At 35.5% G+C, this 72,089-nt stretch overlaps 1 protein-coding gene and 1 long non-coding RNA gene across 2 annotated transcripts; both read left to right on the top strand.

Moving 5' to 3' along the window:
- Window positions 1-37,353: 37,353 nt before the first annotated feature.
- On the top strand, window positions 37,354-41,268 carry LOC110908671 (beta-amyrin 28-monooxygenase). Its single transcript, XM_022153628.2, has 4 exons — window positions 37,354-37,917; window positions 40,032-40,487; window positions 40,573-40,760; window positions 40,877-41,268. The coding sequence occupies exons 1-4, from the start codon at window positions 37,377-37,379 to the stop codon at window positions 41,177-41,179; spliced, it is 1,488 nt and encodes a 495-aa protein (XP_022009320.1). The 5' UTR covers window positions 37,354-37,376; the 3' UTR covers window positions 41,180-41,268.
- A 5,132-nt stretch (window positions 41,269-46,400) lies between these two features.
- Window positions 46,401-48,632, top strand: LOC110905596. Its single transcript, XR_002573255.2, has 2 exons — window positions 46,401-46,524; window positions 48,199-48,632. It is a non-coding gene; the product is annotated as an uncharacterized LOC110905596 (long non-coding RNA).
- The last annotated feature ends 23,457 nt before the right edge of the window (window positions 48,633-72,089 follow it).

The following is a 72,089-nucleotide window of genomic DNA, read 5'->3' as shown; positions in this document are numbered from 1 at the left end:
GGGACGCAAGTCTAGATCTTCCATGATACTATAACATACGTGTACATATTGCATTCGACCTCAATAAGTGATAAACAATCACATGTCCAAACAAATAAGTGATAAAATATCACATTTATCCGGGAGTCAAGTTCGTCTCTCTGCTGTACGAAAGTACTGACCTGTTCACGGACTTGCTCCTGTGCCCTCATGCATATGAAAATCAAGTTCCTAATCAATAAGTGATTCTATCACATAGGGCTTGTTTTCAAATCAAAATAAGTGAGAATCTCACATCATATACGGTTAAACAGATGATAATCGGTATACTCACCGGTAAGATGAACCCTCGTGCATACCTTGATACGGGAATGTGTCGTGATGTGGATGAACACCGGTCGGTAAGTATAAATCATACCTTAACGTATCCCCTCGCCATGATTACATCTGATAAGTTGAGCTTACGTGGACAACAATACCGATAATTGTTATAGGATGCTTATCTAAATTTTAACTAAATGAACAACAAGAGCGTTTTGACATGACCGTACACTGATATGATTCTCTTACCCTCGAAACTCGCAAAAAGAATGTTTGTATATATTTATTTATTGTTTTCCGTCTTTAAATTTGAAAAATGAAAAATACCAAAAAGATTTTAGGTGTGTTTTAATATAAACTTTATAAAACTCAAAAAGATTTTATTTCTAGTTTATTTTTGATTGACCGATGTTGGAACTCGAGTCTATCCTACCCAAAATCTTGATCGAAAGCCGGAAAACAATTGCATCCTCATAAATGTTCGAAGTAAACAAGTTTTGAAAGTTAAAGGATTAAAATTGATCATTTTCTAAACTTTCAAACTGTTGTCGGTCGGTAGTTGATTGTAAAATGGTCACACATGTGTCGTTTGTTTATGGAAACTATATTCCAAGCGGTTGTTCTCATTATGCGTTTAGATTTCTTGCATGTGCAGATGCTAAAGGCGAGGAGAACATGTTCGATAACAAGCTTCGGAATGAAGACACAGCGTGAAGGCACTCAAAGATAATGATGATAGAGTTGCCGCTGACCACTCATCAACACCACAAGGATCTGAAGAATTAAAGATCAAAAGATTCACGAGCATAACTCAATGGAGAGTTCATTCTAAGGGGGAGTTTGTTAACACACTTCCTAAATGAAAAGGGAGTTTGTTGATACACTTTCTTCTTACGACGCGTGAAGACTTTGAAGATCCTCCGACATGAAAGACACAGAAGACGAACAATCACAGAAGACGAACCATCACGAGTAGCGTCCAAGGGGGAGTTTGTTGATACATTTTGTGTGGACGCGACTCGGCTCGGTTCGACTCGACTCGGTACGACTTGGTTTTGACACGGTTAGGTCCGGCTCAAGCCCGATGTCACGATATTCCTCCATCGTGCGCCCCAGAGTTCGACACGCGAAGCACGGAGCGCCACAAGCCATGTCCCGTTTACACATCACCATGACATCATCATTGTGATGTCATGGTGATGTCATAACCTTTGACTTATTGAAAGTTGGCAACCGAAAGCACATGTGGTGGGCCAATCAGTTTGTTATATAAATGTTGTGTGGGCTTGCATTTGGGCCGTAACTGTAACACCTCGAAAAATTTCGTCCAATAATGTCTTGACACGTGTCATAAGGTTCCGTTATGTGAAAACATACTTTAGAGGGACTAAAAGTGACAAACAGTGAAAACTATGGAACGTAAGGGTCCAAAGTGTCAACAATGGATAAATAGACTCTATGATAACCCTACATAATGTTTATAACCTTAAACGGATGGTTCATGGATCATACGACGCGGAAATTGCACAAAAGTGAAGTATTGCAAACTATAGGGGCCAAAAGTGTCAACATGTTTAATTTATACCTCTGAGTGAACTTTTTGGCAGACCCGAAGCTTTGTAAAGCTAAAATATACTCACTAGAATATGTGGTAAAAATTTCATGAAGTTTCGTCAACGTATGAGAAAGTTATGGCCAAAACCGTACTTGAAGGACTAAAAGCGTCAACGTCGAATTTCAGGGCTTTTCGGTTGAGCGCTAAATGTTCCGAGGACATTTCCATGTTGGTAAAGTCCTAAGGTTCTTAGAAACCAAGTTTGGGGGTTTACGGGTCGAGAAAAGCAGCCGAAACATCGCGTACAAGACCAGGGACCAAATCTGCCAAAAATGAAACTTGTTTGGCTGAACCAGGGGTCAGGCGACCCGCCTGGTAAAGCCCAAGCGGGCCGCGTGGGTCTGCCAGCGACAGAAATCGTATTTGGGGCTGATTTGGGTCCGAAATTGAGTTGTAAACAGCTGGTCTTGCCTCCCAAATGCTCCAATACGTGCCCTTGCATGCCTACATCAACAGTAGCCTACTCCAACCATCTAATTACACCATAAATCAGATCAAACATCATTGTTCTTGGCACTTGAAGTTGTGAACAAGGAGCTCTCTACATTCAAGAACTCTCTCAAGCTTTCTGGAGTTAATCTGATCATCAAGGACGAATTCTAGTGTTCACTAAACACCTATAGGACCTTTGTAAGCTTCCAATTCGTTCTTTAATCCGTTCTTGTTGTGATTATTGCTAAAAGTCAAACTATTTGTTCATAAGCTTTGACTTTCTGATTATACGGATTTCTTTCAGTCATTTCTCGAATTGAAACCTGTTATAGATTGGTATTTATGTGGGAAACAAACCCTCTAAAGGGCACTATCTGAATCCCACTATATGCATGCTAATTGTCGAGTCAAACATGTTTCTAAAAAGTCAACAGAATTGATTTTCGCAAAAATAAGCTTGAATGTTGATATATTAGACATGCAATCTGATTGATCATTATAAATAACTTATAACACATATAAGAATGTGTTTTAATCATCATCAACTCGACAATCTATAGTATAGCCACGAAACGGAACCGAAAGTCTTGTAAAACGATTATTTCGTAGGCTATCGATTCGGATTCGTACATGCATGTTCGAGATCTGTATTGGAAAGTATTTTTGACTATTTTTATTTTAGTTAAACTTTCTGGAAATTTTATGTCATAAGTCTATGCTTAGCCGATTCGAATGCATGTTTCCGATTTATGCATAAAGTTGACTATTTTGCCCTTTTTGATATAAAACGTGATTTTTGGAAAAGTGAAAGGATAGAAATCTTTATTTCTAATATATAAACTTGCACCGAAAATTTCGGATCAGTTGGTGGTCCAGATTGTGAGTTATGGCCATTAGCGTAAAACTATATTATAAATTTACATAAACGGCCCTTTTCGCATATGACCTATTTCTGGCCACGTTTTGGTATAAAACTTTTTACCAACTGATGTAATATAATATTCTGGGAATTTTGATGATTTTTAATTAATTTTTGGCTGAACGGATCCTAGATCACCTAGTCATTTCGGCTTATGTCGGTTTTGACCGTTTTAGCCATAAAATGAGTTTTACACATCCTTTTGACCCGAAACCTTTTTCTACTGATTTTATATGATGAATAAATTATTTTAAGTATTCTGGAAATATAAAAATCTCAAATTTAATTTGAAAACCCGAAAACGCCCTTAAATCGCATATTTAGCGTTTTAAGCGCATAGTGAGCGTTATACTTGTTTTAAACATGTAAGACTATTAACTACTAATGTGTTTAACATATTTTCATAATAAAACAGTAAGTATAAGTATATGATCTCAGATTTCCAGTTTTTGGCATTTTTAGCCCTTGTGAAATTACTAAAATACCCCTACGGTGCATAGTTTGATTTTAAATGATAAATTTGATATATGGGTCATACCCTACTGATATAATATGTTATATTAAGTATATTTACTGTATGAACCAGATCCGAAACTCAGATTTCTAATTTTACTCTTTTATTATCTTTTAAAAAGACCAAAATGCCCTTCTAAGGCATAAATTGAGTTTAAAATTATTCCGGGCAATATAGAACATAACTTACTGATATTATATCATATTTAAAGCATATTATATCAGGGAACTTGCATTTGAATCATTTGTCTACCCGTATCGCCCTTTTCGCGTTCGGTTCGGTTTACGTAACTAGTTTGTGTAAATTGACCGAAACGGGTCAAACGTTATCATTTTTGTCTCAAAATCCAGAATGTATTTTGTATACCCATATTATACAAGTATTCAAACTTGTCGGGTCTAAATAACGTTCTATCCGGTCTTCGCTTAATCGTGCGCTTGAACCGTATATTTCCTTAAAACTAACCGGTCTAAGCTTATGCTTAATTAAAGACCCGTTAGTATTCTAATTGGTTATTTATACCATCGTTCCAGACTAGAGCCTTCCGGTAAATTGTACCTACGCTTACTTAAGTGAATACGGCTGAGTTATTATAATTCTTGCTATTTAAGACAGGAGCTAGCTCAGGTAAATACTCTTAACTTATTTTCCCTATTACGGGCTTGGGATACGGTAATATAAATACCGCATGGTCAGGTATGGGATTCGAAGACCAATGTGTCGGGAAATTCAAATAACCTGTTTTAATTCGTATTGCTTGACTGAAACATTGGGGGTTAATGCGACCGTGTCCTGGATATCCTTGACTCATTAATTGCAAATGGCCACGACCTAAGCACGGGGTGTAGGCATACACCTGACAGATGCTTTATGCTTATTATTTGATTATACCCAATATGGGATTCCCAATAAGGGAATAGTGGTGTGTCGGTTAATCTTGAACCGGCATAGGACCGGGCCCCGTATGTAGAGCAAGTTATGTAAAACTGATAACATGAGATATAGTTTGTCCCAAGTATAAAAGATTAATATTGCCTTGTGCATTTTAATCAAGTGTCAAAATAGTTTTGTGCCTTGTGCTCCTAAACCAATTTTCATAAACTCTTTTCAAATGAGTCAGTTGAGTGTATTTACCAGTGAAAACTGACGTATTTTCCAAAGTCTAAGTGACAGGTACAAGTACGTAATAGGCTGGGAGCTGCTCAGGGCGTTAGTAAGGAATCTTGCAAGTTCTAGGCGTCTAAAGTCTGTTGAACATTTATCTTATATTATTTGATCCGCCTGTGGATCCGTTTCAACTACTTGTGATGTTAAATATTACGTTTATGTAAAGTTGAAATGAATCTATTTCTGCTTCCGCTGTGCATTTATATAGTGTGTTGTTTGACTATGATGCTATCAACTACGTCACGTTACCCCCACCGGGCCCACCGGTGACACGTGGAAATTCGGGGTGTGACAGGTTGGTATCAGAGCCAACATTGAGTGAATTAAACACTAGCCCTTAGTGTTTAATCTCAATGACACAATAGCACATTCCTTAACCTTCTGAGTCTAGACTTAACATAGGAATACTCCCGATTCTAATCTGGAATTTACCGCTTCCAATGATTTTATATATTGGATACGTCGCCAAGCGAAGGAGCCGTAATAGGAGTTCTCCACACCCGGAGTCCCGAGATGCTGAGCTTCGTACCACGGCTAAAGTGAAATGAACATCCAAGGAGAAAGCATTCAGAAATAAAATGAAGAAGAAGCTCCTTTTACTGAAGATCGTTTCCTTATTAGTCCTTATAAGGACATATTTATCTTTCAGTCCCTGCGAGGACAACATTATTCCTTTCAAGTCCCCGCTTAGGGCAACTTTATACTTTTACTTTTATATAATGGAATGATTACGTTTGGACTTTCATTCTAAATAAGAAATATTAAATAAATGGAAAATATCAATTTTTATTTGATTTGCCATTTAACAAGAATCCTAGTAAGGTAAAACCTAGCTCGAATGTCTTAATAAAAGGCCTGGCCAATATGGTAAAACCTGGTTGAAAAGATTCAAATCTCTGTTAACATATGTAAACATGTTAACACTCCTGGCTAAGCGTGACCGTAAAATCACACAAGCCACTCTTTTATAAATTATCTACAGATTATATCTGTATACAAGTCTGATAATGACTTGATGCCTACGGGTAATAAATTTGAAAGTTTGGAATTTATTTAAAATTCCCTGTAAGTAAAATAATCATCCCTTAAGGATGAAGTGCCACGAACTATAATACATTGTCCGATTGCGACATCGACAGTTGTGAATCTTTTGAGATTCCCTGTCCTAAGGGGGTGAGCTATGCTCAAAAGCCCTCTAGACGATAATCTGGTCGTCATGTCATTATTATGACCGCTGAATGACATTTGATTTAAATTAAGTACTAATCCTGTCGTTATGTCATTATTATGACCGCTGAATGACAGTTGATATAAATTAAGTGCTAATCCTGCCGTCATGTCATCATTATGACCACTGAACGACAGTTGATTAAATTAATGACACTGATCATGGCGTTATGTCATTACTTTGACCGCTGAACGTATCATCAGTACAATGACTATATGTCTTAACATCTTACGAGATGTTAATTGATAGGCCCACGGGCCAGAAATTTTAATAAATACAGTGGTAGCTATGACTCCCTGTCAGAAAAAGGTAATGAACTAGGTTCAAACCTCAAGGCTTTGATTCTCTGAAATCCTAGCTTATAATTTATAAATGTCCTTGTGACTAGGCCTTTGTGCCACCTCAATATCCGTAATGTTTTATAACTAGGATAAATTGTAATGCCTCGATTCTCAGAAATCATGGGTTATAAATTAAACTTGTCTACGTAACTAGGCTTTTATGCCAAAGTTATATTTTCAATAAATTTGGGATAATTATAATCCTGAATAAAATAAATATCATTCCTTTCCTGCCTGCAATTATATTAAAAAGAGTCTCAGAAGGTATAACCTAGCTTGAATGTCGTTAGGGACCTGGCTACGATGGTAAGACCTGCTTAAAGAGACTCAGGTCCTTGTTAAAACACCTGAAAACTTGTTAACACTCCCGACAACAGTGATGCGATAAAATCACGATGGTCACCTCTATATTAGGAACTTCCAAATTCCTTAATTAGCCTATATGATCGATAGGAATCATGGCTAATAAACGTCGAACCTGATATACACATCTAAACATCCACCTGGGATGTATGCCTACGGGCAAGGATGCATACATGAAAACGATAGTTTTATTTCATAACTTCTTGTCAAGACAATGAATTATGAAATTTTCCGATCCAAAGGAATCATTGGTTACGTTTTAAAATTTCCCTAGTGACAAGGCATCTATGCCATCGAAAAGTCCTATGGGACAAGCCGTTGTGCTATATAAGATGTCGCTATGACATTGACAGTCGTGACTTATGTCCCCTGTCTAGTAAGTATAAAGGATTTATTCCATTTAAAAACGCCAAATATGGTTTATTTAAAAATCTAGGCAAGACATGATCAAATAAACTAAATACTATCTATTGGCCTATATGGTTTGTTTGCACCATGGCTATTTAAATTATCAAGTTCGACAATTCCCTATAATTAAGTAAGCTATTACTTCATGGTTAGTTGGCCTTCAAGGCTTCACCATGGCTGACTCCTCTGGGGCTCACGATCATCTAGTTAGTCAGAATGATGTACATTGACTAGCCTTTGTGGCAAATAAATTATCTTCCACAAGATGACGGTTGTAGTCTTTGACTCTCTGTCCAAAGGTGAAGAACTATGTTCGAACCTTAAGATCTCTGATCCAATAGGATTGCAGCTTATATATTGATGCCTTAAGTGCCATATTTTGTATGTCCTTTGTGACAAGGCCTTCGGGCCTATGATTATTAATGCCCTTCATGGCAAGCCTTCCAACTATCTAAAGATTGTCGTTATGACGAGGACAGTTGTGACATTGTGATCCCCAGTCAAAAGGTGATGGACTCGGTCCAAACCATAAACTCAATTGATGGTCCTTTTGACCTAGGCTAAATATAATTGACATACTTTCTAGTAGCATACTATAAGGAAGTTGTAAACCAAACAGCCATTAAGGTTTAGTAATACCATGACTTTATAAATCATCCGTTACGATGATTCCATAATAACTTGCATCTAAGCATATGTTATTTTGGTGTTAGTACCAAAGCTCCAGAATGGAGGTTTCCGACGAAGCACACAGCAATGCAGCGGCTAAAAACAAGGATGCAAGTATAAATATAAATGTTAATGGCACTACTCTTCAGGCCTTGCTTAGCGCAGCAATTAGTGAAGTTGTGGATAAGGTCCTTGAGAACAAAAAGGAACCAAGTGTCACTCACTCAAAGATCCATACGGAAACGCATACATCGGCTCGTAAGGAGAGCTCCGTTCACTCTTCAGATGAAAAGAGCGAACCTCAGGAGTTAGTACTCTATGATAAGCCTCGTTCAACTGAGGGCGGGTGCACCTACAAATATTTCGTCTCATGCAAACCCAGAGATTTCAATGGCGAAAAAGGAGCAATTGATGCTATGGAATGGCTTGAGGAAATGGAAACGGTTGTGGACATCAGCGATTGTGCTGATAAGGACGTGGTAAAATTTGTTTCACAATCTTTTAAAGGAGAGGCTCTTGTATGGTGGAAGGCCATGATGCAGTCCACGGGGAAAATTCCCCTATACCTTATGGGATGGTCCAAGTTTGCGGACCTTATCAAAGAGAACTACTGTCCACAACACGAAGTGGAAAAGGTGGAGACAGATTTTCTGAATCTCACAATGAAAAACCTAAATTGCCAGCAATATGTTACCGACTTCAACTCCCTATCTAGACTAGTACCCTATTTAATCACCCCGGAACCAAAACGCATTGCGCGTTTCATCGGTGGTTTGGCACCAGAAATAAAAGGGGATGTTAAGGCTTCAAGGCCAATCAACTACAGATCAGCTGTAGATCTATCCTTGTCTCTCACTCAAGATGTAGTGAGACAAAAGTCGTCCATGAATGAAACTAACGACAAAAGACCAAGGGAGGAGAATAACTCTCAGAATTCTAAGAAGAGCAAATCCAAGCTCAACAACAACCAACAGGATTCCAACAAAAAGCCTACATGCAAAACCTGTAAAAGAAGACATTGGGGGCAGTGTCGATTAAGCCAAAAGATAAAGCAATGTGGCATCTGTAAAAGAACTGGCCACCAGTCCCACGAATGTAGGGACATGAAGGATGCAAACTGTTTCAGCTGTGGTGAAAAGGGGCACATCAGTACTAATTGCCCTAAGGCTGCCAAGAAAGGAGCAGCTAGGTCTGGAAAGGATAGGAAAGGAACCGCCTAGACTACCGGTTGAATACCTGAGACAGTGCACATCGATAATAGCAATAGGTACGTCCTATACCATTTAGCATTGATAATGACTGCCGAGTATTTTTGCATTGATGCAAGGGATAATAAATCTTTAGCAAACCATAAGCTTAGCAAACTCTGGATTACATTCATAAGGACTCCATATATTAAATATGAGGTATAACTTACCAATGGAATCTTTAATGACCTCTCTCCCACCCTCGGAGATAATCCTTTCATAAAAATCTGGAGTACTCTTCCCAGAAAGAGTACGACAATATATATTATTTATTTTATTTTATTATTTTTTTTTCATTGTTTTCTATCGTCTGCGAATGCCAAACTATGTTTGATATGAGTACCATATGAGGATTTGCGTATCCTAGTGTGTCCCATAGATTGCTTCCATGCCTGATCAGTATGGAGGTTTAATGCATGGGATCCCCGAAGATATTCCAATGGTCATATTGTACTAAAGTCGACTAGTAGTATTCAAAGGAGATATCCAATATAAAAATGTCCTTATAAGTATCTCTACTTAGGGCATCCTTGTAATGGTAAAGGGAATATGTCATTTATCTGACACCGAAAACGATAGATAAGCTAAAGTCTGAGAATACGGAAATCTCTGACATCTCTATGTGTCATAATTAGCTTCTTTATAAGAATTACCATGTTTACCTTCTGAGAGGCAAGAGGATGTTAGGACAAACATCCCGCTTAGGGCTGCAGTTATTGTAAGAATCTTATATCTGTTATTACCAGCGAAACAGGAAGAACTAAGAGCTAAATCCATAAGTTTTGGATAAGGTTTCGTAAAGCCAAAATTCAAAGTTCTAAGAACTCCGATTTTAGTAAATAAGAAAGACGGTTCATCTTGCTTATGCATTGATTACCGCAACCCTATTTAGGCAATATCTAGGAATCCCCAATTGCCGCCCAGGATCGTCGATTTATTCGACTGACTTAAAAGATTAGCTACCCCTTAAGGTTAGTTTTAAGCAGTGATTGGAATAACCATCACACCTTAAGATTAGCTTGTCTATAACAGTTGTTATATAAGTATCAAGGCTGCTCCTTTGGGAGACCTTGTATAGATAAGATGTTAAACATCTATTGCTAGACAGAAAATTGGTAAGTCCAATTATCGGGATCTATAAGTTGCCAGTATTCGGCAGAGAATCAAGGATTCATGGAAATAGCAAACCTCCTAAGTTCTTGTTAAAGAGATAAGGTTCAACAAAAGATATCACCCTGGAAAGGTGTGCCAATCTGTTAATTGTCAGGCTAGTAAGCTCTGAATATATGAAATCATTCGAGGTAATCGAATATATCAAGGTCAAATAACTTATGAGCTAAAACCTATTTAAGGAGCTTGGTGGAGCTCGCGATGTATGGCACCCTAAGGATTTAAGGATATGTTCCGCCAATAAGTCAAGGAGCACTATCACATAACGGTTGGCAGACGGACGGACAGAGTGAGCGTACCGTCCAAACACTGGAAGACATGCTTCGAGCATGTGTGATTAATTTAGGTGGCAGTGGGATAACCGCCTACCCTTGATAGAATTCTCCTATAAAAATAGCTACCATACTAGTACTAGGGCCGCGCCTTTTGAGGCTTGTACGGTAGAAAGTGAAGATCGCCCATCTGTTGGGCGGAAGTTGGAGATGTCCAGTTGTCTGGACCGGATATCGTCTTTGAGACGACAGACAAGATCGTTCAGGTTCGCGATCGTTTGAAAGCTGCCAGGGATAGGCAGAAAAGTTATGCGGATCTTAAGCGCAAAGACTATTCACTTCGATGTAAGTGATAAAGTGTTACTTAAGGTATCGCCCTGGGAGGGGGTGATGCGATTTGGTAAGAAAGGCAAGCTAAGCCCAAGGTACATAGGACCCTTCAGGATTGTCAAACGTATCGGGTCAGTTGCTTATAAGTTAAACTTGCCTGAAGAACTTAGCGCTATACCTAATGTGTTCCGCATCTATAATCTGAAGAAGTGTTTCGCTGACGAATCACTGACTATACCGCATACAGATATGCACATAGACGAAAGTCTGAAATTCGTGGAAAAACCCTTGTCGATTGAGGATCGACAGGTAAAGAAGCTTCGAAGGAAGCATGTACCTATTTTCTAGGTCAAATGGGATGCCCGTAGAGGTCCCGAATATACGTGGAAAGTGGAATCCACGATGAAGAGAAATATCCTCATTTGTTTCAGTAAAATCTCGGGGACGAGATTTCTTTTAAGGGGGTGAGGATGTAACACCTCGAAAAATTTCGTCCAATAATGTCTTGACACGTGTCATAAGGTTCCGTTATGTGAAAACATACTTTAGAGGGACTAAAAGTGACAAACAGTGAAAACTATGGAACGTAAGGGTCCAAAGTGTCAACAATGGATAAATAGACTCTATGATAACCCTACATAATGTTTATAACCTTAAACGGATGGTTCATGGATCATACGACGCGGAAATTGCACAAAAGTGAAGTATTGCAAACTATAGGGGCCAAAAGTGTCAACATGTTTAATTTATACCTCTGAGTGAACTTTTTGGCAGACCCGAAGCTTTGTAAAGCTAAAATATACTCACTAGAATATGTGGTAAAAATTTCATGAAGTTTCGTCAACGTATGAGAAAGTTATGGCCAAAACCGTACTTGAAGGACTAAAAGCGTCAACGTCGAATTTCAGGGCTTTTCGGTTGAGCGCTAAATGTTCCGAGGACATTTCCATGTTGGTAAAGTCCTAAGGTTCTTAGAAACCAAGTTTGGGGGTTTACGGGTCGAGAAAAGCAGCCGAAACATCGCGTACAAGACCAGGGACCAAATCTGCCAAAAATGAAACTTGTTTGGCTGAACCAGGGGTCAGGCGACCCGCCTGGTAAAGCCCAAGCGGGCCGCGTGGGTCTGCCAGCGACAGAAATCGTATTTGGGGCTGATTTGGGTCCGAAATTGAGTTGTAAACAGCTGGTCTTGCCTCCCAAATGCTCCAATACGTGCCCTTGCATGCCTACATCAACAGTAGCCTACTCCAACCATCTAATTACACCATAAATCAGATCAAACATCATTGTTCTTGGCACTTGAAGTTGTGAACAAGGAGCTCTCTACATTCAAGAACTCTCTCAAGCTTTCTGGAGTTAATCTGATCATCAAGGACGAATTCTAGTGTTCACTAAACACCTATAGGACCTTTGTAAGCTTCCAATTCGTTCTTTAATCCGTTCTTGTTGTGATTATTGCTAAAAGTCAAACTATTTGTTCATAAGCTTTGACTTTCTGATTATACGGATTTCTTTCAGTCATTTCTCGAATTGAAACCTGTTATAGATTGGTATTTATGTGGGAAACAAACCCTCTAAAGGGCACTATCTGAATCCCACTATATGCATGCTAATTGTCGAGTCAAACATGTTTCTAAAAAGTCAACAGAATTGATTTTCGCAAAAATAAGCTTGAATGTTGATATATTAGACATGCAATCTGATTGATCATTATAAATAACTTATAACACATATAAGAATGTGTTTTAATCATCATCAACTCGACAATCTATAGTATAGCCACGAAACGGAACCGAAAGTCTTGTAAAACGATTATTTCGTAGGCTATCGATTCGGATTCGTACATGCATGTTCGAGATCTGTATTGGAAAGTATTTTTGACTATTTTTATTTTAGTTAAACTTTCTGGAAATTTTATGTCATAAGTCTATGCTTAGCCGATTCGAATGCATGTTTCCGATTTATGCATAAAGTTGACTATTTTGCCCTTTTTGATATAAAACGTGATTTTTGGAAAAGTGAAAGGATAGAAATCTTTATTTCTAATATATAAACTTGCACCGAAAATTTCGGATCAGTTGGTGGTCCAGATTGTGAGTTATGGCCATTAGCGTAAAACTATATTATAAATTTACATAAACGGCCCTTTTCGCATATGACCTATTTCTGGCCACGTTTTGGTATAAAACTTTTTACCAACTGATGTAATATAATATTCTGGGAATTTTGATGATTTTTAATTAATTTTTGGCTGAACGGATCCTAGATCACCTAGTCATTTCGGCTTATGTCGGTTTTGACCGTTTTAGCCATAAAATGAGTTTTACACATCCTTTTGACCCGAAACCTTTTTCTACTGATTTTATATGATGAATAAATTATTTTAAGTATTCTGGAAATATAAAAATCTCAAATTTAATTTGAAAACCCGGAAAACGCCCTTAAATCGCATATTTAGCGTTTTAAGCGCATAGTGAGCGTTATACTTGTTTTAAACATGTAAGACTATTAACTACTAATGTGTTTAACATATTTTCATAATAAAACAGTAAGTATAAGTATATGATCTCAGATTTCCAGTTTTTGGCATTTTTAGCCCTTGTGAAATTACTAAAATACCCCTACGGTGCATAGTTTGATTTTAAATGATAAATTTGATATATGGGTCATACCCTACTGATATAATATGTTATATTAAGTATATTTACTGTATGAACCAGATCCGAAACTCAGATTTCTAATTTTACTCTTTTATTATCTTTTAAAAAGACCAAAATGCCCTTCTAAGGCATAAATTGAGTTTAAAATTATTCCGGGCAATATAGAACATAACTTACTGATATTATATCATATTTAAAGCATATTATATCAGGGAACTTGCATTTGAATCATTTGTCTACCCGTATCGCCCTTTTCGCGTTCGGTTCGGTTTACGTAACTAGTTTGTGTAAATTGACCGAAACGGGTCAAACGTTATCATTTTTGTCTCAAAATCCAGAATGTATTTTGTATACCCATATTATACAAGTATTCAAACTTGTCGGGTCTAAATAACGTTCTATCCGGTCTTCGCTTAATCGTGCGCTTGAACCGTATATTTCCTTAAAACTAACCGGTCTAAGCTTATGCTTAATTAAAGACCCGTTAGTATTCTAATTGGTTATTTATACCATCGTTCCAGACTAGAGCCTTCCGGTAAATTGTACCTACGCTTACTTAAGTGAATACGGCTGAGTTATTATAATTCTTGCTATTTAAGACAGGAGCTAGCTCAGGTAAATACTCTTAACTTATTTTCCCTATTACGGGCTTGGGATACGGTAATATAAATACCGCATGGTCAGGTATGGGATTCGAAGACCAATGTGTCGGGAAATTCAAATAACCTGTTTTAATTCGTATTGCTTGACTGAAACATTGGGGGTTAATGCGACCGTGTCCTGGATATCCTTGACTCATTAATTGCAAATGGCCACGACCTAAGCACGGGGTGTAGGCATACACCTGACAGATGCTTTATGCTTATTATTTGATTATACCCAATATGGGATTCCCAATAAGGGAATAGTGGTGTGTCGGTTAATCTTGAACCGGCATAGGACCGGGCCCCGTATGTAGAGCAAGTTATGTAAAACTGATAACATGAGATATAGTTTGTCCCAAGTATAAAAGATTAATATTGCCTTGTGCATTTTAATCAAGTGTCAAAATAGTTTTGTGCCTTGTGCTCCTAAACCAATTTTCATAAACTCTTTTCAAATGAGTCAGTTGAGTGTATTTACCAGTGAAAACTGACGTATTTTCCAAAGTCTAAGTGACAGGTACAAGTACGTAATAGGCTGGGAGCTGCTCAGGGCGTTAGTAAGGAATCTTGCAAGTTCTAGGCGTCTAAAGTCTGTTGAACATTTATCTTATATTATTTGATCCGCCTGTGGATCCGTTTCAACTACTTGTGATGTTAAATATTACGTTTATGGTAAAGTTGAAATGAATCTATTTCTGCTTCCGCTGTGCATTTATATAGTGTGTTGTTTGACTATGATGCTATCAACTACGTCACGTTACCCCCACCGGGCCCACCGGTGACACGTGGAAATTCGGGGTGTGACAGGTTGGTATCAGAGCCAACATTGAGTGAATTAAACACTAGCCTTAGTGTTTAATCTCAATGACACAATAGCACATTCCTTAACCTTCTGAGTCTAGACTTAACATAGGAATACTCCCGATTCTAATCTGGAATTTACCGCTTCCAATGATTTTATATATTGGATACGTCGCCAAGCGAAGGAGCCGTAATAGGAGTTCTCCACACCCGGAGTCCCGAGATGCTGAGCTTCGTACCACGGCTAAAGTGAAATGAACATCCAAGGAGAAAGCATTCAGAAATAAAATGAAGAAGAAGCTCCTTTTACTGAAGATCGTTTCCTTATTAGTCCTTATAAGGACATATTTATCTTTCAGTCCCTGCGAGGACAACATTATTCCTTTCAAGTCCCCGCTTAGGGCAACTTTATACTTTTACTTTTATATAATGGAATGATTACGTTTGGACTTTCATTCTAAATAAGAAATATTAAATAAATGGAAAATATCAATTTTTATTTGATTTGCCATTTAACAAGAATCCTAGTAAGGTAAAACCTAGCTCGAATGTCTTAATAAAAGGCCTGGCCAATATGGTAAAACCTGGTTGAAAAGATTCAAATCTCTGTTAACATATGTAAACATGTTAACACTCCTGGCTAAGCGTGACCGTAAAATCACACAAGCCACTCTTTTATAAATTATCTACAGATTATATCTGTATACAAGTCTGATAATGACTTGATGCCTACGGGTAATAAATTTGAAAGTTTGGAATTTATTTAAAATTCCCTGTAAGTAAAATAATCATCCCTTAAGGATGAAGTGCCACGAACTATAATACATTGTCCGATTGCGACATCGACAGTTGTGAATCTTTTGAGATTCCCTGTCCTAAGGGGGTGAGCTATGCTCAAAAGCCCTCTAGACGATAATCTGGTCGTCATGTCATTATTATGACCGCTGAATGACATTTGATTTAAATTAAGTACTAATCCTGTCGTTATGTCATTATTATGACCGCTGAATGACAGTTGATATAAATTAAGTGCTAATCCTGCCGTCATGTCATCATTATGACCACTGAACGACAGTTGATTAAATTAATGACACTGATCATGGCGTTATGTCATTACTTTGACCGCTGAACGTATCATCAGTACAATGACTATATGTCTTAACATCTTACGAGATGTTAATTGATAGGCCCACGGGCCAGAAATTTTAATAAATACAGTGGTAGCTATGACTCCCTGTCAGAAAAAGGTAATGAACTAGGTTCAAACCTCAAGGCTTTGATTCTCTGAAATCCTAGCTTATAATTTATAAATGTCCTTGTGACTAGGCCTTTGTGCCACCTCAATATCCGTAATGTTTTATAACTAGGATAAATTGTAATGCCTCGATTCTCAGAAATCATGGGTTATAAATTAAACTTGTCTACGTAACTAGGCTTTTATGCCAAAGTTATATTTTCAATAAATTTGGGATAATTATAATCCTGAATAAAATAAATATCATTCCTTTCCTGCCTGCAATTATATTAAAAAGAGTCTCAGAAGGTATAACCTAGCTTGAATGTCGTTAGGGACCTGGCTACGATGGTAAGACCTGCTTAAAGAGACTCAGGTCCTTGTTAAAACACCTGAAAACTTGTTAACACTCCCGACAACAGTGATGCGATAAAATCACGATGGTCACCTCTATATTAGGAACTTCCAAATTCCTTAATTAGCCTATATGATCGATAGGAATCATGGCTAATAAACGTCGAACCTGATATACACATCTAAACATCCACCTGGGATGTATGCCTACGGGCAAGGATGCATACATGAAAACGATAGTTTTATTTCATAACTTCTTGTCAAGACAATGAATTATGAAATTTTCCGATCCAAAGGAATCATTGGTTACGTTTTAAAATTTCCCTAGTGACAAGGCATCTATGCCATCGAAAAGTCCTATGGGACAAGCCGTTGTGCTATATAAGATGTCGCTATGACATTGACAGTCGTGACTTATGTCCCCTGTCTAGTAAGTATAAAGGATTTATTCCATTTAAAAACGCCAAATATGGTTTATTTAAAAATCTAGGCAAGACATGATCAAATAAACTAAATACTATCTATTGGCCTATATGGTTTGTTTGCACCATGGCTATTTAAATTATCAAGTTCGACAATTCCCTATAATTAAGTAAGCTATTACTTCATGGTTAGTTGGCCTTCAAGGCTTCACCATGGCTGACTCCTCTGGGGCTCACGATCATCTAGTTAGTCAGAATGATGTACATTGACTAGCCTTTGTGGCAAATAAATTATCTTCCACAAGATGACGGTTGTAGTCTTTGACTCTCTGTCCAAAGGTGAAGAACTATGTTCGAACCTTAAGATCTCTGATCCAATAGGATTGCAGCTTATATATTGATGCCTTAAGTGCCATATTTTGTATGTCCTTTGTGACAAGGCCTTCGGGCCTATGATTATTAATGCCCTTCATGGCAAGCCTTCCAACTATCTAAAGATTGTCGTTATGACGAGGACAGTTGTGACATTGTGATCCCCAGTCAAAAGGTGATGGACTCGGTCCAAACCATAAACTCAATTGATGGTCCTTTTGACCTAGGCTAAATATAATTGACATACTTTCTAGTAGCATACTATAAGGAAGTTGTAAACCAAACAGCCATTAAGGTTTAGTAATACCATGACTTTATAAATCATCCGTTACGATGATTCCATAATAACTTGCATCTAAGCATATGTTATTTTGGTGTTAGTACCAAAGCTCCAGAATGGAGGTTTCCGACGAAGCACACAGCAATGCAGCGGCTAAAAACAAGGATGCAAGTATAAATATAAATGTTAATGGCACTACTCTTCAGGCCTTGCTTAGCGCAGCAATTAGTGAAGTTGTGGATAAGGTCCTTGAGAACAAAAAGGAACCAAGTGTCACTCACTCAAAGATCCATACGGAAACGCATACATCGGCTCGTAAGGAGAGCTCCGTTCACTCTTCAGATGAAAAGAGCGAACCTCAGGAGTTAGTACTCTATGATAAGCCTCGTTCAACTGAGGGCGGGTGCACCTACAAATATTTCGTCTCATGCAAACCCAGAGATTTCAATGGCGAAAAAGGAGCAATTGATGCTATGGAATGGCTTGAGGAAATGGAAACGGTTGTGGACATCAGCGATTGTGCTGATAAGGACGTGGTAAAATTTGTTTCACAATCTTTTAAAGGAGAGGCTCTTGTATGGTGGAAGGCCATGATGCAGTCCACGGGGAAAATTCCCCTATACCTTATGGGATGGTCCAAGTTTGCGGACCTTATCAAAGAGAACTACTGTCCACAACACGAAGTGGAAAAGGTGGAGACAGATTTTCTGAATCTCACAATGAAAAACCTAAATTGCCAGCAATATGTTACCGACTTCAACTCCCTATCTAGACTAGTACCCTATTTAATCACCCCGGAACCAAAACGCATTGCGCGTTTCATCGGTGGTTTGGCACCAGAAATAAAAGGGGATGTTAAGGCTTCAAGGCCAATCAACTACAGATCAGCTGTAGATCTATCCTTGTCTCTCACTCAAGATGTAGTGAGACAAAAGTCGTCCATGAATGAAACTAACGACAAAAGACCAAGGGAGGAGAATAACTCTCAGAATTCTAAGAAGAGCAAATCCAAGCTCAACAACAACCAACAGGATTCCAACAAAAAGCCTACATGCAAAACCTGTAAAAGAAGACATTGGGGGCAGTGTCGATTAAGCCAAAAGATAAAGCAATGTGGCATCTGTAAAAGAACTGGCCACCAGTCCCACGAATGTAGGGACATGAAGGATGCAAACTGTTTCAGCTGTGGTGAAAAGGGGCACATCAGTACTAATTGCCCTAAGGCTGCCAAGAAAGGAGCAGCTAGGTCTGGAAAGGATAGGAAAGGAACCGCCTAGACTACCGGTTGAATACCTGAGACAGTGCACATCGATAATAGCAATAGGTACGTCCTATACCATTTAGCATTGATAATGACTGCCGAGTATTTTTGCATTGATGCAAGGGATAATAAATCTTTAGCAAACCATAAGCTTAGCAAACTCTGGATTACATTCATAAGGACTCCATATATTAAATATGAGGTATAACTTACCAATGGAATCTTTAATGACCTCTCTCCCACCCTCGGAGATAATCCTTTCATAAAAATCTGGAGTACTCTTCCCCAGAAAGAGTACGACAATATATATTATTTATTTTATTTTATTATTTTTTTTTCATTGTTTTCTATCGTCTGCGAATGCCAAACTATGTTTGATATGAGTACCATATGAGGATTTGCGTATCCTAGTGTGTCCCATAGATTGCTTCCATGCCTGATCAGTATGGAGGTTTAATGCATGGGATCCCCGAAGATATTCCAATGGTCATATTGTACTAAAGTCGACTAGTAGTATTCAAAGGAGATATCCAATATAAAAATGTCCTTATAAGTATCTCTACTTAGGGCATCCTTGTAATGGTAAAGGGAATATGTCATTTATCTGACACCGAAAACGATAGATAAGCTAAAGTCTGAGAATACGGAAATCTCTGACATCTCTATGTGTCATAATTAGCTTCTTTATAAGAATTACCATGTTTACCTTCTGAGAGGCAAGAGGATGTTAGGACAAACATCCCGCTTAGGGCTGCAGTTATTGTAAGAATCTTATATCTGTTATTACCAGCGAAACAGGAAGAACTAAGAGCTAAATCCATAAGTTTTGGATAAGGTTTCGTAAAGCCAAAATTCAAAGTTCTAAGAACTCCGATTTTAGTAAATAAGAAAGACGGTTCATCTTGCTTATGCATTGATTACCGCAACCCTATTTAGGCAATATCTAGGAATCCCCAATTGCCGCCCAGGATCGTCGATTTATTCGACTGACTTAAAAGATTAGCTACCCCTTAAGGTTAGTTTTAAGCAGTGATTGGAATAACCATCACACCTTAAGATTAGCTTGTCTATAACAGTTGTTATATAAGTATCAAGGCTGCTCCTTTGGGAGACCTTGTATAGATAAGATGTTAAACATCTATTGCTAGACAGAAAATTGGTAAGTCCAATTATCGGGATCTATAAGTTGCCAGTATTCGGCAGAGAATCAAGGATTCATGGAAATAGCAAACCTCCTAAGTTCTTGTTAAAGAGATAAGGTTCAACAAAAGATATCACCCTGGAAAGGTGTGCCAATCTGTTAATTGTCAGGCTAGTAAGCTCTGAATATATGAAATCATTCGAGGTAATCGAATATATCAAGGTCAAATAACTTATGAGCTAAAACCTATTTAAGGAGCTTGGTGGAGCTCGCGATGTATGGCACCCTAAGGATTTAAGGATATGTTCCGCCAATAAGTCAAGGAGCACTATCACATAACGGTTGGCAGACGGACGGACAGAGTGAGCGTACCGTCCAAACACTGGAAGACATGCTTCGAGCATGTGTGATTAATTTAGGTGGCAGTGGGATAACCGCCTACCCTTGATAGAATTCTCCTATAAAAATAGCTACCATACTAGTACTAGGGCCGCGCCTTTTGAGGCTTGTACGGTAGAAAGTGAAGATCGCCCATCTGTTGGGCGGAAGTTGGAGATGTCCAGTTGTCTGGACCGGATATCGTCTTTGAGACGACAGACAAGATCGTTCAGGTTCGCGATCGTTTGAAAGCTGCCAGGGATAGGCAGAAAAGTTATGCGGATCTTAAGCGCAAAGACTATTCACTTCGATGTAAGTGATAAAGTGTTACTTAAGGTATCGCCCTGGGAGGGGGTGATGCGATTTGGTAAGAAAGGCAAGCTAAGCCCAAGGTACATAGGACCCTTCAGGATTGTCAAACGTATCGGGTCAGTTGCTTATAAGTTAAACTTGCCTGAAGAACTTAGCGCTATACCTAATGTGTTCCGCATCTATAATCTGAAGAAGTGTTTCGCTGACGAATCACTGACTATACCGCATACAGATATGCACATAGACGAAAGTCTGAAATTCGTGGAAAAACCCTTGTCGATTGAGGATCGACAGGTAAAGAAGCTTCGAAGGAAGCATGTACCTATTTTCTAGGTCAAATGGGATGCCCGTAGAGGTCCCGAATATACGTGGAAAGTGGAATCCACGATGAAGAGAAATATCCTCATTTGTTTCAGTAAAATCTCGGGGACGAGATTTCTTTTAAGGGGGTGAGGATGTAACACCTCGAAAAATTTCGTCCAATAATGTCTTGACACGTGTCATAAGGTTCCGTTATGTGAAAACATACTTTAGAGGGACTAAAAGTGACAAACAGTGAAAACTATGGAACGTAAGGGTCCAAAGTGTCAACAATGGATAAATAGACTCTATGATAACCCTACATAATGTTTATAACCTTAAACGGATGGTTCATGGATCATACGACGCGGAAATTGCACAAAAGTGAAGTATTGCAAACTATAGGGGCCAAAAGTGTCAACATGTTTAATTTATACCTCTGAGTGAACTTTTTGGCAGACCCGAAGCTTTGTAAAGCTAAAATATACTCACTAGAATATGTGGTAAAAATTTCATGAAGTTTCGTCAACGTATGAGAAAGTTATGGCCAAAACCGTACTTGAAGGACTAAAAGCGTCAACGTCGAATTTCAGGGCTTTTCGGTTGAGCGCTAAATGTTCCGAGGACATTTCCATGTTGGTAAAGTCCTAAGGTTCTTAGAAACCAAGTTTGGGGGTTTACGGGTCGAGAAAAGCAGCCGAAACATCGCGTACAAGACCAGGGACCAAATCTGCCAAAAATGAAACTTGTTTGGCTGAACCAGGGGTCAGGCGACCCGCCTGGTAAAGCCCAAGCGGGCCGCGTGGGTCTGCCAGCGACAGAAATCGTATTTGGGGCTGATTTGGGTCCGAAATTGAGTTGTAAACAGCTGGTCTTGCCTCCCAAATGCTCCAATACGTGCCCTTGCATGCCTACATCAACAGTAGCCTACTCCAACCATCTAATTACACCATAAATCAGATCAAACATCATTGTTCTTGGCACTTGAAGTTGTGAACAAGGAGCTCTCTACATTCAAGAACTCTCTCAAGCTTTCTGGAGTTAATCTGATCATCAAGGACGAATTCTAGTGTTCACTAAACACCTATAGGACCTTTGTAAGCTTCCAATTCGTTCTTTAATCCGTTCTTGTTGTGATTATTGCTAAAAGTCAAACTATTTGTTCATAAGCTTTGACTTTCTGATTATACGGATTTCTTTCAGTCATTTCTCGAATTGAAACCTGTTATAGATTGGTATTTATGTGGGAAACAAACCCTCTAAAGGGCACTATCTGAATCCCACTATATGCATGCTAATTGTCGAGTCAAACATGTTTCTAAAAAGTCAACAGAATTGATTTTCGCAAAAATAAGCTTGAATGTTGATATATTAGACATGCAATCTGATTGATCATTATAAATAACTTATAACACATATAAGAATGTGTTTTAATCATCATCAACTCGACAATCTATAGTATAGCCACGAAACGGAACCGAAAGTCTTGTAAAACGATTATTTCGTAGGCTATCGATTCGGATTCGTACATGCATGTTCGAGATCTGTATTGGAAAGTATTTTTGACTATTTTTATTTTAGTTAAACTTTCTGGAAATTTTATGTCATAAGTCTATGCTTAGCCGATTCGAATGCATGTTTCCGATTTATGCATAAAGTTGACTATTTTGCCCTTTTTGATATAAAACGTGATTTTTGGAAAAGTGAAAGGATAGAAATCTTTATTTCTAATATATAAACTTGCACCGAAAATTTCGGATCAGTTGGTGGTCCAGATTGTGAGTTATGGCCATTAGCGTAAAACTATATTATAAATTTACATAAACGGCCCTTTTCGCATATGACCTATTTCTGGCCACGTTTTGGTATAAAACTTTTTACCAACTGATGTAATATAATATTCTGGGAATTTTGATGATTTTTAATTAATTTTTGGCTGAACGGATCCTAGATCACCTAGTCATTTCGGCTTATGTCGGTTTTGACCGTTTTAGCCATAAAATGAGTTTTACACATCCTTTTGACCCGAAACCTTTTTCTACTGATTTTATATGATGAATAAATTATTTTAAGTATTCTGGAAATATAAAAATCTCAAATTTAATTTGAAAACCGGAAAACGCCCTTAAATCGCATATTTAGCGTTTTAAGCGCATAGTGAGCGTTATACTTGTTTTAAACATGTAAGACTATTAACTACTAATGTGTTTAACATATTTTCATAATAAAACAGTAAGTATAAGTATATGATCTCAGATTTCCAGTTTTTGGCATTTTTAGCCCTTGTGAAATTACTAAAATACCCCTACGGTGCATAGTTTGATTTTAAATGATAAATTTGATATATGGGTCATACCCTACTGATATAATATGTTATATTAAGTATATTTACTGTATGAACCAGATCCGAAACTCAGATTTCTAATTTTACTCTTTTATTATCTTTTAAAAAGACCAAAATGCCCTTCTAAGGCATAAATTGAGTTTAAAATTATTCCGGGCAATATAGAACATAACTTACTGATATTATATCATATTTAAAGCATATTATATCAGGGAACTTGCATTTGAATCATTTGTCTACCCGTATCGCCCTTTTCGCGTTCGGTTCGGTTTACGTAACTAGTTTGTGTAAATTGACCGAAACGGGTCAAACGTTATCATTTTTGTCTCAAAATCCAGAATGTATTTTGTATACCCATATTATACAAGTATTCAAACTTGTCGGGTCTAAATAACGTTCTATCCGGTCTTCGCTTAATCGTGCGCTTGAACCGTATATTTCCTTAAAACTAACCGGTCTAAGCTTATGCTTAATTAAAGACCCGTTAGTATTCTAATTGGTTATTTATACCATCGTTCCAGACTAGAGCCTTCCGGTAAATTGTACCTACGCTTACTTAAGTGAATACGGCTGAGTTATTATAATTCTTGCTATTTAAGACAGGAGCTAGCTCAGGTAAATACTCTTAACTTATTTTCCCTATTACGGGCTTGGGATACGGTAATATAAATACCGCATGGTCAGGTATGGGATTCGAAGACCAATGTGTCGGGAAATTCAAATAACCTGTTTTAATTCGTATTGCTTGACTGAAACATTGGGGGTTAATGCGACCGTGTCCTGGATATCCTTGACTCATTAATTGCAAATGGCCACGACCTAAGCACGGGGTGTAGGCATACACCTGACAGATGCTTTATGCTTATTATTTGATTATACCCAATATGGGATTCCCAATAAGGGAATAGTGGTGTGTCGGTTAATCTTGAACCGGCATAGGACCGGGCCCCGTATGTAGAGCAAGTTATGTAAAACTGATAACATGAGATATAGTTTGTCCCAAGTATAAAAGATTAATATTGCCTTGTGCATTTTAATCAAGTGTCAAAATAGTTTTGTGCCTTGTGCTCCTAAACCAATTTTCATAAACTCTTTTCAAATGAGTCAGTTGAGTGTATTTACCAGTGAAAACTGACGTATTTTCCAAAGTCTAAGTGACAGGTACAAGTACGTAATAGGCTGGGAGCTGCTCAGGGCGTTAGTAAGGAATCTTGCAAGTTCTAGGCGTCTAAAGTCTGTTGAACATTTATCTTATATTATTTGATCCGCCTGTGGATCCGTTTCAACTACTTGTGATGTTAAATATTACGTTTATGTAAAGTTGAAATGAATCTATTTCTGCTTCCGCTGTGCATTTATATATTGTGTTGTTTGACTATGATGCTATCAACTACGTCACGTTACCCCCACCGGGCCCACCGGTGACACGTGGAAATTCGGGGTGTGACAGTAACTTCCTTGAATTTGGGCCAGACTACATGTCGACGAAACAAGAATGATTTATATGTATGTCGACGAAACAAGGTGTGTTTCGTCGACTTTGTGTGTTTCGCCGAGAGTGGTTTGTGTTTCGTCAAGTCTGTGTCTGTTTAGTATAAATACCCTTCACAGTTTCTGTGTGAAACTGATGAGCTGTGAGACTTTGAGAGAGAGTCTTTAAACATTGTTTGTATATGTTTGTTCTCGGTTCTCATCCCGTTTAATCAATAGATTGTGTTTCATTGGTTAAATCGTGTTCTTATTTTACACTTTGTTTGGTTTGCACCGTCACGGGGATTCCGCACCCGTTACCGTGTTCTTGATAAACAAGGATAGGTTTACGTTATCGATCCACCGGAAAAACGGGACCTACACTTTGTCTTTTCTGCTGACACTTGGGCACGCCCCCGTGGTCATTGAGCACGGGGCGTGTTCAGTCTTCTGTTCTCTTGTTTTTGCTTGGGAAGATGTTGTTAGGGAGGTCGGGCATGCCACGTTTGTTCCTTTTCTTGTATTTATGTTAGATTTAGAAGCCTTTTTGCTTTTTTTGTTCATTTGAGCTCATTTAATCCTGAAAATACAAAAGGAAGACAAAAACACACTTTTTCCAACATTAGTACTAAAAAGGGGTTAGTTTTATGCCACAATTGATGTAATTTATATGTTGCATTTTGTGCACATCAGTGTTCTTGATAAACATGATGAAGATTGTTGTTTCTCACTCTAGAAATCAACTTTCAGCAAGCATGAGCACAACCGAGATGAAGATGACGATGTGAGATAAAGCATGAACACACCCGAAAATCAGCTTTCAACAAACAGAGATGAAGTTCATGGAGTTTTGAAAATGGGGGAAGCTAAAAGGTAAAGAAATGGAGTTTTGAAAGTACATCTAGATGTGAGGTGGGTAAAGATCGAAGTAAAGACCTTGTTTACTAAGTTGAATGCTCCATAGTACATTAATGGTGGATCTAGTATTAAAGGACTTGTTTAGGAAGATGAAGATATTTTGAAAAAAAAAACTTTTTTAATTTGAAATACACTAAACGAAATGGAGGATGAAGGATGAGAATGATGTGATGGGTACATTAATGATGGTGTCAAATTATGTTGGTCAATAGATCTTTGGGGTGGGGTAGGCATATGTAAATTTAACATAGTGCCCTCAAAAGCAAAAAAGGAGATGAAGTTGGGTGGGACATGTGGCCAAATGTAGGCCATGTGATGGGTTTCCAAGGTTTTCTCAAAATAAAGGGTTTTCTATGTAGCATTATCCTATATATATATATATATATATATATATATATATATATATATATATAGGGAGCCGCTAGAATGAAAACCACCTCGAGTTGTAAGAACTGCAAGAACCACACCATCCGGGTCGCCGTTTACCATGATTTTTTTTTACAACTAGATGTGTATATTATAAACACATCCGTAAAAAAAATTTAAACGCCCCCCCCCCCCCCCGAGGGGGTAGTTTTTCACACCACAAGTTTGGTAAAAAAAAAAGAAAACAAAAAAAAAAATAAAAACACCAAACTTGTGGTGTAAAAAACTACCCCCTCGGGGGGGCGTTTAAATTTTTTTTTTCGGATGTGTTTATAATATACACATCTAGTTGTAAAAAAAAATCATGGTAAACGGCGACCCGGATGGTGTGGTTCTCGCGGTTCTTACAACTCGGGGTGGTTTTCATTCTAGCAGCCCGCCCCGAGTTGTAAGAACCGCGAGAACCACACCATCCGGGTCGCCGTTTACCATGATTTTTTTTACAACTAGATGTGTATATTATAAACACATCCGAAAAAAAAATTTAAACGCCCCCCCCCCCCGAGGGGGTAGTTTTTTACACCACAAGTTTGGTGTTTTTATTTTTTTTTATTTTTTTTTCACAAACTACCCCCTCGGGGGGGGGGGGCGTTTAAATTTTTTTTTTTACGGATGTGTTTATAATTTACACATCTAGTTGTAAAAAAAAAATCATGGTAAACGGCGACCCGGATGGTGTGGTTCTCGCGGTTCTTACAACTCGGGGTGGTTCTTATTCTAGCGGCTCCCTATATATATATATATATATATGCGAGAACCACCTTTATTGCGAGAACCGCGAGAACCAATGTGAACACAACCTAAAATAGCTAAAAAAAACCTAACACCCACCCACCCCCCCCCCCCAAAAAAAAAATCTAACCCCCCCCCCCAAGCTAAAATGCTAAAAACTAAACCCCAAAAAAACTTTAAAAAATAAAAAAAATCTAAAAAAAATTAAAAAAATATTAATATTTTTTAAGTTAAAATCGCTACTTTTAGTAGCCAAAAAAAAAATTTTTTTAAATAATTTTTTTTGCTACTAAAAGTAGCGATTTTTTATTAAAAAAAATATTAAAAAAAAATTGTGTCTTTTTTAGCTATTTTTAGGTATTTTTGGTTGTGTTCACATTGGTTCTCACGGTTCTCGCAATAAAGGGTGGTTCCTAACGGATCCCTGTCCTATATATATATATATATATATATATATATATAGGATAAGGATCATTACAGAACATTAATTATTGCGAGAACAAAAAGAACAACTCTAAATCACTAAATTTTGAGATTTAAGGTTCATAATTTTTTAAATTTTATGTTTTCTACATTCATATGTGTATTATATATACATCAAAAAGCATATATTTTTCCCTACACATAGTCTACATACATGTAGGTAATTTACCCTACACTTAACCTACATGTGTGTAGGTTATTTAAAAACTGAAGATTTTTCATATTTTGTTTTAAATTCTAGTGTAAGAAACAATAAATCTTACATTTATAAAATTTTCATTTACTTTTTAGGTTTTTAGGATTGAAAAAATGAGTGATTCATTTTGTTCTGCGTGTTCTCGCAATATTTAGTGTTCTGCATAGAATCTTCCCCTATATATATATATATATATATATTCAAAATCTCTAGAAAACTAAATCTTTCCAAGACTTATTAATTAATACTGACATTAAACGAAACTTAACAACTATACCTTCTCGTTTCTTTCAAGTTAACAACCTACCGTCGAATCATTTGGTTAGCGATTCGGTAGAGCTCGGTGACATGTAGTTTAGTTACATCATTTTATTTAGAAACTTATAAGATATTCCGTGTTAGGGATATTATAGAATGCACGCTAGCGAATCACATCTTGGAAACGACATCACAGAGTCGTCTTTAGCTAGCTTTGCACAAGGAAATCAAGGTGAGTTCATAACCTCACCTTTTTACGGTTTTATATTTTTATAAATGTTTTCGGAGTGGATAGATATGCACATTTTGCAAAAACATACAAGGTTTTCGATGCACAACCATTTCATATTTCTAAAACATGCTAAAAACATGTTTTAACTCAAATAAATGATTTGTGATTTTCAATAAACTCAAATAGTTTACGAAAGGTTTATACTAAAAATACCGGTTTTTCAAACAAACGTATTTTCAAAATGTGCATACAAATGTTTTCTAGTTTTCTAAACTGGGGTGAAAGTACACGAATAAACGGTATGTTAAACTAAGGAATGGTACATAGATCACGTTACGAATAGGGTGAAACTTAAGCACCATTAATCAACGTATACATTTAGACCGGGGAGCGAAAGATTAGATCTAATGGGTTTCAGTCAGCCTCACTCTTGGCCCTACATTTTCTTAAGAGTGCTTTTGGGTCTCAGTCGTGAATCGACGGAAAAATGCCTAGGTTTGGATGCTTCCTATGTCGTCACACATGATAATGTCGTAGCTAAACATTAGCGATCTCAAATTCCTTACATTTACAACTCACAAACTTACATTTATAGTTTACAAACTCACACTTACATACGATGTTTTATACAAATACAACGCATAGGATCATGCATGCATGTTGTCATTGTCAGGGTGGACATTGACGGTTACACAAATTTTACAAACACAAAAGTTCACAAATACAGGGTTTTACGAACATAATGCGTTACACATACGAAGTTTCATGAATACAAAGTTTTATTATAACATGCTAAAGAAAATGATTTTTAATTCGTTTTCTCAACAATATAATAAAAAACGGTCATTCAAAAAGATTTATTCCAAATCTTTTACAAACAAACTATGAACTCACTCAACTTTATGTTGATTTTTCGCATGTTTCTTTCTCAGGTTGCATTTCAAAAATTATGGCACGGTTAGAATAGGAGAACCATTAGGGATTCGAGTACTTAGTGGGCGTTTGCTTTCTAGAAGTCTTAGCTATATTTGCTTCCCTTGTGCAACGAAGATACCAGTCCAGTCACGCCAGCTCTGATTTATCGGGGTGTGACAGCCGTTAAACCGCAAAACAAAATAACGTAAAACTTTGAACCACATACATTCGTTGCAGGGTGTTAACTCGTAAAATGTAGAACGAAACGTAAAACGACAAATTTTTAAAAGTTAAAAGTTACATGAGACCAAAGTTAAAATTGGAAAAGTATTGGGGTAAAATAAGAAAAATGATTTTGGGACAAAGTTGTAAAAGACAAAAACCAATGGGGTAAAAAGTGTAAAAAAGTTAGTTGTAACTCTTACAAACCAAAAGTTGATAGAAGTATGAATGTATGAAGTATGAACCAATGGCTAGATGGATACGTTTTCTTTTTAAATCTTGTTACTGATTTGAACTTTATTATTTAAGGTTCTCTGTCTTACCCCGTCTATACAGCCACAACAATGTACGACCGCCGATCAACTTGAATAAAATGATTTTCATTATCTCCGCTTTTCCTCTAATGGTTTACTTATCTATTAAGGCCTTGTGTAGTGGGGCTCCATCTCACCTCATAAAGCCCCATAAAGCCCTTGAACACCATTATGGGGGGCTTTATGAGATGAAAATGGGGGGAGGGCGCTACTTTTTTCACGGCGTGAAGTTGTTTCCATTTTCCACTTTGGTCCCTGCATTTTACACTTTGGTCCCTGCATTAAAACACTTTAGTCCCTGCATTTTACACTTTGGTCCTTGCATTTTACACCTTGGTTATGATGAGGTAGGGCTTTATGACTACGGGCTCTAGTGACATAAAGCCCCTGTGTGACGTGGCACGACACGTGTCGCATAACGCCCACAAAAGGGCTTTATGACTACACATGACCTAATCAACTTTCATTTTTCGTTTGAACTAGTAATAAGACCCGCGCACTTTGCGGTGCGGGTACCTCGCAAATATCTAACGGATTAGTCCAAACGTTATGTGATGTGTTAACCATATGGAAACGCACGTTTTGACGTATCCGGTTGAACTCAATGTATCCTATAGTTGAATTGTGATTGGATCAAAACGTAACGCAAATCGAATTTATATCGTACAATCATAACGTATTATACGCGATCCGACTAACTCGAATTTATATCGTCAAGACAAAAACTCTCGAGGTGGTCAAAGTTTCATTTACAAAATTCATAAAAAGTTAAGTGGTTAAAAATTGCATTTTCTGAACTTAAGGGCTAAGAAAAAGTAAAGATAAAATTTGATAAAGTTTTGGGGTAAGAAGGAAACTATAACAAAGTTGGGGCTGAAAAGGAAACTACCACAAAGTTGGGGTGTTAAAAGCAAACTATTTGTAAAATGGAGTAGTAGGTTAGGGATTAAATTTGCCATTTTATGAAACTTTGAAAATACCAAAGTCAAGGGGCTAAAATTGCAACATCCGTGAACGTATGGGGGAGGAAGGCAAAGCCGATGTCGTCAAGACAAAAACTCTCGAGGGGGTCAAAGTGGCATTTACAAAGTTCATAAAAAGTTAAGTGGTTAAAAATTGCATTTTCAAAACATAAGGGCTAAGAAAAGGGTAAAGATAAAATTTGATAAAGTTTTGGGATAAGAAGGAAACTGTAACAAAGTTGGGGCTGAAAAGGAAACTACCACAAAGTTGGGGTGTTAAAAGCAAACTATTTTAAAATGGAGTAGTAGTTTAGGGACTAAATTTGCCATTTATGAAACTTTGAAGATATCAAAGTCAATGAGCTAAAATTGCAACATCCGTGAAAGTATGGGGGGGGGGGGGAAGGCAAAGCCGGTGTCGTCAAGACAAAAACTCTCAAGGGTGTTAAAGTGGCATTTACAAAGTTCATAGAAATTTAAGTGGTTAAAAATTGCATTTTCTAAACTTAAGGGCTAAGAAAGAGTAAAGATAAATTTTGATAAACTTTTGAGGAAAAAAGGAAACTACAACAAAGTTGGGGCTGAAAAGAAAACTACCACAAAGTTGAAGCGGCAAAACCAAACTATTAGTAAAATGAAATAGTAGTTTAGGGACTAAATTTGTTATTTTATGAAACTTTGAAAATACCAAAGTTAAGAGGCTAAAATTGCAATATCTGTGAAAGTAGGGGGAGGAAGGCAAAGCCAGTGAGGTTTCCACGAACTTTGTCTTTTAAGATGTACTAGTAAATAGACGCGCGCGCGTTGCGGCCCGGGTAAACTACAAATATCGAATGGATTTGCGCAAGTGCTATGTAACGCGACCGATGCACAACGATCAAAAGGGGCTTATTATAGCTTTTAACAAATAGAAAACACACGAAACCCAGAGTAACTCAAATTTATACCATCGAATGAAAATATATTATATTTAACGACACTCGGTATGGAATGTAAAAGACGTATTATACTTGCACTGACTCATTTCCCAAGATAAGTTTTCGTCTAAAAAGAGGTCAACTTGAATTTATACTGATACATACATAAAAATCCGCACTTAAATTTATACCGACGCGTATATACAAATCCTTACCTAAATTTTTTTCAAGTAAAAGAACGAAAAACGGTAAAGTAGAAACTTTTAATGTTCAAGGAGATTAGCGACAAATTAGCTCTTCAAAAAAGAAATTAGCGAACGAAAATCATTAAAGAAAATAACATGTTAAAACGCATATTATATATGGTACATGAGTAAAGCTAGAATATTAGAAACATACGGGATTAAACACTGATGTTTGTAAAGCCAAGGGACTAAAATTGCAATATGGTGAAACTTTGGAAAAAAAACGTAAAACTTAGAGAAAAAGAGTTGGAAATGTAAACTTTAAAAGTATAGGGGGTGCCAGTGTTAAATAATTTTAAAATAATAAAAGACTATTTTGAAGGAAATAAAAAAGGAAAATTGGTATTTAATAAACCAACCTTTAACCAGTTGGTAAATAATAATCCAACCTTCAAAATTGGTAAATAATAATCCTACCTATCAACATGTTGGTACTCAATGAACTTCCGTTAATTTTTTTTAACTGAAGTTAGTTTTTAAGTTTTATTTATTACACAAACAGTCCATATAGTTGTAATTTACTAGTTTTAACTATTTTATGAAACAAAAAACCACTCGAAAATCCTCCTTTTCCTCGATTTGAGGTTTATAAAATAGTTAAAACTAGTAAATTACAACTAAAGGGAGTGTTTGTGTAATAAATAAAACTTAAAAACTAACTTCAGTTAAAAAAATTAACGGAAGTTCATTGAGTACCAACATGTTGATAGGTAGGATTATTATATACCAATTCTGTAGGTTGGATTATTATTTACCAACTGATTAAAGGTTGGTTTATTAAATACCAATTTTCCAATAAAAAAATGTTAATAATATTTAATAGGTAGCAATACCCTCGTATATAAAGTCATTATTAAAACATGTTTTATCCAAATTAGTAATCAGAAATATACTACTACTAAAAAACATGATCCTCAATAAAAAAAAATCATTAACTTTAGTATGCTTATTGTTATTGTAGTAGTCATGGAGCATAGTTAGGGCTGTAAACGAACTGAACGAACACGAACAAGGCCTTGTTTGTGTTCGTTCGCTAAGGAAATAAATGTGTTCACGAACGGTTCACGAACACTTACCGAACGAGATTTTATGTTCGTGTTCGTTCATTAAGGAAATGAGCTTGTTCGCGAACGGTTCACGAACACAAACGAACACATATAAATTTGGCGAACGCGACAAAGGATAAAGATAGATGGCCAGAGAGTAGCACTCGAACTTGAATCCCTTTTTGTGGAATGGAGGTTGATCGTATTCGCGATGTAAATAATGAGAAATGAAAGGGAAATGATGCATAAACAAGGTGAAAGTGGGTTTCCTAGTTTAATTGTTAGGGTAATAAAATAAATAAAAGTTTTATAATATAAAAAGTACAAATAAAATATAAGAAAGTACAAAGATCTTCAATTAGAACACAAACATACGAACATAAACGAACGCAAATCAACGAATGTTCACGAACACCTTACTGAACGTTCACGAACACAATCGAACGAACGAAACCTCTGTTCATGTTCGTTCATTTAACTAATCGAACGAAATTGCTTGTTCATGTTCGTTCGATTATTAAATGAACGAACATAAACGAACTTCTCGCCGAACGGTTCACGAACTGTTCGTTGAACGTTCAGTTCGTTTACAGCCCTAAGCATAGTTGAATACTCAAGATGGTATTTCATATATATTACAAGAGCAATCGTTGAAATACCCATAAAAGATGCGGTTAAATCAAATTTGGAATATAACTTTTTTTTGTAATAAAATATATTCTTTTTATTCTAATCATCAGAGCAAATTACATAAGGATAGCAGGCAGACAAACAACAAACTGCGCCGACATCCCCTTCCGAATAGAAAACCCTAATCTACTAAAAACAAAGTCTCGCCCATGAGGGGTCGAAAAGTTGTTGTGGACCACACGCTGAACTCTAGCCAAGAACCGAACTGCCTTTGACGCCAAGAAGCCGAACGTGTCAAAGAAACACTAGGGGGAAATCTTTGTATTATATATTTTATTTTCATTCGGCTTTATATACAATATTATGATAATATATTTTCTATGAATAACGAGAGAAATCTTTGTTACATATTTTATTATTTTTGTTTTATTTTTTTAATAAAATATGAAATCGATCTCTGTCCTATTCCATGTTTGGCTACCAAGAATTTAAGAAATCGACCTCTTTGACTCATTATAGTCTTTTGACGTTTTAGCATTCTAACCCACCATCCCTTACAAGGATATTAAATTCTAAAATATTATTTTGAGAGCTATTGCTTAAACTATAGAAAAGTGGCTATATTCAATTTGTGATGATGAGATTTTAGCAAAAATAAACCAATAAACAAATAATAATCATTTATTAACCAATATACCGAACCCCACCAATCACCATTACAAGGATATTAAATTCTAAAATATTATTTTGATAGCTATTGCTTAAACTATAAAAAAGTGGCTATATTCATTTTATGATGATGAGATTTTAGCAAAGATAAACAAACAAATAAATAAATAATCATTTCTTCACCAATATACGAACTTCCCGAAGCCCCACTTGAAGATACAAATATTCTCCTTTTTCGAATAAATCAACCTACCGACTAAACATGTTCTATGACTTAATTTTTAACAATGTAAACTCATTTGAAATAAGAAGGATATACTAAATTCTAAAATATTATTTTGAACACATCATCATACTTAATAAATCCTATTAATAACAAAACTAAAGTAGAGTTTGAGAAGGATAAATGTATACAACATTACTTCTACCCTGTATAACAGAGAGACTGCTTCACTTCTAGAGAGACCCCAGCTCCATAGTAGTTTCGTATCAAACATTGGACCTAAGGCACATAACACTCAAACAATCATGACAAAGACCGATTGGTATATGCACCCCGTGTCTTTTAGCTATCAACACCATGACATGATGCATGAATAACCATACGCCGCTTTTAACGTTATTTTCACGAAATTAGCTGAATACATATAATTCAAATACATCCACTCAAATAACGGAATTCGTAACATTTTTAATAAGTTGTCGACTTAGAATAACCTATTTATCATGGTTTAACAAAAATACCTAAACTTATGTTATGAGTTATAAAACTTGTACTAAATTCTTGAAATAAGTAAAAGCTCAAACCTACATGGTAGTGACAAACAAAAGTAAACATGAACGGGCTTTGGGCTTCCGACTTTCAAATCGTTGAAGTTTGCTTTCAAAATTATCTTACATAATTTTCTAGAGACAAGATATGGACACAACAAAAAATTGGATCAGTTGTTGATTGTTTATTTCTTTGATCTCTATTGTGTGGTTTGAGTGTCGTATTTAGTAGATTGTCTAGAGTCTAGACCCATTTTCTTAATTATTTTTGGTATACTTGGGTATAGTGGTTGTCTAGATAAACGAAGTGTACCACGTTAAGTACTTCAGGTAGTTATGGTAATCTTGTTGTGGTAAGCGTTAGTTATGATCGAGTGGCGGTTGCAAAGGACTGCCTAGCAGAAGTCTGGTGTCGTGAGGTATCTGTTAAGCTTGAGTTTATTTTAGAATTGTGTATTAGTTATTTTAGGTAAGATCGAGGATGTAGGTTATTTGGCCAAGTGTAACTATGATTGACTATACATGACTAGGACAACCATAGTATTAAGTGGTTATGGAATTCGAAAATTGATTATCGTAAGAGTTGGTAAATATAGAGATTTAACCAAGAGGCCCAATTCAGGGAAGCTTAAGTGCATCTAGTAACGTGAGGGGAATATGCCACGTAAGACCATAGGTAATGGTTAATACCCACTAAGGGGCATTTTTCACCACATCATCATCATAATGCCCTTTTAAAAAAGGTGTAATGGTTAATGCCCATTTCATTTATTACTTTCTATTATTTTTCTTCTCTTTGGGCATTATTATAGAAATGCCTCTCACTCTTCATGCCCCTATAATGCCCATGAGTAATGGTGTAAGGGCATTATCAAAATCTTTCATGCCCTTATAAAGCCCCATTACATATGGTCTAATAGTAATGAAGTTTTAGGAGTGTTCTAATTGGATCACTAATAAAATTTATTGTTCTAATTAGATCATTCTACTTTATTTTGGTGTTCTAATGCTAATGCTAGATATTTTACCTGAATAGCAGGTCATAGTCCTACATGGCATTTATTTATGGTTAGTTGTTTATCTTCTTTTATGACTATAATTTAAATGCTTTTGGTGTAGGAGTAATTAGTACTTTCTTTCATTAAAAATTTACTGACATCTAACTATTTTTCACGATTTTATAAAAATTTTGATAACTTTTTAGAGATTTTGAAAAAAAAAACCACATTTTTTTTATTTTTTTCACATTTTTTTAACTTTTCTATAATTTTTTAAAATTTTTTTTTAAATCTATTTCGTATTTTTTTCTAACCCATTTGGGATTTATGTGCCATATCAACAAAATTTTTAAATAAAAAACCTAAATAAATGCCATGTAGGATGGATGACCTTCTATTTAGGTAAAATATCTACGATTGAAACATCAAATGAAACTTGAATGACCTAATTGGAATATAAAAATTATGAATGATCTAATTAGAACACTCTTTAAACTTTGTTACTATTGTACAAAATTAACCTGTAAATTTAAGCATTGCTGTATTTTAAAGCAATTCTAAATACAACCAAGGCCAACATAAAAGGTTCATATTTTCACACCTATGTTATCAATTAGTCATGTAACCCAGGAATGGGATCAAATACAAACACTTATGTTTGTAAGAACCGTAAGAACCAACACATAAATGATAAGTGTCTCTTAATAAAAAATTAGTTTAGGGGTAATTTAGACCTTTTGACCATATTTATTTATAACTAATTAAAAATAATTATTAAAACATCTCTAAATCCATGCAAGTTTAAATTAAATCAAAGTTTGAATTTTTAACATATCCATGATCTAGTAACTTTCCATGATCGAACCAACCTGTACGAACCAACACAAAAAATATAATCAGCACAACACTATATAATTAGCATAACATCCTTTATCGTTCTCCATTATCAGCACATCGTCCTCAATCGTTCTCCGTTATCAACATAAACGACATTAGCACAACATCCTCAATCGTTCTCCATTATCAGCACATCAAATGTGCTGATTATATCTACTTTTAGTGTTTGTTTGTATTATATTGTAATCAACATGTAATCAGCACATTATCAGCACAATTATAAAACAACTTTTAGTAACTTTTTTAAATGTCACTTTTATAAATAAAAAAAAGTATAGGAATATGATACTCATATTAAAGATAAAAAAAATACTTGATTTTGTGGTATATTTTAAAAAAAAAATAATGAAGTATATAAAAGTTATTTTAATTTAAAAAATCTTGGTGGAATTTGTATTTAATTGAGAATGGTAAAATGACTAGCAATTTTACGAAATTACCCCTAACTTGTTGATACTAATTTTTAATTATAAGGATTTTACCCCTAACTTACATTAGCACTGTTTGTACAACAACCATGCTTATAATAACCACTACTAAATCTTTCTATTCAACTACAATGCGTTTACGACTTCGCTTCTACACACGTATATAAGCATGGACGAGCACGTTCACCTGTCCATTCCTTCACCCACACAAACAATGATTCAACTTCTAACACCAATTCTCCTCTTAATCGTTTTATACATTTTCTTGAACGTTTACAAGAACCACAAAACTAAAAGAAGCAAAATCAATCTTCCACCGGGAAGCTTCGGGTGGCCGTTTCTCGGAGAATCTCTAGCGCTGCTACGAGCATGCTGGGACGGAGTTCCGGAGAGATTCGTTCAAGAACGGATCAAGAAACACGACAGCCCTCTAGTGTTTAAGACGTCGTTACTTGGCGAACGTATGGCTGTTATGTGTGGTCCTGCTGGTAACAAGTTCTTGTTTGGGAACGAGAACCGGCTGGTGGGGGTGTGGTGGCCGTCGCAGGTGAGGAAGCTTTTCGGGAGGTGCCTGATTACGAGTCGTGGCGATGAAGCAAAATGGATGAGGAAGATGTTGTTATCGTATCTTGGTCCTGATGCTTTCGTGACTCACTATGCTGCGACTATGGATGCTGTCACACGACGCCATATAGAAGTTCATTGGCGAGGTGATATTTTCTTTTATGATAAATAACGCATATAATTATTAGCAATAGAATATAGTTTTCAAGATCATTAGAATTTTTTAGAATATATCACTATCCACGTTCTCGTCCACTTTTTGTGGATATAATATATTTGAGATTTCATTTAAATAAACTAGTAATGTCAAATCCTATATTTACATTCAGAATGAGGAGAAATACTTCCCGTTAAATACTCGGCTGAGATGGGCGGCAGTCAATGGGAATAGTACAGACTGCTTTAAGTGACTTCCCCCACTGGTCTGGGTGTTTACAATTTTACCCTAGTTTAAAATTACGAATTTAACCTTGTTCGAAGTTACGATTTTCCTCCTACAGTATTGCCATCAATTTTGTTTTTGGCAAATAACAATTTTATCTCAACCCAAAATTACAATTCTGCCCCCTAATTAAAAATTAGGATATTGCCACCGTTTTAACTTTTTTAAAGGTGTGTGCGGGATAATGACAGGCTGCTGCATGACACTCCATCATTGGCCCGGGTATGTTACGCCGCAATTCAAAATTACGAATTTGCCTCTGTTCAGCTAGTTCAAAATTACAATATTGCTATTGCTTTAGCTTTTGGCAAATTGTGATTTTACCCCCGTCAAAAAATACAATTTTGCCGTCGGTTCAAAATTACAGTATTGCTATCCTTTTAGTTTATTTTGCAAAACTATAGAATTGTTTTGTTTTAATTGGTTGACTGAATTTAATTTTTTTCGTGTCAAGGAGCTTCCTAACACTCACTCATTAGTCCTGACAAATTACAATTTTGCCTCTAACTCAAAATTACGGTCTTATCATCGTTTTTGTTTTTTTCCTAGCAAAACTATGATAATTGTTTTTTAATTGGTTGCGAAATATTCGGCCTACCGCCCGGCAACGTAGGCGGGGCATCAACTAGTATATAAAAGTATTCGTTGGCTTATAAATTTCTTTGCTATGGATCCTCCAAACGGTTAACGTGTTTTTTTTAAATCATTGTCAATCTGACGATAATTACAGATAGATTTGCAACAGAAAGTCCGTCGCAAGTTTTACTAAAAATCTAAAATATGCCGGTGATCTAACTAAAATCTCTTTCGGTGATCTAACTAAGGACATGTTTTGCTAAGCTTTTTCAACCTACTTATTGACTTAATCAAAAAGCTAAAAAAGAGTTTTAGTGTTTGGCAAACTTAAAAGTTGTTTTTAAAATGACTTTTTGAAGAGAAGAAAAAAGAGTTTTTGAGAAATTAACATAAACACCAAATTAATAGATTACCCCTAATTTAACACTCTTTATATTATTTGTTTGTCCCTTTTAGTTATTTTACATTAGGGTGCTACTTTCTACACCCCCCCTATTTACTTTTTTCACCCCCCTCCTCTCACATACTTATAGGTGGGGCCTGCGTGGGACCGACAGTTTTCCTCTCACAAGGGGGGTGTAATCAGGAAAGAGGGGGGGTGTGTATAGAATGGGCCTTACATTAATAAGCTAAGCCAAACATTTTTTAAAAAACAACTTGTTGACTTTTCCCACCCCATAAGCTAATTCACACACTTTTTTAAAAATACCTTTTCAAAAAGTAATAAGTCAATAAGTCATTTTCACATAAAGTCACTTTTCACTTAAATAAGCTTAGCCAAACATGCCCTAAAATCTCTATCGGTGATCCGCGGCTAAAATTGGTATGTGATTTGTCGCTAATATTTGTCGGTAATCCGATTGCAAATGCTCCATCAACGAATCGCCACTAAATTCTGTCAGATGTGTTCTGTTAGTAGAATTTCTACCCACGCGTACCGACTTTTCTAATAGACTTTTACCGACGGATGAAGATGGATTATGGACGGTTGGTACTATATCGATGGATTGCTTTTAAAGTGATATACTGATATATATTAAAGGACACTAGTGATTTCCTTGAGCATAACCAAGGAGGAGATAGTAACATATAGAAAACTCATATCAGAAGGTTTTGTGCATATTTGAAATTAATATCAGTTTTCTGGCCATTTGCTTCATTTCGAATTTCCACATTGAAATCACACATATATTTCTCTTGAGTAAAGAGTAATGTTGTGTTTAAATGTTTGCATATATGAAGGCAAGGAAGAGGTGAAAGTATTCCAAACCGTTAAGGTGTACGCCTTTGAGCTTGCTTGTCGTTTATTTATGAGCCTGGAGGAGCCAAACCACATTGCAAAACTCGGTTCCTTGTTCAACATTTTCTTAAAAGGCATCCTCGAACTACCCATAAACATTCCTGGGACACGGTTTTATAGCGCAAATAAAGCAGCAGCCGCCATTAGGACAGAACTCATGATGATTATCAAAGCAAGAAGAGTTGAACTTGAAGAAGGAAAGGCGTCATCTTCACAAGACCTCTTATCACATTTGCTTACATCTTCAGACGAAAATGGGAGGTATTTAACCAAGAAAGATATTGCAAACAACATCTTGTTACTACTCTTTGCTGGTCATGACACCTCCACTGTTGCTATCACTTTGCTCATCAAGAGTCTTGGCGAACACCCTGATGTTTATGACAAGGTCTTGAAAGGTTGGTTATGTGCTCTAATTTTTGCAACTTCAAAGGATATATGAATTTGAATCGATTTTTAACACAAATGACACATGTTTGTCAGAGCAATTAGAGATTTCTAAAGCAAAAGAAGCAGGGGAATTGCTGAAATGGGAGGACATACAGAAGATGAAATACTCTTGGAATGTTGTATCTGAAGTCATGAGACTAAATCCACCCGCCACTGGAGCCTTTAGAGAGGCCCTGGTTGATATCGAGTACGCAGGTTATACCATCCCTAAAGGATGGAAGGTAACGATCTTTATACATATATTTAAGTAAATAATACATGCTTCAAATGAATGTATACTTAAAATGAGTTGAACAAGATTGAGTAACATTGTCATGCATTCATGTTGGGTCTTTAGATCTATTGGAGTTCTGCATCAACACATAAGGACAAGGCTAACTTTGAAGATGTGACACGGTTTGATCCGTCAAGGTTTGAAGGCGCGGGACCAACTCCATTCACATATGTGCCGTTTGGAGGAGGCCCTAGGATGTGTTTAGGGAAAGAATTTTCGCGAATGGAAATACTTGCGTTCCTTCATAACATTGTCACCAATTTCAAATGGGACCTGATGATACCTGATGAGAAAATCGAATATGATCCCATGGCTACCCCTGTAAAAGGGCTTCCAATTCGTCTCTATCCACGTCATTATGATTAATTATAACATGAATTGATTTGTGACGGAAAAAATTGTGTAATTTTACAACTAATAAAACTTGCTATCAGGCACAAGGAGATGATAAGTAATTGAATTTGTTATCCTACCATGTTACATGGAAATATGATTGGCAATAACGGGTGAGTTTGGTCAAGATGTGTGTAGTGGAAACAGTTCCTTTGAAAACTGCAATTTGTCTCCCTGTGGTTTGACGACATTTACGCTTTGCCTCTCCATATCTTCCATATTTTTGCACTTTGCCACCCCGTGGTTACATTTGTCATAGGATGAGCCCCTCCGTCAGTAAACTTGACTGGTTGTTTGACCATCCAAAAAACGAGTAAATGACTATTATACCCTTTTTTTCTATTACAATATGTGCCCCTGTAGTTTCATTATATTATAATCACCCACCACCCACCACCATCATCGTCAGAGCCAACCCTGAGAATTCATATACCCTGTTCGAGCTTGAAAAAACATGTCCTTAGGCCTTAACGAAATTGGTTATTAGGCTCACTAAAGGTCTAAATCTAATGTCAATGGGCTAATAACTAATCTAAACCATAAAAATAGTTTTTTAAGTGGACCTATGTTGGTGTTTGTATGGGTATACCCTATTAATTTATTTATTTTTACATATACGTATCGGAGTTTTCTAAAAAAATAATATGCCCTTCGAAATATCGGTCTCTGACCGGTGGTCCTCCCCGCCCAACTTTAGGGCCGGCCATGTTCATCGTCATCACCACCACCCAACCCCACCATTATCTTCAATTCAAGATCGGCTTCATTATTAAAATTGCCTGACAATAATATCCATATATCATTTATGCGCGCTAGAGCTCAGAACCAAATGATCCAACCAAATTAAAACAAAACTCCAAGTCTACAACTGTTAGTTGATAGGTAAACTGTAACGTAAATATCATATGGTCGTTCAAGTATCATCAACCATACAAAATTTTAATAAATTGGCATAAGTGAATTAAGAAACTTGGGGTTATTGGATGGTGCTTTAATGTTTTTTTTTTTCTCTTTACTTCTTGTTATTCCTAAGTTTATAGCATTTCTTAAACAATTATATTACAACCTTCCTGAACAACAACGATAATTTAGTTACATGACCAGTTAATTAATTGATTGAGTGTTGATATCACTAAGAAAAAGATTATTAGAAATGAGAGATAAGCTAGAGGACGATACAGATGACTACTTATACAGTTACTTATCCATTTCAGGACTCGAGAAATAGTTAGTATTTGCAGAGACAAAGTGAAGTAGCAATGAAAGATTATTTTAAAGTGTGATATTATTGAGTTATTAATAAACCAATCTTGGTCTTAAATGTAGTGTGAGTGCAATGCTTTTTTTCTATTTCATATCTGATTATTCATATGAAGTTAAGCCTATGAAACTATATGCAGTCAGGCATTTCTATTAATTTGGATAAAGTTTAATAACCATGACAAGTGAATCTCCATCTTAGCCTTGGGTAATCCCCTCGAAACTCAGTCTCACTAGTCCAAATTATAATTTAGAAACTTAATATTTCCCTTACAGCCCTCTAAACAAAAACCATAAGTAAAATTGGGAAGACAAATGCTAAAGCTATACAAGAGAAGAACAAGGAATGTTTCCAAGTGGATATTATTATCACTATTGGTGGCAAAGTGGGTAAGTTGGATTGTTTCGATTAATGGGTTAAGATGGGTTTGGGTTAGGATGGGTATAGGTTAGGATGGGTATAGGTCAGGATGGGTATTTAAAAAAAAAAAGTTTGGATGGGTAATGGGTCAATATGGGTTTGGGTTAGAATGGGTTTGCGTTAGGATGGGTTTGGGTTAAGACGAATTCTAAAAAATCAAAAAAATTCACAAAAATCATAAAAAATCTAAAAAATTATAAAAAATCAAAAAATCTAAAAAATCAAAAATATCAAAAAATTCTAAAAAATCAAAAAAAAAATATAAAAATCATAAAAGTTATAAAAAATCCAAAAAACTCTAAAAAATAAAAAAATCTAAAATATCAAAAAAAATTAAAAAATCAAAAAATTATAAAAAATCACTCACACCCCCAAAATACCACCTGCGGTAACCCCGCTAGGCGTGTGACGTAGCAGGATCTAGCCACCAATCCCATTGAACTAACCATAAAATTTTTAACCAAAATTCCCATTCATTAAGTAAAACATTCATAAAACGTATTCCAAGTTAAATAGTGTCAGCGGAAGCAAATGGTAAAACATTGTTCAAATGTTTCAAAAACCAATGTATGCGAAATCAATAAACAAAGTCTTGCAAATCCAAGCGACACGACCCATGACCACTCCAGCCATCCAGATAGCAGGTTCCCCATCCAAAGTACCTAACGACCTGCGAGCATGCAACAAGTGTGTGTCAGACAACGCTGGTGAGTTCACAACTTTACGAAAACGTTAATTACCAAGTGTTTAATCTAGTTTGTTAACAAATCCGAAAGTAATGTTGATAATATCTCGATACTAAACAAGACGGCTCCTGATATATGTTTTGCCCGTTCCCCAGTGCTCCTATCAATGCACTGGGCATGACTGGGTCATTAGTTCACACCCGTCCTCTCCGGTACGGGGTGAGGGTACCAAACATATGTAGCGCTACCAACTAATACCCCGTTACCTCTGCGGTAACAAAAAGATGGGACTTAAGAGTGATAGGGTGAGAGTATTATCCAACATCCCAGTTTTTACCCGAAAGACTTATCCCTCCCCGGGATACCCACTGACTGTCCCAACCACCGGGACGCATGCTCAAGAGTAGTGAACTCACCTTTGATTTGCTCGGTGTGTTAAATTACCCGTCCAAGTTGGTCAACCCAAACCCTACCGTGGTTACCAAACAATATCAGTTTCATAATCATTCAAATCACATGTTTGCACACAGTAAACCACATAATCGTACACAGTTTGCATATATCACAAGATCACCATAAATCATATATCAACACTTCGTTCTACCCATGTTCACATCTCATGAGAGAGTCTTATGATAACACTTCATAAATCCCAAGTATACAATATCATAATGATACATTTTGCAATCACAAGTGTACACTACCACAACAATAAATTTCACAATTATTCAAACTGTTTACTGTTCAGGCCATCTATCACCTCGGCGAAAGACCCTGACGACGAAATACCTATCCTTCGTCGTCATCAGAGGTAATGAATCACCTATGTTTCATCGACAACATTGGTGGCGAAACACCATAGAGATTTGTCAAAATCACCCAAGTAACTGCTAACACATTCCCAACGGGTTTACGGATCAAACATCGGTTTCTTACAAGTTCTACAAACCCTAGTTATTGTTCAATCATCGCCTAATAATCTCACAACCTTAATATCGAAATACAATACCACGGATTTCACAAGTCTTGATTACATGGTTCCAATCCAAATAATAACATGTCATTCACAACAAATCAGATTATCAGTTTCATTGCAATCAACGTATTTAGACCATCAATCATCATGATGAAATTTCTAGATTTACAAGATGTTCGAATGATTGGGAGCTTCACGGGGAGCCTAGTTTGCCGTCGAACAGGAAAGAAAGGAATAGTCTAGGGTTTTTAGTTTACGTAACCGTTTTTAAACAACTAAAACATGGGCCGCAAACTATCCAGGGCCGAATCCCCTTAACGGCGAAAAACATGCTCGATGAAAGACATGTTTTGTCAGGACCATGGGTGGCGAAAGACTGGTTTTTCGTTGGGACCAAAGATGAAGAAGAACTTTACATTTAATCTTAATTGTACTATATTTAATTATAATGACACCACACATACAATCACCAAACATAACACATAACACATAAACTACTAGTCATTCACATAACTACACTCGACACCACATGAATCAGATTGTAAAACAGGATTATGAAATCAGTGATGTGTATGGGAAAGACCTTGAAATCTCGGATTGTCACACAAAAAAAAAAAAAAATCAAAAAAATTACAAAAAATCATAACAAATCAAAAAAATTCTAAAAAATCCAAAAAATTCAAAAAAATCATAAAAAATTCTAAGAAAATCAAAAAATTTAAAAAAATTCTAAAAAATCATAAAAATTCTAAAAAAATCCCAAAAATTCTAAAAAATCACAAAAATTATAAAAAATCATAAGAATTCTAAAAAATAAAATAAAATCTAAAAAATCATAAAAAATCTAAAAAAATTAAAAATATTCTAAAAAATCATAAAAATCAAAAAAATCTAAAAAAATCTAAAAAAATCCTAATTTTTTAATTTTTTAGAATTTTTTGGAGTTTTTGACTTTTTATGATTTTTTTATTTTTCTGAATTTTTATGGTTTTTTTTTTAATTTTTTGATTTTTTATGTTTTTTTTGGTTTTTTAGAATATTGTTTTTATTTTTTATAAATTTTTTTAGATTTTTTTGGAATTTTTAGAATTTTTATGATTTTTTTATTTCTTTTAGAATTTTTATGATTTTTTAGAATTTTTATGATTTTTTAGATTTTTTTATTGTTTTTAGATTTTTTTTATTTTTTAAGAATTTTTGATTTTTTAGAATTTTTGATTTTTATGATTTTTTTTCTTTTTTCGAATTTTAATAATTTTTAAGATTTTTTTTATTATTTAGATTTTTTTATTTTTTATGATTTTTTTATTTTTTGGAATTTTTAGAATTTTTTTGATTTTTTATAATTTTTTTGATTATTTAGATTTTTTAGAATTTTTTTTATTTTTTACGATTTGTTGATTTTTTTTCTTATTTTTATTATTTTTAAACGAAGAACGACGGGGGAGTACTACGGGAGATATCTACAAGTAGTAATCAGTTTAATGATTGTATCTTATACCCATCCTGACCCGTTTGGATTTAATCTCATAGCCATCCTGACCTACTGTTTTTTTTATCCACCACTTCATAACTCATCCTATCCTAGTGACTAATTTTGTTTGGCCCAGCTTAACCCATCTTAAAATTTAAAATACCTATATTAACCCAAAATAGAATGGATGAGCTTGTTTTACCAGGTCTAATTATCAGTCATGTTTTTAGTAGGGGTGGCAAAATCAACCCATACATTCAACTTTGGGTTAAGATGGGTATTATTTTTAGTACTAAATAGGTTAAGTTGGGTTAACAAGAATTGTTAAATAGGTCAAGATGGGTAACTTTTAAAAAATAACAAAATAACATCTAGTCATGATGGGTTTTCTCTTTCTCATCTCCCACGCCCAAATCACCCAAATCACAACCATCTTACAACCTCCATTCCACCGCTTCTGCTCCAACCATCGCCGCCAGCCCTGAAGAAACCCTATACAAGGTCAGTTTATTTTAGTTTGATTTTAAGTTCTTGATCTTCCCCTAATCAACACCTTGACGAAAAGGGCAAATTCTCCTGTTCATTCACAATTTGATCACTTTTGCAGGTATAATAACCTCAATCTAATTTCTGTTTTGGATTAATCGATCTATTTTATCATCTAATTCGATTGAATCCAAACGAACTTCGTTTAGAATTCGTTAGAATCTTCACCTTTTAGCTTCAAATGTTCAAATCTTCTAGTATGTTCGCTAGTATATCCAGATTCATCATTATATTATATTATTATATAATATATAATTGTTTGCAGTTTAGCTCAGATTTGATTCGCTAAACATTTTCATTTTGTCAGATGATTTGTTTGTGTAGAAATGAGTATATTTAGAGAATTGATTTAGGGTTTGGTTTTGAGATTTTATTTTAACACTTGCTTATTGCTCTTTGCTTTGATCATTAATAATTTGTACGGTACTGGTTCGGTACCTGTACTAGATACTAAATGAACTTCATTGTGACCTACAATCCTCAAAAAGCACGGAATCTTTTTCAAATTTTTTTGTTTTTTTTTAATTTTTTTAATTTTTTTTATTTTTTTAATTTTTTTGTTTTTTATTTTTTTGATTTTTTTAATTTTTTTTGATTTTTTTAATTTTTTTTGATTTTTGATTTTTGATTTTTGATTTTTGATTTTTGATTTTTGATTTTTTTGATTTTTATTATTTATTTTTTTCATGCCAAAATCCATATTAACAAAAAACTCATCTTGACCTACATCCATCCTGACCCATTTCTTAATAAACTCATCGTAACCCAAACTCATCCTAACCCATTACCCAAACCTGCCCAACCCACCCATTTTGCCACCCCTAGTTTTTAGTGTTGTTTCCAGAGTCGTAAAGTCCTTCAATAAGACTTTTGCACCCATGGTCTAGGATAGGGCTGGCATATCGTGTATACCCGTACACGATAAGACACGACATGATAAGACACGATACACGAAATCCCATACACGAACACGACACGATAACTTATCGTGTCCTTTTTCTCAAACACGAACACGAACACGACACGATATACACGAAAATTACCTGTTAATACCTGTTAACACAACTGTTCAACTCTTATACACGAAAATTACCTGTTAATACCTGTTAACACGAACAAAAACACGAACACGACATGCTATCTGAGAGTTACAGAGGGAGTTTAGGGTTTTATTTTTTTTTAATTGAATGAGGAATGAAAATAGAAAGGAATTAAGGAACCCACACGTGCATGGCTAATGAGTTTTATTTAATTTAATTTCTTATCGTGCACTAACGGGTATTAACAGGTAAACAGGTATTTAACCTGTTTATACACGAAAATTAACAGGTAATCTCGTGTCTACCTGTTTGGTACACGATACCTGTTAAGGCCATACACGATACCTGTTAACTTCGTGTAAGTTCGTGTCGTGTATTCGTGTAAAATTGTCAGCCCTAGTCTAGGAGTAATTGAGGTGGTGATGATGATGTTGGTGGTGGATGGCGGGTGAAGTAAAAAAGTAAAGTTGGGGAGGCATAGTGTTAGGTGGATAGGTATAGGGAGGTCTTTATGAGTGGTGGAGAAGATGGGGATGCGAAATTAGAATAATACCCCTTAAACAAACTGCCCACTAACGGTTCATTACAGGTAGGGAGACATAGTGTGATGACTTGCAACCATGGGGAGGTAAAGTGCAAAAAATGGAAGATAGGGAGACAAAGTGAAAGCGCTACCAAACAACAGAGAAGCAAATTGCAGTTTACTCATATTTATATTTATGGAGGCTAATAGTAATGGTGGGTAATGATAGAGACCCGCTGAGGCTTATCATAACCCTGTTAAAATACTACTAAAATTAATTAAGACAAGTATAACCTATTATAATTGATAGAGACCCATAATCGTGTTAAAATACTACTAAAATTAATTAAGACAAGTATGACCTATTATAATTACTTATTACAAATCTAGTCACTTGTGGTCAGTCATGGATGATCACGTATGTAATTCATATTCATAAAATAGTTAATTATCGAAATGGTCAATAATGTGCTTTGCCAAAGTCACACATTTGGATGCTAGATTTTAAAAGTTGCATGTTGGACTTTTGTAATTTCGATTTTGTAATAAGTTTGGGGTCTAATGCTAATTTCCGTTAAAATTTCTATAAAATTTCTGTAAAATGACTAAATACTCTTCTATAACCAAACAGACCGTTTATGTAATAACTCTACTTCTATTACAGGACGATTTTTGTAAATATTTCAAAATAATATAAATTCACATATGCCATACAGACCCAATCCACTAATTCGTTCCCCATGGTCATCTTTATCGTTATACCCCTAAAAAAAATATGTGACACCACCATAAAAATTTGAAATAACAAAACCAATACTTCCACTAGAATTAAACCCATAAATTCATCTTTATTATCTCTCATCAATTCTTCTTTAAGTGGGTTACCTCATCTGCTTGATGTTATCTTTGTAAGTCCTATATGTAACCATAATCCATCCATGCCTCTTTGTTTCATACTCTTAGAATGGGAAATTGACGGATGAATAGATTTGTGACAGTTAAACGAGGCAAATGGAATGCTTGGTAAGTGTCATATTGATGGTATTCCAAAAGTAGGTTTTACAAGGGGTATTGATACATGTAGACATTTATGGAAGGGAAAATCTCCATTTTAGCAATTGACCGACGAAAACATCCAAAATAGCCAATTGTAGCAGCTCAACAAGTCTTTTCAATCTCATGTAATGGCTTAAAAAAATTCTTTCAAGTCAACCAACCCATGATTGCCACGTGACCAATAGCCGTCATTCGGTTGAAAGTTCTCAGCCAAGTACTTTCAACACGGCTCAAGCCTTTTCAGATTAGTCTTTGGCTTGGCTTGAGAACTTTTCTTGGCTTAAGATCTTTCAGTATAGCGACTTGACTTGGCTTAAGATCTCTCCTTGGCTAAGATCTTTGATTTTTATATATATTTATAAAAAGGGGAAATGGACTGTATCACCCTCAACTATGCGAAATTGGCCAATATCACGCTCAACTTTCAAGTTGGCTCCCACCACCCTCTACTCGACAAGTTGGTGTCATTGTCACCCCTTCGTTAAAAAAACACTAACTGAGTTAGTTTTTTAAGCCTATGTGGCATGCAGATGATGACTTGGAAGCATACGTGGACAGGAACTTGATATATCATCTGTTTAACATTAATTTAACCATTTAACCCTAATTCCCAAACAAACTCATCTTCTCCCCATCAATTGTAGACGAAGATCAATTGCAGACGAAGATCATCGCCGTTCTTGCCCTAATACCTCCTCCCCATAGCCGTTCTTGCGCTAATTGCCCATTGAAACATTCAGTCAACATGTCGCCGTCTTCTACCTCTGGTCTAATTCGAAAACCTAAAGTCGCAAGGTCGATTTGGATGGAAATGTGTACTGTCATCACGACATTGTTGCTGTTCTTCGAGTAGCTGGTCTTAAAAGTGAAAGACATGGTGAAGAATTTTACGGCTGTTCTCACTGGCCTGTAAGTTGAATTTGCATATCAATTTGGTGTTATGTAGATATTCCATTGCAATTTCCTTATAGTTGTTGTGTTTTGTAGAGAGGGGATTGCAAATTCTTCCTCTAGAAAGAAGATGTTGATAAGATGTTCGTTGAACGTTCATACGGCACCTCAACTCAAGTGACGTTTAAAGACATGAAGATAAAGAACCTTGAATTACACAATATGTTATTAATAGAAGAGAACAAGAACTTGAAAGCAATGAGATTTGACACAAAGACGAAGTCGAAGAAACCATATATGCTAACCTTTGTAATTGCAATTGCCATATTGTTGTATTTGTGGAATTAGTATTTATTGATAATGAACTGTTGTGGTATTTAGTTTTTGTAACCATTTGTGCCTACTTGTTATGAAATGAAGTATTTTGTTACTTTGACTCAACTGGACATCTAAGTTAATGTACATGTTGACCATACTTGCAAGTGACTCAAACTGCATATGAAGCCAAAATGGCCAATGTTTGAACCAAAATTGACAAACTGTGTAAAGAAAAAGTGGCCAAAGTTTGACCAATTTGCAGTCAGACTGTAAGTAGGTGCAGAATTGGCCAAAGTTTGACCAAACTACAGTCAAATTGTAACTAGGTGCATAATTGGCCAAAATATGAACCAAAGTGCAACTGCACTTGCAAGTGACTCAAACTGCATAACTAGGTGCAAAATTGGCCAAAGTTTGACCAATTTGCAGTCAAACTGTAACTAGGTGCAGAATTGGCCAAATTTTGAACCAAAGTGCAACTGCACTTGCAGAAACAGCAGACCAAAGTGCAGAGGCACTAAACCAAACTGCTGTCAAACTGTAAGTTGAATCAAAATTGGCCAAAGTGCAGAATCACTAAACCAAACAGCAGAATCACCAAACCAAACAGCAGAATCACCAAACCAAACTACAGAATCACTAAACCAAACTGCAGACTGATCAAAACATACCAAACAGAAAGCATGGTCATCAATGTTTGAGTCAACCTATTAAAGTGTACACAATGACCATAATGGAATATGTACACCAATGTGTGACTCAATCAACAACAAAAGTCAAACAACACAGAAAAAGTCAAACAACACTGAAAAGTCATACATACATTGACTACTTAACTGGTCCCACATTACTAGAAGGTGTTTTTAGATAAAATATTAGAGTCATACATAAGATTGCCTACTTAAATAAGTCATACATAACAGTGCCATAAACACAAAAGATCACATATAACTTCAGCCTTGATTGGTCTTTCTCTTTCCTTTTTGACTTGACTTGTTGGTTCCCTTTTGAGTAGATTTCTGAGTTGCCTCTTGAGTGGACTGCTGGGTTGCCTCTTGAGTGGACTGCTGTGTTGCCTTTTTAGTTGACTTCTTCTATCTCTTTGGAGCACAACCACCTGAGACACAAACTTTAAGCCATGTAATTAACTAAAGAATAAACTTAAACTTAATAACATTTACCTTCAGTTGTTTTCCCCTTCACAGTGCACTTTCTTTTGTTGTGACCTCTAGCCCCACAGATACTACATTTCATTATAACCCCATGCTTTGTGAGTTTCCCAGGCCTTTTTGGATCTTCATGAGGATCCCTCTTCCTATTCTTCTTGGGCCTACCAGGAGCAGATTTGATTGGTGGTGGATCCATTGGCTGATTGATCTTGGTCCAATACCTTTCACTAGGCAATGGAGGTATTGAGAACTCATAAGCCTTCATGTATGTACCTTTGTGATAACACACATCAACATAGTCTTCAGCAAAAAACCAGCAACAACACATACATGTTTACAAGGATATCCCCTTAAATCCCATTTTCTACATGTGTAGCTTCTCTTTTCTAGATCCACAGAGACATCATCAAAATCCCTTACTTGAAAAACTTGATATGATGAGGGATACACCTCACATCTATAAGAAGCAGCTTTTGAAAATTCAAGTTTTTCCTAGATTTTAGGGCATATGATAACATCTCTGGCAGCCATTTCTATCCTTTTTGTCACTAACCTACTCATGACCTGAATCCTTATATCCTCTAACATATGATATGTGTTTTGACCTTGCATTAATGATAAAACCATTAAAGGTTTCTGTCATGTTGTTTACTATTACATCACACTTGGTGTGGGTGTTCAAATAGCACCTGTTAAACCAGTTGGGATTCTGCTTCAGTAAGGCCTCTACTGCATCAGGATTGATTGCTTTCATGTCTTCAATTTCTTGTAGATAGTCACTTTCAGAGTAAACCCTAGCTGATTTCCAAAACAACTCTTTCAGCTCCTCATCTTTGAATGTTTTGTGCCAATTTGCATAGATGTGCCTTGCACAGTTTCTATGCTCTGCATAGGGCCACATCATTGAAACATCATTTAACAGACCCTACCAAAGCATTTAAACATAAGCAATGTGACATCTCGTATTTTCGATCTTTCTATTTTTGGCAAGTCTGCTTGTACTTTCTATTTTTATAAGTTGTACCTTTGTGGTATTTGACTCTATTTCAAAATTGTACACGAGACTTGAAATCATAATGAAAATGCATGATTTTATCCATATTTGTGTTTGAATGCTATGTATTGTTAAAACAATTGAAACACGTTGAAACTATGTTAAACACGTAAAAACTGGGAAATTACATCTTAATCTTAGCTCTTAAATTCATCGTTGCCAAGAGATTACCCTAAACCATACGAAAATTGGGAATTTACGCGTTAATTTGGTAAAAATATCAAAATTTGGGTTAAAATGATTTTTATATTATTTTATTAATATTATAAATAAGTAAACTAATAATTTAAATTAAATAAATAAAGTTATAAAACAAAAGAATTATAAAAGAAAATGATTTTTGGTTAGTTTTGGTTAATTAAACTAACCCAATTAGCTAAATCTTGTTAAATCAGCTAACCAGGTCAGTTTTTATCAAAGGGGGACACTAACTGAGTTAGAAAACTCAGTTAGTGGCTAACTCAGTTAGTTGGACTGTTATAAACAAAAAAAATGGGTTAAACAGCTTAGAACCGGATTCGAACCCGCGTCCATCAGTTCACAAGCACGCGCACTTACCAACTGGGCTGCATGTCCACATGTGATGGATATTGACCCGTATTATATTTAATATGTAATAAATGCGCGAATTCAAACCATATAACCGCCAAGACTGTTCACCTTTCTTCTCCGACCTTTGGTCGTTTACCGGAATGCGTGCGACTCTCCATCTCCGATAACCGATACCTGCACTCATTATATAACCCGACCACCCCTTTCGTCATTTCGTTCCTTCCTCTCGATCCCCGAAACCCAAACCGAAGCTAAACCGTAACTCGATACGTTTTCGTTCACTTCGTCGCCGGAACTCCGACAACCTGCACCACGACCGGAGCCACCATCCGCCACCGTCGGACCATCGCCATTGCCGCCGTCCGGTAATCAGTTCCGTTTCTTTTATTAATATCAGTTTGTTTTTTTTCTTTTATTTATTTATTTTTTCTTAGTTTCAATCTTATATTATTATTATTAGTTATGATTCAAATGTGATTATTAATATTATAACTATTACTATTATTAAAATTATTATTATTATCCTTATTATTAATATTGTTATTATTAATATTATTAGTATTAGATATTATTATTAAAATCAGAATTTATAAATCAGATTTATACTTTTATATTATCAGAATTTTTTTATATATAAAATAAACAGATTTATTTATATATTTTTAAAAATCTGAAATCTAATGTATTAACAGAATTATTATTCTATTTTATTTATAAAATCAGATCTATTAATTAAAATCAGAATTTTTAATTGACAGAATTTATATTTTATTTTAAGCAGAAATTATGTTTAAAATCAGAATAATTATTTATTTAAAATATGAATTATTACTTATATTTAACCAGATTTATTTCTATTAATATTAAACAGATTTATTTATATTTTAAAACTGGAATATTATTAAAGTTCAGAATTCTTATTTCTGCTTTTATTTAATTTCAGAATTTATTATTTTTCAGAAATTTTATTTTATTAATTCAGATTTATTATAAACAGAATTTATATTTAATATCAGAATTAATACTTGAAATAAAACCAGAATTTTTATTTTAAATATATATATTAGAAATAAATAATCTATATAATCTAGAATCTTAGAAATATTATTTATTATTGTTCACTTATTTATAAATAAAATGTTATTTATTTCGTTAATTACCGAATATTAAAAATGAAACATATGATTTTTATTTTAGATATGCTTATATTATTTTTATTTTTTTATAAATGCCTTGTTATTCAAGTAACCCCTAAATTCCCAATATTTAACAAATCCTCAAAATTAATAGGGTAATTCTCTTGTGCACATCCTCTTGGGAAATCTCTTGTTCTTAATAATTCCAAGAAAAACGCAACGCAACCTAAGGTGAGTATACATGACCCATTTTCCTTCTTTACACTTTTGGGTGTAGTATGCATTTCCTATATCAAAAACACTATGTTAAACATTTTTGCACTATCTATCCACATTTCTTGTGAATCTATTTGAATCATGTTATTCATGTTATGCTAATGTTAAACATTTATGACTGTGTGTTCATTAACTTTGCAAGCCTCCCCTAACAATGGCAGCGCTGTAGGTTGAGAAACGCCCCTCCCATAATATTATGGGTATTGTTAGGATTTTTATTCTATGTTACCACCCTTTCGAGGGTTAGGCTATGTTAATTGCGTTAAACTTTGGTTTGAACACGTAGTTTCATCGTTACGAGTATAACTGTTAATATGAAATCAGGTGTTCACGTGGATTTGATCATGTTAAACTATTTTAAATCTATTATGCTGTATTCAAACTTGTATACTCGCCAACATGTTTTGTTGACTTTATTTTAAATGCATACTGCAGGATGAGGAATCAAGATTGAAGAAATAAATAGGAGGGCCTAGAAACCCACCTTTGAAATAAACTATGTTTGATGTTTGTTATTTTCTTTTTATGACATTATGTATGAAACCTTGGAATTTTAATAAATGAAACTTAATTATATTGTCACATTTAGTGTTATGATGTCTTTGAACAGTTTGTACGTCTCATCCCGATGTTTCCGCCATCGGTTCGGGTGTGACAGATTGGTATCAGAGCCATAACTATAGGGAATTAGGTAGAATTCCTATACTTTCCCCTAGTCTATAGTAGGAGTACTCTGATACCAGATTGGTATCAGAGCCATAACTATAGGGAATTAGGAAAAGTAGGAATGCTTTTACCTAGTCTATAGTTTAGGAGCTTTCTCATTTATTTGCTGTTTAAGACAATATTCCCTTCTCTCTTCCTTGCTTCCCTCTATTCTTTTGGACTTCTAATATACAAGCCTTTCCTAAGGCTAACACAATACACACAAGGAAGCTTTGAAGACACTCTTACAACACAATCGAAATGATTCATCAAGATAGGGGTGATTCCCACACTTGGTGATGATTTTCACTCAGCTATACTTTGATTTTTGCACGAAATCTACCCTCAAGTTAGGAGTGATATCCAAACCTTGTTGGGAGTTTTCCATTTCATATTCTAGTGGACCCTTATCTTAGGATAAGTACCAACCACATTAGGGTACGATGTTATCAAGTTAGAGGTGAAACTCGCATCTTGTTAACTAGTCCCATTCCTTGATTTTCAATCTCGCCAAAGTTTTGATTTTCCCAATCGATTAAGGACGTGTAGTAACTGGAAGGACAAATACCGTTAGTCGCTCCTCGATGAGAGTATTTGTCTATTAGGCCAAAGCACGTCTCCTTAATTCGAAAAGGATTTCGATTCACTTTGGAGTAGTCTTATGTTACGTTCCGTGACACTCCATGTTTTTATGATAAATCTCTTTTTATGTTATCTCAATTATTATGTTTTACATTAAAACTTTTTTATGCTATCTTAATTTTCTTGTGTTTTACATTTGTATGTTTTTCATTTCAATTTAACACATGCATACTAATATGTTATACTGGATTCGTGATTACTGGGTGATTCTTATGTGATGAACTTGTCTTTTAACCCACACCTTAACATGTATAGCACTATGCTATAGGAGTAGCGCCCGCCCGTATTCTAGTGGTCATGTTAAGTCTTTCAATTGCGGTACACGATGGGTTGACATGTTTATTCACATGCCAGTGATACGTTAATCTTGTTAACTAAGTGTGTCATGTGGATTGTTCTAAATTTTATGCTAATATCATCAAGATAGGAGTGATTTCCTTACCTTGGCGATTAGCTTCTCTGAATTTTCAACTCCACCAATGAGCTAGGGGTGATTTCCTTACCTCAGAGGTAGTTGCCAACTTTTTTTTCGTTTTCAACGAAACTTTATATTTGAGCGTTATCTTCATTTCAAGTTTGGGAACACGAATCAGTCTTCTTCTTAAGATTTCGAGGACGAAATCTCCTAAAGTAGGGGAGACTGTGACATCTCGTATTTTCGATCTTTCTATTTTTGGCAAGTCTGCTTGTACTTTCTATTTTTATAAGTTGTACCTTTGTGGTATTTGACTCTATTTCAAAATTGTACACGAGACTTGAAATCATAATGAAAATGCATGATTTTATCCATATTTGTGTTTGAATGCTATGTATTGTTAAAACAATTGAAACACGTTGAAACTATGTTAAACACGTAAAAACTGGGAAATTACATCTTAATCTTAGCTCTTAAATTCATCGTTGCCAAGAGATTACCCTAAACCATACGAAAATTGGGAATTTACGCGTTAATTTGGTAAAAATATCAAAATTTGGGTTAAAATGATTTTTATATTATTTTATTAATATTATAAATAAGTAAACTAATAATTTAAATTAAATAAATAAAGTTATAAAACAAAAGAATTATAAAAGAAAATGATTTTTGGTTAGTTTTGGTTAATTAAACTAACCCAATTAGCTAAATCTTGTTAAATCAGCTAACCAGGTCAGTTTTTATCAAAGGGGGACACTAACTGAGTTAGAAAACTCAGTTAGTGGCTAACTCAGTTAGTTGGACTGTTATAAACAAAAAAAATGGGTTAAACAGCTTAGAACCGGATTCGAACCCGCGTCCATCAGTTCACAAGCACGCGCACTTACCAACTGGGCTGCATGTCCACATGTGATGGATATTGACCCGTATTATATTTAATATGTAATAAATGCGCGAATTCAAACCATATAACCGCCAAGACTGTTCACCTTTCTTCTCCGACCTTTGGTCGTTTACCGGAATGCGTGCGACTCTCCATCTCCGATAACCGATACTTGCACTCATTATATAACCCGACCACCCCTTTCGTCATTTCGTTCCTTCCTCTCGATCCCCGAAACCCAAACCGAAGCTAAACCGTAACTCGATACGTTTTCGTTCACTTCGTCGCCGGAACTCCGACAACCTGCACCACGACCGGAGCCACCATCCGCCACCGTCGGACCATCGCCATTGCCGCCGTCCGGTAATCAGTTCCGTTTCTTTTATTAATATCAGTTTGTTTTTTTTTCTTTTATTTATTTATTTTTTCTTAGTTTCAATCTTATATTATTATTATTAGTTATAATTCAAATGTGATTATTAATATTATAACTATTACTATTATTAAAATTATTATTATTATCCTTATTATTAATATTGTTATTATTAATATTATTAGTATTAGATATTATTATTAAAATCAGAATTTATAAATCAGATTTATACTTTTATATTATCAGAATTTTTTTTATATATAAAATAAACAGATTTATTTATATATTTTTAAAAATCTGAAATCTAATGTATTAACAGAATTATTATTCTATTTTATTTATAAAATCAGATCTATTAATTAAAATCAGAATTTTTAATTGACAGAATTTATATTTTATTTTAAGCAGAAATTATGTTTAAAATCAGAATAATTATTTATTTAAAATATGAATTATTACTTATATTTAACCAGATTTATTTCTATTAATATTAAACAGATTTATTTATATTTTAAAACTGGAATATTATTAAAGTTCAGAATTCTTATTTCTGCTTTTATTTAATTTCAGAATTTATTATTTTTCAGAAATTTTATTTTATTAATTCAGATTTATTATAAACAGAATTTATATTTAATATCAGAATTAATACTTGAAATAAAACCAGAATTTTTATTTTAAATATATATATTAGAAATAAATAATCTATATAATCTAGAATCTTAGAAATATTATTTATTATTGTTCACTTATTTATAAATAAAATGTTATTTATTTCGTTAATTACCGAATATTAAAAATGAAACATATGATTTTTATTTTAGATATGCTTATATTATTTTTATTTTTTTATAAATGCCTTGTTATTCAAGTAACCCCTAAATTCCCAATATTTAACAAATCCTCAAAATTAATAGGGTAATTCTCTTGTGCACATCCTCTTGGGAAATCTCTTGTTCTTAATAATTCCAAGAAAAACGCAACGCAACCTAAGGTGAGTATACATGACCCATTTTCCTTCTTTACACTTTTGGGTGTAGTATGCATTTCCTATATCAAAAACACTATGTTAAACATTTTTGCACTATCTATCCACATTTCTTGTGAATCTATTTGAATCATGTTATTCATGTTATGCTAATGTTAAACATTTATGACTGTGTGTTCATTAACTTTGCAAGCCTCCCCTAACAATGGCAGCGCTGTAGGTTGAGAAACGCCCCTCCCATAATATTATGGGTATTGTTAGGATTTTTATTCTATGTTACCACCCTTTCGAGGGTTAGCCTATGTTAATTGCGTTAAACTTTGGTTTGAACACATAGTTTCATCGTTACGAGTATAACTGTTAATATGAAATCAGGTGTTCACGTGGATTTGATCTTGTTAAACTATTTTAAATCTATTATGCTGTATTCAAACTTGTATACTCGCCAACATGTTTTGTTGACTTTATTTTAAATGCATACTGCAGGATGAGGAATCAAGATTGAAGAAATAAATAGGAGGGCCTAGAAACCCACCTTTGAAATAAACTATGTTTGATGTTTGTTATTTCCTTTTTATGACATTATGTATGAAACCTTGGAATTTTAATAAATGAAACTTAATTATATTGTCACATTTAGTGTTATGATGTCTTTGAACAGTTTGTACGTCTCATCCCGATGTTTCCGCCATCGGTTGGGGTGTGACAAGTAATGAATAACTAAACAACTGATTTAGGAAGACAGAATTGAGTAACAACCTTTTGCTGGTCAGAAATCAATGTCCATGAAAGACCAGCATCATTTACTTCCAAACATAGCAGTAGCTCATGCATGAACCATTCCCAACTGTCATTGTTTTCTCCTTCAATAATTGCCCAAGCCACAGGATACATTTGGTCATTAGCATCCCTCCCAACAACAGTTAACAACATTCCTCCAAGGAAGGTCTTTAGAAAACACCTTCCTGCATCCAGCTAGAAACCCTTTTTAAGACCATCAAAACATACAAACAGTCTGAATAATGCTTCACATGTGGCCTCTGGATCTAGATTAATGAAACCTGGTGGAGCAGTTTCCAACTTGAAAATGCATTCAGATATGAACCAATCTTACTGTAATGATCTCTCATTGATCCATGAAGCTTCTTATGTGCAATTTTCTTAGCCTTATAAGCCAACCACTTACTTATAATCACCTTGTACTTTTGTCTGACAGTAGTTATGATTTCCTTAGCAGACCAGTGTGGTTTGGCCTTAAATAAAGGTAGGAACTCATCACCTATAAACTTAGCAGTTAGTTGCCTGTTCTTTATCATGTTTCCTTGGCAAGTGTGATGGTTTTTCACACTTTTAATCATGTAACACTCTTTCCCTGTGTGCATTGAACAAAATAGATAGAAAGGACACCCTGCTACACACTTGACTACTACACGACCTTCTTGTTTGCTATCACTCTTTGCTATGAAAAGATTCCTGCCATTAGACACAGCATATCTTCTAACTGCCTCCTTAAAGGAATCCCTTGAAGCAAACCTTGTCCCAACTTTCCAAACAAACTTCTTCCAGTTAGTTTGTTCACTTACACTAGGAGCAGTTTCCCTAAACTTTTTACCTCGAACATCATCTTCTTCACTATCACCTGGTGTGGCAATATCACCATCTGATTCTTCATAACTATTGTATCCCTCTACATGTGCACAACCTGCATCATTAGATTCATGCAAATTACCTTCTCTTTCATTATGTTTGATACACTCTTCAAGTATCTTCTTTGTGGCTGCTTCTTCATCCTTGGTAGCTTGTTTAATTGCATCTTCTGATTGTTTCCATTCAAAATCTTCTCTGTCTGAATCTAAGCCAACCAATTCTTCCAAAACCTCATCCTCATCAGAATAACAATCCTCATCATCATCACAACTGGACACTTCATTGTAATCACTGTCTTCACTATCCTGTTCTAAATCAGCTTCTTTATCACTATCTTGACCAAAGACTTCTTCCTGCACAACCTCTTTTACTGGTTCTTTCACAACCTCTTTAAGATTTGTTTCCTTATCTATATCAAATGCCCATGAAGCCTCGTGTACTGGTTCTTCCACAACCTATTTAACACTTGGTTCTACACCTGATGTACTTCCAGATCTAGTGACTTCAGGAGTTGTAAAACATTTACCAGATGCCCTACCCACTTTCACGTGTACTACTTTTTTTCTGGGCTTGGGTACTATTTTTTGGGTTGGGCTTGTCGTTTAATGGGCTGGGAACTAGACTTAGGTTTAATGGGCTGGGTACTGGACTAGCAACTGGACTGGGCCTGTGGTTTACTGGGTTGGGAATAGTAGTGGGTCTTATGTTCAGACATAATTGGGCTATGTTGAACAAAGACTTCAATGAACGGTTCACTCCAATTTTTTGCCTTCATTGCAAGTTCCAACACATCTTTATCATCACGAAACAGTTTAAAATCACCATTATCCGCATCCATCCCATACATATAAAAATCCCTACTTTCATACTCGTTGGTTTCCAGTGCATAATCAACTAGCTCAAAGTATTCGATGTGGTCAAAATCCATTTTGATTAACTTAGAATTACCATCAATATACTGAGGTTGATCAAAAGAGAAATCAAGACAACCACCGTACCAAAGCATAACATCTATACGCTCCATAAGTTAAATCAGTGAGCAAAATCACAATGCAATCAACCCTAACATAAACCTTACCTCTTGGGAGTCTGAATCTTGCCTGCAATCGTCGATGATCAAGGAACTAGGGTTTGATCGCCAACATCGCAGTGAACTGGTGAACTGGGTTTTGATGAAATGCAACTAATTAGAGAGGGAAAGGGGGTATTTATTGAGGCTCTGTCCACGTATGCTTCCAAGTCATCATCTGCATGCCACATAGGCTTAAAAAACTAACTCAGTTAATGTTTTCTTAACGAAGGGGTGACAGTGACACCAACTTGTCGAGTAGAGGGTGGTGGGAGCCAACTTGAAAGTTGAGCGTGATATTGGCCAATTTTTCATAGTTAATGGTGATACAGTCCATTTCCCCACCCCATATAAAAATAAATAAGTTATCTATTTGTTTTAGTAAAAAATATACTCAAAAATATGCTCCAGCCAATCCAACCTTATCCATGCATATTTTAACTAAAAAATTCCAACGCAAGATATATTTATGACTAAAGAACTCCAATTGAGTCTGTTAGTTTGACAAGCAGAGTCCCTAGAACACGTAACATGTTTAAAATCTTTTAGAAATGCTTATGATTTAACAGAGCACTTAGTGTGATGTATATACATTCTTGTTAGTAAAGCAAGAAAACAAATGATCACTAGAGTTATAAATTTGAAAAAGGAAAATATGTGTAAGAAGAAAAAATCTATTTGTGAGGAATTGTGTTTTTTTTTTTGGAAACAGTCTGGAAAACATTACCAAACAATTGATATGTAACACCCTCAACACGTTTTAACCGAAATCGTCGCAGCGGAAATATGAGTCATAAAATTTCTTTTCTTGACAATCATACAACCTATTAATAAATCATTCAAATCGACTTGATTTAAATCTTTTACATTATTCATACCTAATCAAGAAAATTGTATTACAAATCGTTTCCAACATGTGATCACATCCCCGTACAATCCTTGTGTCACACCCCCAAAATCCACATGCGGAGTACCACCGCATGGAGGCGTGACATGACCAGGATCAAGCCACCAATCATATTGAACGATAACAGTAATAAGTAAAAGTCATTCATCAATACGAAAGGTGTTCAAAAAAACAAACATAATATAGTGTGTAGCGGAAGCATAAATGTAAAAACCAACTTAAGTAATAAGTTTGAAATGTCATAAATGTTTAACAAAGCATCCACGATCCATGTCCACAACGACCGCGCCTCCCAGTGCAAGCTCCATGTGTACCTATTGACCTGCAAGGCATGTAACAACGAGTCAACAACAAAGTTGAGCGAGTTCACAGTTGATTGTTTAGTTATAGTATTCATTTCGTAAACCGTATGTTTGTTTAGTAAACCATGTATCGTATATACTTGTATCGCGGCCCTCCAGGCATGTTTGCGAAGATTAGTGGGAGTTTCCCATGTATTCTAGACTAGTTATATTTGTATCGCGGCCCTCCAGACATGTGTGCGAAGTTTAGTATTTGTATCGTGGCCATTCCAGGCATGTGTGCGAAGTTTAGTATTTGTATCGCAACCATTCCAGGCATGTGTGCGAAGATTAGTGGGGGCTTCCCATGTATTACTAGTCTAGCAGTATCTATAAGTGACCTTCCCCTAACGAGGTCAATGGTACGTAATTCCAGTAACAATGTAAGTACAAGTAATCATTCAATCCCATTCCCAACCCCGGGGATCCCATGCCTTGGTAAGAGTGTGAACTCACCTTGGTTTGCTCGGTATGCTAAACTATGTGCTCACAAGTAATCAATCACGTCCTATAGTATGCACGTGTATTAAATCAGTTCAAGTTCGTATGTCATTTATGTCACGAAGTGTGTGTTTAAGCAGTTATCACATATCATATATGTAGTTAGTCAAAACCGTACAATTCATGCTTGACAGGATTAACAGGCAGTTAACATACTTCACCAAGTTAACACACTTAACAAGATACACACTACCAATGTTACATGTCTAACAGAGTTAACATGTTTACTGAATTAACAACTAACAGAGTTGATAACTAACAGAGTTATCTTGCTTAACAGGACATATTAGTTAACAGCGTTAACAGAGTTAAATGCATATCCTTAACAGAGTTACATATTGAAAGAGTTAATGACTTAACTAAGTAAACAACTTAACAGAGTAATCATGTCATTACGCTTGACGAAATCACACATGTAACTGGCGAAAACACTAGTTGGGCGAAAACCATATGGCGAAATCCCTAATGTGACGAAAACCCCTATTGGACGAAGGCACTTGGGCCGAAATCACTTTTGGGCCGAAAACCATTTGGGCCGAAATCAAACTTGGGCCGAAAACACTTTGGTTTTCGTCGAGCCTATGTTGTGACGAAAACACAAGTGTTTTCGCGTGACGTGTGTTTTCGTGGTTCCTGTGATTTTGTTGGACATCATCATCATCAACAGCGGTTACGTTTTCCCAGTTACCCTAATCGTCTAACCGTTACGCGACCAAATCAGCGAAATCAATTAATCAAATCATTAACATGTAAGCATATGAATTACCAAATAATTATGCAAATCCTGATTATCATTCATCTATTAATCAATCTTAAATCATCAGCCTGTTGTTGTGATCACCATGTATCTAACATATGATTAAGTACAGAACCCTAATATGATAGTCATCTATTATCGACTCAATCAACGAATCAAAATAAATCAACGAATTAATCCAAAATTTTCAGTATCTAATTAACATAAACAGCATCCATCACACAACAGGTTTTTACATCAGATCAAAAGCATTCTTATCATACAGATCATACATTCTCAATCAATACGTACTAACAGATCATTTATGATGTCAAATAATCAAGTGATTCCAATCAAATAATCATAGGTAACCGATTACTAACTGATGTGCGTGTAGTGTAATATATTTTTGATGTATATTTTAAGCCCTTTTTACACTTTTAGCCAAGTTTTAAATTTATAAAACACGATATTTACTAACACTAAACACACATATGAGCAATTGCACCCATCGTGGACGTAGTATAGTGTTGGTAAGATACCGAGGTCGTCCAAGGACACAAGAGCTTTTAGTACCGGTTTATCCTCAACGTCTAATCAAATCAAAATGTTAGAAAAGGTTTTTAACTAAGAAAATAAAAACTAACTAAATGCTGAAAAATAAAAACAAAATAAAAACAGATAGACAAGATGAATCACTTGGATCCGACTCGTGTATTAGTATAACCTTTGATTATTTTCGCACTTTTCCACTTGTTTAAGAGATTATCTTAGTTATTGTAGTAGGCCCCTCTTTTGAAGGCGACATTACCCTCAACCCAGTAGTTTGAGTCAGCAAGGATACAATCCTAAAGGGTTGGATTATTGGAAGATAATGAATTAAGTTATTAATGCAAATTATGGTAGGCCCCGCTTTTGGCGGTGACGTTACCCTCGACTAAGTAGTCTGAGTCAGCAGGGATACAGTCCTAAATAGCCGGGTTATAGTATTAATAGTAGTTAACTTATGAGGGGGTCAAAGAGTTTGGATCCCCGCCATCCAATCCCTATGGGCAATGAAGGAGATCCTACTAAATTTGACCCAGGTCCCTTGCAGGACCTCTAAACGCTGAACAAGGGCAAGACCCTTACCAAACCGTTCCATTAACCCCCGACCAGGTAGCCAACATACCTCCATATAGACCGTGGAGATATGAATGGTGAAAATCTTTTATATAGACAGTAAAATAATGCGAAGACACCACGGACAAACGATAAGGAAAGATCACCTTTAACATAAGCAACTAGTTATTAAAGTCATTAATACAAAACCAAATAAAAAGTGCAAAAGATTAAAAATAAAAAGTATTATACTAAACACTTGTCTTCACCAAGTGATGTAAGAGACTTAGGCAAACATGGCCTTGATTGTCAAGAACTCTTACGATCAATCTTGGATCCCGAGACGACTCACACACTCTATGATGGACAATGGATGATGGTGGTGGATGATGGTGTTATGATGGTGGTGGGTGGTGGATAGTGTGAGAGAGGTGGTGTGCCAAGGGATGAGTTGCAATGAAACCAAGCACTCCTATTTATAGGCTGAACAGAAGGCTGGGCACGGCCCAGTGTCCGCTGGACACGCCCCCGTGCCTGTCTGACACTCTCTCTCTCTTCATTAATTGTAATTCGCAATTACAATTAATGCGCCTGCTGTACTTTCGCCACGCCCCCGTGTCCGCTGGACACGGCCCCGTGGTGGGCAATAGAAGCTTCTATAGGTTTGTCTTTTCTGCTGCTTCTTGGGCACGGCCCCGTGCTGGCTGAGCACGGGGCGTGTTTAGTCTTCTGACTTCTCTATTTTGCTTGGGAGGATGCTGTTGAAGGGTCGGGCAATCCACTTATGTTCCTTTTCTTGTATTTATGTTAGATTTAGCTGTCTTTTTGCTTCTTTAGTGAATTTGAGCTCATTTAATCCTGAAAATACAAAAGGAAGAAAAAAACACTCTTTTTGCAACATTAGTACTTAAAAAGGGTTAGTTTTATGCCTCATTTGATGTAATTTATATGTTGCATTTTACACACATCACTAACCTAAGCAGAAAGGTGGTACTTCAATCGATGTGTTGGTCTCGTTTGTTCAAAACTGTCGTCGGGTTTCAAAGGAGCGAATGAGAGAATGAGAAGTGATTAGGGTTTTGCCAAATAATAATTTTCGTAAGGGATAAATGACAAATGTTTATCTAGCCACGACTGGGCCCAAAGCCCATTTGGTTTTTGTTGGTTACATGTTGGACGAAAACACATATGTGTTTTCATCAGAAAGTGTTTTCATGAGTGAGGGTGTTTTCGGCTGGGGGGGGGTGATTTCGTGGGTTCCTTGCTTGTTTTTAATATTCCCAAACACAAAAGTAATACAACACATTAATACAACCATGCACATCAAAATATAAAACACACTTATAAAGCACATCATATAAAACATATCAATCACAGTACGATTAACATCCTACAAACGTGCACAGTTGACGAACAAACAAACAAGTCGTGTAAACAAACAATCTAAACAATTAACGTGCAATAGTGCGAAGATGGAATCCTGGAAACTCGAGTTGTCACACCTTGATCTTAACTCGACCCTCGATCACTAGTCCGTCATGAATATCCGACTAACCTGCGGTCACCCGACACGTTAATGATTAGTGACATCATATTCATTAGTATAAAGACACAAAAATATACATAACCACTTAGCAATCTATCATTTTATACAACTCCGATATAATATTCTTTTGAGTTCATTCTTTACACCGACCATCCAATCTTTGTAAGCCCAATACTTACGTATCTGCATTCCGGTTCCATTCTCAAGGCACACCATTAGTAACGTGACTATTCAAACATGTTAGAGCTATACATAAGCATATATAAAAGATCCTTTCTTTCATGCACAACAAATCCTACTTCATGGATAAGTACTTACACGCGTATGTTCATACACATTTCATACCTACATACATACTTACGTACATATATACATACTTACCTACATATACTTACATACATACATACATTATTCCTTTGTGTACATTCAATCCCATTTAATACATACGCAAATACTTTCAAATATGTATACTCATATATTTATTTACATACACCCAAAAGCACACATGCAAACATAAACACGTCTATACGTACATGCTACATACTTAAATATAGTTATACAATGCATATAACGTAGTTAGATAGCCTTCACACAAGTTTGGAGTTGAAGAATGTGAAAAATATGAAAGAACCGGGGATTGGCGCAAGAAGAAATCCATCTTGCGCAACCTTGTCCATTTCTGGCGCAATACAGAATACATCAGTCAGGGGCGCAACCTTGTGCCAGGGGGCGCAACCTTGTGCCAGGGGGGCGCAACCTTGCGCCTGGTTCAGACCTGCAACTTTCAGCTTAACCAATTTTTACCATTTTGGTCATAACTTTCTCATTTCTTGTCTGTTTTACGATCCGTTTCTTCCCATATGATCGTAATTTGGTCCTCTATCATATGGACTCAAATCTAACATTCGAACTATGGAAGTTCTTAACTTATATGCTTTCGGCTTAATATTCATTTACGAATTATTCGACCCGCTCATGTTTTTATCAAACAAATACGAATTATTCGACCCGCAACTTCCAGCTTAACCAATTTTTACCATTTTGGTCATAACTCACATGAACATTATAACTATAACACTTTTAGATTATCCGGAGTTTCGTACAATGAGTTTATGAACCTGATTCCCAGTATACGTTAAACTTATTCATTTCAATAAATTTTACGTAATTGAACTTTATTAGCACAATTTCCTTACACGAAATTGTTCCCATTGGTCATGTCTCAAACCAAGTCCTTTGCCCACTAACCCGTGTCCCCGTCTCTCGGTTAGCATGCTTATAAGAAAATTCTACCCGTTACCCAGATTATAATACTGTTGTCTATACTTATGCAACCATTCCGTAATGAAATAAATTCTTATTTTGACCCGTTGGTCTACATAGCGAAAACTTTCACTTCTAAATAACCAAATCCTAGTAGGCTTCGATTATCTTACTTAAGTAACTAGCATATAACTTTGCTTAAATAATCTAAGAAGTGATTCGGAAACCTCTTACTTAATACTACTCATTTGATATCATCTTCAATAACGCATTTCAACATAACCTCCAACAATTATCATACAATTAATTCCATTACTAATAAAGAGGGAGTCCAGGAGTTTACTTACCTCGTGCATCCAAATTCGTACATAACTTCCGTGTTTACCTTCGACCCGTGGTGCTCCCATGCTTGTGTCCATGTTGACATGACTCCTATCTGTACATGTTATCACATTCATAACACAGTTAGCTTACATACATTTATTCATTCATTCGGCTTTCAAGTCATGCAATATTTGACTTTCGTTAGTTTATTAGCGCATGTATAGGATATGTATCATCACACTCCATTACTATCGTACATGACACATAAATTAGCTAGTTCATATCGCATAAGTTCTTGCCTACAGATTTTTACCTTCTAACTTCAATCCTATACACATAATCCATTCTCATTTTAGATTACGCCATTCATTCACATGACAATTACATTCACGCATCATTCGCATTCCATAACTTATCTCATAAGATAACAACTTCATACTTTTCTTATACAATGTAGACCTCCTAATTCATCCAGAAATTACAAATTTATCATTCAGGTATTTAGTCAAACACTTGATGTACGTACGACATTTTAAGCACTATGTACATGTGTGATATGCATAACCTACTAGTTCTTTTCACAATGATCAATTAAACCAAATTTCACATAGTTTCTTAGTCTACATTAAGTTCATCTAAGAATACTCTAGTATTTATGCATTCATACTTAAATTTCACATAGCTTTCACTATCATAAAATCACTACATACCACCATACCACTAGAACAAAATGGGTTTCACTCAAGTTCTTCAATTTCATCAAATTCGAGCAAGATTCACATTCTACATGATGATACTAATTCACATACAACTCGATTTCACACAATTTTCACAAATTTTTCAACACCCACTAAATCATGAAGTATCAAAACATAAAAATTAACTTACCCTATGTTCAATGCACTTAGATTAGAGATTACTTGGACTCATGCATTCGATTTTGTGTTCAAAACCATCACTAATTGCTGAATTCTTGGGTTCAATTGATGGAGAAGGGTTTTCTCCTTCCCTGGCCTCTGTTCGCGACCCACACACCCACCAAACACTGGGTTTTTATTTTTATCATACTTATTATCATAATTTACATGTTCAGCCCCTCAAAGTTGATTATGTTGTCATTCTTGCACATTTTCTAACTTTTTAAACTTCCTTTATTTATTTATAACTTAACTAATCATTTAAAACATTTAAACGTTCAAATAATCTATTATGAAATTTTGGGGTGTTAAAAATCTACCCCCCTTAAAGGAGGTTTCGTCCCAGAAACCTTTCTTATACCTACTCTTATCTTTTCATTGTACTCATTCAAAGTGCATTTTATGTGTTGGTTACATTCGGGATCTTGGCTAAAGATTTCATTCACAAACAACATAATTGTACGCATTGTTCCTACCTTCTTGAATTAAGTAATTTACTTTCACATACACGTAATTGATCGGAAATTTATCCAGGGTCCTTATTAGTGTCATTACACTTTATAGTGCTAGTTCCTAGCATATTTCATTACTAACGGTTTGTTCACCATTCTACCGGTTGCACCGCCTAAGTTTTACGACTTGTTTCTTTCCTTCTAACAAAACATAATACACTCATGTTTCTACTTATTCGAAATATTTCAATTCATTTCATTCTATTCCTATATCATCTATGATGTTTCCTTTGATCATCATAAACAAATCCCAACATTCCATTTCTACATGCCTTCTAATCATTCTTGTACTCATACGAGGGGTCATTATATCATCACATGCATACTTTAAAAATTTGATGACCTAGTAGTATTAAAAACAAAGTTATCCTCCTCATAATTACTTTTTCGTACTCAATGTAAGGATAAAGCATCATCCTACGGTTGGTACCGTTACTTGAACTACTTTACAACTTTAAGTCTAGCCACAAATTTAGTCATTCGTAACACTTTATTATTAGCTCTGTGCATATACTACTTGTTATACTAACCGGGTATGTCATGCAAGAGCATCATACAGATTTACATTCAAGGCCTCTAGATCCTCCTCTTAATGACATAAATACTTTCTTATGTTGATCGTTACAAGTCGATTATTTCATACCATACCATAATTATCCTACCATTCAATTCATTCGTTCGTACGTACAAATAAATTCACAGATTCTTACTTATTAATCAAGAACTAAACATTTTACTAACCTCGTCTTCATTACATAGGTCAGTGATCCGTAAGCCGAATTATCCGCTTCTTTATAGGTACCTTCGGTACCAGAATTGGTCTTATTCATTCGTGTAATATGTTCCCACTCGTGAGCATCTATCCTTCAGCTTTATTACTATAATCTTACTAAGAATTTCATCATTATTATCTGTAAAAATTAACGGTTAGCACATAACTTTTCATAATTGTATTCTACATGGTGTTTGTTCACCTATAACTCTTTCGCAAATTTCTTACGTACATACTTAAAACATATCACACATTCCATTTCTTACATACAGTCTTTTCATTTTATTGGTTATTTCATCAACTTTTGCAGTTTGACTTTTCAGGGTCAAACTGGCACTTCTTACTTATCGTAGATGTACGGAAGTATACATCCGTACTTCTTTTCATTCATGCTTACTTGTAAAGACTTCATTTCAGTATTCTTGTCAAAACCTACCCCTTCCCGTCCACTCTTATGTTATTGTCCGGGTCGTAGCCCGTCATTCATTCTGACCCTGAGTCATTTAGTAATATGCCTAACGTGTAACATATTTTAAAATTTCTTTCTTTCAACTAAATTTTACTACAACAACCGTTTTCAACGGTTATACTTACTTATTTAGGGGACCAAAATTTTCTTTCTATTTTTCTATTACTTACCTTATTAATTATCATCTTACTTCTTTTGACTTTTCGGAAGTCTAATTGTAAGTACTTTCTTACATACGTGTATTAGTTATTTTATTCAGACACATCCACCACTAGTCGAGCCATAAGCTCCTATTAAAAGTATGACCCTTTTTATACATACCTGACGTAAGTCAAATCCATTGCTTCGTTATTCATACCTTACGTTAATCATTTCTTTCCAATTTGTGACATTGCGAGCCCATTCATTATGCTCACCTATAAGTATAAAACTTGACAAATCAAAACATTAAATACCGGATTCAAATGGAAATCACCAATTGACCCGTATGAATCATTTGTCCTTTCATCCATATCTCCCATACACGTATTTGCATACAAATATATGCATACATAGAAGTTTAAAAACATAACTTGGATAATATCCACTTTAAAGAAATTTTTTACTTGTCTAGTCCGTACTTACTTACGAATTCGGACTTTTCATTCTTATCATTCGTTCTTACTTGTTTGATCCATAATTCCTTACGGATTTAAACTTTTCATTCTACTTTTCATTCCTTTTTATGTTTTGAAACCGTCTCATGGATTCAAACATATCACTCATACCTTTCATTGCTTCTACGTTTTGAATCCGTCTCACAGATTCAAACATATCATTCGTACTTTTCATTGCTTCTATGTTTTGAATCCGTGTCGTGAATTCAAACATATTTTTCATACTTTTCTTTCGCATTTAGTACTCTTAATTTCTTGAGAGGCTTACTACTCCTTTCACCCATACGTCCACCTAGTACCCAATGCTTCCGGACATACCTGCAACAATTATTACGGTCTCACGAACGTAATTCACAGGGTTCAACAAGCAATCGATATTTCACGATCAAGGGTGTAATACTCTTTGGAGTAGCGGTCCTTATATATGTTTCTTACGTACTGGCTAGGTACGCAATCCACATACTAGTTTCGTGCCTTCATGTAATTATCGCCTTATGTCCGAAGAATTAGGTTTCGGCACATGTAACATTTTCAAAACTTCATTACTATACCATCATTATCCTTCATTTAAAATTTTCCTTCCCTTAATAAGTTTTACCATTACATGTACTATTAGTGCAGAATGTCTATCGCCTTCGTCAATCGGAACCGTAGTTAAAATAGAAGTAAAATAGGCTTTATATTGTAATTTGTAAACAATAGGCAAGGTGGCATTATTGTAAATAAGGGGAAATCCTA

Source organism: Helianthus annuus, chromosome 14 (assembly GCF_002127325.2).
Source record: "Helianthus annuus cultivar XRQ/B chromosome 14, HanXRQr2.0-SUNRISE, whole genome shotgun sequence".
NCBI classification, from domain to species: Eukaryota; Viridiplantae; Streptophyta; class Magnoliopsida; order Asterales; family Asteraceae; genus Helianthus; species Helianthus annuus.
The sequence above is the reverse complement of the archived record's forward strand: the minus strand, read 5'-3'. Positions and strand labels throughout refer to the sequence as shown.

What these genes read in the sequence shown, in the direction of transcription:
- LOC110908671 (XM_022153628.2), top strand. Translation starts at nt 37,377, where the DNA reads ATGGACGAGCACGTTCACCTGTCCATTCCTTCACCCACACAAACAATG. An exon ending in TATAGAAGTTCATTGGCGAG is followed by an intron (nt 37,918 to 40,031) that starts GTGATATTTTCT and finishes GCATATATGAAG; the next exon opens with GCAAGGAAGAGGTGAAAGTA. An exon ending in TTATGACAAGGTCTTGAAAG is followed by an intron (nt 40,488 to 40,572) that starts GTTGGTTATGTG and finishes CATGTTTGTCAG; the next exon opens with AGCAATTAGAGATTTCTAAA.